At 37.8% G+C, this 62,644-nt stretch overlaps 5 protein-coding genes across 9 annotated transcripts; 2 read left to right on the top strand and 3 right to left on the bottom strand.

The window, feature by feature from the left end:
• Positions 1 to 6,668: 6,668 nt before the first annotated feature.
• On the top strand, positions 6,669 to 15,773 carry LOC107777166 (uncharacterized). 5 transcript variants are annotated; one of them, XM_075234579.1, is made up of 8 exons: positions 6,669 to 7,267; positions 7,498 to 7,589; positions 7,675 to 7,783; positions 8,523 to 8,621; positions 9,090 to 9,157; positions 14,221 to 14,364; positions 14,503 to 14,568; positions 15,499 to 15,773. In XM_075234579.1, exons 3-8 carry the CDS (start codon positions 7,726 to 7,728, stop codon positions 15,526 to 15,528), a joined length of 465 nt encoding a protein of 154 aa, XP_075090680.1. In that variant the 5' UTR covers positions 6,669 to 7,267; positions 7,498 to 7,589; positions 7,675 to 7,725; the 3' UTR covers positions 15,529 to 15,773. The 5 variants fall into 5 exon arrangements, with proteins under 5 accessions (XP_075090680.1, XP_075090678.1, XP_016452641.1 ...); XM_075234577.1 differs by lacking the exon at positions 15,499 to 15,773 and having other exon boundaries at positions 14,503 to 14,760; XM_016597155.2 differs by lacking the exons at positions 7,498 to 7,589; positions 15,499 to 15,773 and having other exon boundaries at positions 6,720 to 7,267; positions 14,503 to 14,760.
• Positions 15,774 to 24,002: 8,229 nt separating this feature from the next.
• LOC107777167 (F-box/kelch-repeat protein At3g23880-like) lies at positions 24,003 to 25,121 on the bottom strand. The gene has a single exon (XM_016597157.1). It carries the CDS (start codon positions 25,119 to 25,121, stop codon positions 24,003 to 24,005), a length of 1,119 nt encoding a protein of 372 aa, XP_016452643.1.
• A 3,630-nt stretch (positions 25,122 to 28,751) lies between these two features.
• Positions 28,752 to 31,510, bottom strand: LOC107777165 (uncharacterized). Its single transcript, XM_016597150.2, has 4 exons — positions 31,302 to 31,510; positions 31,156 to 31,220; positions 29,712 to 29,910; positions 28,752 to 29,258 (listed from the first exon to the last, which is right to left on the bottom strand). Exons 1-4 carry the CDS (start codon positions 31,434 to 31,436, stop codon positions 28,890 to 28,892), a joined length of 768 nt encoding a protein of 255 aa, XP_016452636.1. The 5' UTR covers positions 31,437 to 31,510; the 3' UTR covers positions 28,752 to 28,889.
• Positions 31,511 to 46,904: 15,394 nt separating this feature from the next.
• On the top strand, positions 46,905 to 48,845 carry LOC107777164 (peroxidase 55-like). Its single transcript, XM_016597149.2, has 3 exons — positions 46,905 to 47,299; positions 47,834 to 48,025; positions 48,121 to 48,845. Exons 1-3 carry the CDS (start codon positions 47,003 to 47,005, stop codon positions 48,694 to 48,696), a joined length of 1,065 nt encoding a protein of 354 aa, XP_016452635.1. The 5' UTR covers positions 46,905 to 47,002; the 3' UTR covers positions 48,697 to 48,845.
• Positions 48,846 to 50,317: 1,472 nt separating this feature from the next.
• On the bottom strand, positions 50,318 to 53,966 carry LOC107777168 (protein NUCLEAR FUSION DEFECTIVE 4-like). The gene is made up of 3 exons (XM_075234575.1): positions 53,470 to 53,966; positions 51,249 to 52,183; positions 50,318 to 51,141 (listed from the first exon to the last, which is right to left on the bottom strand). Exons 1-3 carry the CDS (start codon positions 53,803 to 53,805, stop codon positions 50,634 to 50,636), a joined length of 1,779 nt encoding a protein of 592 aa, XP_075090676.1. The 5' UTR covers positions 53,806 to 53,966; the 3' UTR covers positions 50,318 to 50,633.
• Between the last annotated feature and the right edge of the window lie 8,678 nt (positions 53,967 to 62,644).

Genomic DNA, 62,644 nt, shown 5'->3' with positions numbered 1-62,644 from the left:
AAACACAGAGAATGATAAAGGAAAAAACGTTGAAGGTTCAATCCCCCTTTCTTATGATGATAAACATCGCCTCTACCTCCCATGGTTCTACTCTGTAATCATAAAGGTCTTTAGACGTAGAATGCCCCACCACTATCTTCACTCTAAACTGATTGAACTATGAAAACCATCCGAACAGTTAATCTTGATTGACCTAGGATGGGACTTCTTCATAGCCAAATTCAGCTTAGAGGAAAATATGGTAAATGCACTACACCTAGGTCCATGGTTCATCTCAAGTAACTTCCTATCAGTATGGAAATGGCAACCTAAGTTTGTCCCACAAGAGGCCACTCTCTCATCCACTGCCATCTGGATTCGCCTGCCACAACTGCCAACAGAGTTATACGATAAAGAAATTCTAGAAAAAGTGGGAAGAAAGTTGGGCAAATTGCTGAAAATTGACCAATGTACCTCCTCCACCCTCATAGGAAGATACACTCGCATATGCATTCAAGTTCCCCTTGAAACCCCAGTGGAAATCTCAGTCATAATTGGAGATCACAAACAATTAGTGATCTATGAAGGGGAAGTGGCGTTTTGCACGTCTTGTGGCAGAATTGGACGCACCCCAAAGGGATGCAACTACCGAAAACCTCAACCCACAGCCCCACCAGGAGCACCAGAATCCTCCGGAAAAAATGTAGAACAAAGGAAGAAAATGGGTGGAAAACTATCACCTTCCCACGAAGGAAAAAACAATGTCATGCAAAACCAAACGACAAAAATGGAACTGTGTCAAATAGCCAACATCAAAATACACATGCTCAACATATTCGATGCAAATTCATGTTTCTTCAAACTCAAACTGTTCGGTATAATTCAAAAAATGCTAATCTCCACCCAAAACCGCAAAACAGGCCCAATGGCCCAAATAGTAAACCAAGTCCCACCCCTATTACCGGGCCACCACCCCAACACGTCCCCAGCCCAATACAAGTACAAAATGAAAAGCTGTACCGGGGCCCGATGAACATGATGCAACGCACTCCACTGATCCCAATCACGCCCCCCTAGACCAGGCTGTCATTTATGGCCCATCTATCGAAGCCACATACCCCAAATCTGCAGTAAGATATGATGGGGCGAGTCACGCCCGTCCAATAGGGCCCCCTACCCAACTAGAGGATGTCAGCCCAAATCACCCAAGCCCTCCCACCTACGCTTCCCCTACCACTTCCTCTGAGATAACTTTTAATGGGGATATCTCAACAGTCACCACGAACAATCAAGTGCTCTATCTGGAACCTCTCATTTCAGGTGAAAAAACACCCTCCGTCAACTCCAAAAGACCCATAATTAATACACAATCCCCCTCCCCCCCGGCACAATTAATAGCAACACCTCCACTGGCCGAGATTTCACACTAAAAGGCGTGATAATGGATCAGGCCCTTAAGTTAATCCCCCCACATTACCCAAAGTAGTAAAACCAAAAAGCACAAAAATGGAAAAAAAGCAAATGACAACTTTCGTTACCTCTCTGCCACTACCACCGGACCACCTACTGGCTTCTTGGCTGGAAGCGGTGTTACAGGTACAGGGCCTAACTTACAGTTTCACCCTGGGAAACCAGAAGTGACACTGATTGTCCAAAATCCAGCTCACCTAGCGAGGGTTACTGTGGAGGCCTTGAACAAATCCTTAGTTGCATTTGGTCCATGCCTATGGCAGACGATAGTGAACAAGGACAGTGCCTCACCATTGATCGACCCTCAAATACTCAACAACCAAATGTTCCAAACATTCTAGTCCCTACCTTTCTTCCCATATCTAATAACGGAGGACCCAACAGCGGACCCGATCTTTGTAACAATCGACCCCCAAACTCATCAAATGCCATCATCTTCTGCACCAAGAGAGATGAGCACTTCGCCTCCCCTCAACAACATAAAAATGGAATCAACAAGGCCCTAGAAATTCTAAAAAAGAAAAGCATGCCAGAGGAAGAGGGAACAATCTACGCCCCCCTACGAACAGGCTCGCTCCTACTGGAATCAGTCAGGGCGATCGAGTTCAGTCTCAACACCAGCGAGGTGTTAGTGATTCTGTGCCTAGATCGATGATCAAGTGCGGTCTGAGCCTCGTGTCCCTCTATACATATGGGCCCACCAAACCGTTACTGAATCTGACTCTAATCCTCATCCTCAAGAGGAAAACCCCACCATCTCCGACGAGGGCTCTGCAAGAAACGGGGAACCCTCAGGAAGGTCTCCACCAACCATCCCCACTACCCCTATTGAATTACATCATATGGAATGTTAGGAGTGGAAACCATGCTGAGTTCAAGGGGCATTGTATGGAGATGGTAAAAATTCACAAGCCAGCCATGCTCGTTATTCTTGAAACAAAAATGGCTGACACAAGAAGCTTGCAGAAGAGCTTCAGTTCAACATGATTATACAATCACCGGCAATCGGCCTTTTTGGAGGGGATAGTGATTATGTGGAAGGAGGACATTGTGAGTGTCGATGAGGTGGCCACCACACCCCAAGGTATCCATGCAATGGTGAAAGTAAGTCCAATCATACTACCTGGATTTTCTCTGCAATTTATGCAAGTAATCTGTTAGCTGATAGGAAAATCCTGTGGGATAACCTAATTTCAATCTCCAAAACTCTCACAAATAACTGGTTTGTGAGAGGAGACTTCAATAAAGTCTTAAAGGCGAGGTATTAATTTGGGGGCAATCCCATAAGCCCTAGCCGCAATAACCTAGTCTGGAACTGTATAAATGAATGCAATATACTAGATCTAGGTTACAAAGGAAGAAAATACACCTGGTCTAATAAGAGATACAGTAATAGGGCCTCCCTGATCCTTGAAAGAATAGATAGGTTCTTTGCCAATGAAAATTGGATCAAACAGTACCCTGGGGCTACTGTGTTGCACCTTCTTAGGACCCACTATGATCACTGCCTCATACAGGTTAATCTGGTAGGGACACCATCCAACAATCTGACTAGACCCTTTAGGTTTGAAACCATGTGGGCTAGCCACCCATCTTTCCCTTACATCATCAATGAGGCTTTCACTGAGCATTCCATTCTCCTCCAATCCACTGACTCTTTCAAAAGAATTGTTACTAAGTGGAACAGAGATACCTTTGGTAACATCTTCCATCAGAAAAGAAGAATTCTAGCTAGAATTGCAGGAACCCAAAAATCTCCTAATTACCAATTCAGTAGCTTTTTGTTAAACCTAGAAACCAATCTAGCCAGTGAGCTTAACTCAATCCTAAAAAATGAAGAGGATTTCTGGAAGTTCAAATCTAGGATTAACTGGCTCAATGAGGGTGATGTTAGCACTAGATTCTTCCACACTTCTACTCTCAACAAAAGAAGAAGGAATACAATCCTCTTTCTAAAAGAAGAGAATGGAAACTGGCTCTATGACCAACAAGATATCCAATCAGCTATTCTTGGCTTCTTCACAAACCTCTATACCTCCTCCCACCTCCTCACACTCCCAAGCTCCAATGGCCACCACCAGTCATCTTTCTATGTCACACACCCTTTCTGATTCCCAAAGGGATATTATGGACAAACCACTTGAGTTGGGAGAAATAAAAAGGGCAATTTTCTCCCATAAACCCTTCAAATCTCCTGACCCTGATGGACTCCACTCTTTCTTTTACCAGAAATACTAGAGTCTCGTAGGTAGTTCTGTCACAGACTTCTGCAAGAAATGCTTCTCTTCTAACTTCGTGGATGAAACCATGAACCAAACCATGCTATGCCTCATCCCAAAATACCCCCAAGCATCAATCTTGAAAAACTTCAGGCCAATTGGACTGTGTAACACAGTATACAAGTCCATCACCAAGATCATTGTCAATAGAATAAAACCTATGTTGCCTCATATAATTGGGCCTAGCCAAGCCAGTTTCCTCTCCAACAGAAGAGCTTGTGATAATGCCATCATCGTGCAAGAATACATCACTCACTTTAGGAAAATGAAAGGGAAACATGGCAACATGATCCTCAAAATTGATCTTGAAAAACCTTTTGACATGGTGAAGTGGTCTTTTATCAGGGACACTCTTCATGCCTTAAATTTATCTCCTGGATTAACCAAACTCATTATGTCATGCATTAGCTCTTCCACCATCTCTATTTTGTTAATGGTAGGAAAACTAAATCTTTCAAGCCATCAAGAGGCATAAGGCAAGGAGATCCAATGTCTCCCTACCTTTTCATAATGTGTATGGAAATATTATCCAGGTCTATTGATAAGGCTGTCATGGACATACTTTGGCAACCCATAAGTATAAGTAGAGATGGCCCAAAGATATCTCACCTATTCTTTGCAGATGACCTTACCTTGTTCGCCAAAGCAAACATCAGAAACTACAATATCATCCAATATATTCTGCAAACCTTCAATGAGAAGTCAAGCCAAAAAGTCAACCTTGCTAAGTCTAGAGTGCTCTTCTCCTTCAATACATCCCAGGATTCTCTAGAGAGACTCACCGACTCTCTGTCCATTCAAGCCACCACACCCTTTGGCAAATACCTCGATTTTCCCATCTTTCTTGAAAAATCCACCAGTGCAGATTTTCAATTCATAATTGATAACATGCAATCCAAACTGGATGGATGAAAAACCAGTTTCCTGAGTATGGCTGGCAGAACTATCCTGGCCAAGTCCTACTTAAACAGCATCCCAAGCCATGTCATGCAATATATTCATCTGCCCACCCAAGTTACCAAACAAGTTGATAAAATCCAAAGAAATTTCATATGGGGAACCACTTCAGATAAGAAAAAATGCACCTAATCAAATGGGATAAGGTCACTAAAAAGAAGGCTGATGGAGGATTAAGGCTTCAAAAATCTGACCTAAAGAACAAAGCAACCCTCACAAATCTTTCCTGGAGGACTTACCAAAATACCAATAGCTTATGGGAAAAAATCCTCATTCACAAGCACTGCAACCTCAGCCAAACACATAGAACAATGAGAACCACTAGATATCCTAGATACCCCAAATCCCCTACATGGTAGTGCATTCCGAAGGGATGGAACACTTGTAGTAAATCAAGCACATAGGTAGTTCACAAAGGAAATAGGGTCAGCTTTATGAATGATGCTTGGATACCAAATCAACCATCAATTAGGTAATTGATTGAGGGCCCGCTTTCCCTGAATGACCTAAATGGCAAGGTGAACTCAGTCTACAATTCAGGGGCTTGGGACCTATCCACTTCATCCATGGATCTCCCCCTAGCATCCTCAACTTGTTAAACTCTGTTTTCATTCCATCAAATCCAACAAAAGAGGACACCCTCGTGTGGGGATTAACTACCAATGGCTACTACTCAAACAATTATGCGTACTCTTTTCTTAGCAAGGCTAATAGCAGTTTTGAGACTAATGAAGAAGAATCCTTCAAATGGGTATGGAAGCTCCAAGCACCCAACAAAATAAAGAACTTCATCTGGCTTCTTACCCACAGAAGGCTTCCCACAAGGAGCTATCTCTACAAAATAGGTGTCAACTGTGACCCCCGGTGCTTTTACTGCAATAATGGTCAAGAAACAATCAACCACATCTTCTTTGAGTGCACCAATGAAGTACGCTTTTGGAACGACCTACTCTCCAAAGCATCTAGGGATATTAGACAGCAGAACCCAATCTTTTCAGCCCAACAATGGCCATCAACTTGGAGTTCAATTAGGAAAAAGCCTTTCATAGTCTCATTCTCTGGGAAAACATCATCCTCTTCTATTTCTGGCATATCTGGTTAACCAGAAACAACAACTTCTTTAATGACAAAAAATAGCTTGTCAACTCTTCCAACACCATCTCCAAAGCCACATAATACCTTATGTTGACTAAAAATGCTTCCACCCAAACAACACACCAAATCATAATCAATTGGGAGCCACCAAGGAGAGGATTCTACAAACTTAATACGGACGGAGCAACAAAAGAGAACCCAGGAATATGAGGTATAGGTGGAGTTTTCAGAAACCACAATGGAGATTGGATAAATGGGTTTATGGAGAATATCCCCCATACAACCAACACTATGGCAGAGCTGAAGGCCCTCCTAAAAAGACTTCAACTTGCAAAACAAAATAATTTGGTTCCTCTTGAAATTAATACTGACAAAGCTGAAACCATACAAATGCTAATAACAAGTAACCTCACTTACGATCCTATAATTGGTGAATGCAGGCCATTAATACGCAGGATGGATATGGTCGTGGTGAAGCACACATACCGGGAGCAGAATAGGGTGGCAAATGTTTGGCCAAGGAAGCAACAAAAGCAGTCTTTTTGAATAAATATAGCATATTAGCAATTCTTCCGATATTTGCCAATGATGTATTTTGGGCAGACATCCTAGGAATTGATTTGGTTAGATTTTTTGTGGGTTGTAATATGAAAATAATTCTCCAAAACATTGCTGCATTAGTGGTCTTACAGTACCCCCAACAATGACTTAACTGTGTAATTTTTTGCTAGCTATATAAATATCCTTTCAACCAAAAATAAAATAAAATAAAAGTACATTATCTACAAAAATATTTTCTACTACGCAAAAATGAAGCCACCTACCTCACATAATTACTACATTGCCACCTCAGTTATACCAAGTTGTTTCCTTTCTTATCTCTACCTTAAACCTAGAACTTTTTTATGTTGTCGTCTACATCCTCCTCTCTCTCTCTATAACTCCATTTCTTCCTCAAAATACACAAACTTTCTCTCACTAGATCTATATCTGTATCCACACAACTTCGATTCTAGCAAAAAAAAAAACAAAAAAAAAAAAACTTCAATCATATACTAATCACCCCAGAATTATCTCTTTTTCTTGTTGCTGTTTTCTTGGATCATGTAAAAAAGTACCCATTCGGATTTGGATCTTGTTTTTGGATTTGATTGGATCGGGTTACATCTGGGTTTTGATTGGAATTCGGGTTTTTTCAGCCATGACCCATCGGTGTTCACATTGCAGTACTAACGGACATAACTCAAGGACTTGTCCAAATAGAGGTGTGAGGTTATTTGGGGTCCGATGGACTGATGGGTTGATCCGAAAAAGTGCTAGTATGGGTAACTTGACCCATTTTGCTAGTAGCAGTGGTCCACTAAACGGTGACGTTCACGACTCACCTGGTGATGCACCTGATGACCCTGCTGTTGGTGGTTCTGCTGATGGTTATGTTTCTGAAGGTTTTGTTGCTGGTTCTTCCTCTAGCCATGAAAGGAAAAAGGGTTTGATTTTTTATTATATTTTAGCTTTTTTGTTAAGTTTTCTCTTTTGGGTCTGTAGAAATTGCATATTTTTTGTTCTTGGTTGGGTTATTAAATGTCTACAAATATGAGATTTGTGAATTGTGATTAAAGTTTCTATTTTTTAAAAGAGAAAAGGTGTGATATTTTGGTAATTTGTCTAAAAAGATGCAATTTTTTGGTACTATTTGTTGTTATAAATGAATGTGCAGATAAGAGATACTACTATGAAGATGTGTTTCAAGTTGATAATTTAGATCTGTAAGAGAAAAAAAAGATCTTCGGGGCTTTCAGTTTAACAAAGGTTTATCTTTTTCTCTATTCAATTTGCTGTCAAACTTTAAAAACAAAAGGGCAGCCCGATTCACGAAGCATCCCTTGTCACGCAGGGTCCGGAAAGTGCCGCACCCCAAGGGGTGTAATATAGGCAGCCTACCGTAATGCAAGCATTAGTTGCTGTCAAACTTTCGTTCAATCAAAATGAAATGTGTAAACAAGGTATGTGACATGTTTCTTTTGTTTCTTTCTTTTTTTCCCGGGATCACTTCATTGGCAAGGGGAAGTTATTGCAAAACTTTGCCACTTTTATGAGTTGGGATTTTCGTAGTTCCTTTTTTGAGAATCAAGTTATTTGTACTCTTATCATATTCCTCTTTCCTCAGTGACCAGACATAGCATAAGAATGACTGATCAACTTGTCACTTAACGCTAATTTATATGAGTTGCTTGAAACCTAGTTCACTGTTGTTTCAATGATGCGTTGGACATCCATTTGACCGCTCTTGTTTAATGCAGACTGAGAATTTTGTTGGTATAATGCTTGAGCTCCTTGCAATTTTTTGATCTCTTCCGGTGGCTTTTGGGATTTGAAATGGGTGGAGATTTGCACATTCTTAACTATCTGTTCTCATTTCTAGAGAGAGAGAGAGAGAGGAAGAAAGTTATTTGTATTTTCATGCTTAGTTGTATCAAACTTTCTTGATCTGCTACTCTTCTGTTTTTACAGATGCACTTATAGCAACAACAACAACAACCCAGTATTATCCCACAAGTGGGGATGCACTTATAGCAATGATTTATTTTTAAATTAATGGAACTTTTCTCTTCTTTATTGTGTGGTTATGTTTTCCAGAAGTGCCAAAGTTGATAAACTGCTGGTATTGCTTCTCAGGGGTTTATATTGAAATAGGGTTTCTTGCCATGTTGGTTCTTGAAATAACTTAAAACTTAATTGCAGGGGTTCCCTGGACTGAGGAGGAGCATATGATGTTTCTACTTGGTTTGCAAAAACTCGGTAAAGATGATATCAATGGATGCATTATACTTGCTAAATCAGGTAGGTCTTTTGAGTTTTGTACTCCTCCATCTCAATTTATATGATATTCTTTCCTTTTTAGTCTGTCCTAAAAAGAATGACACATTTCTATATTTGGTAACAATTTAACTTTGAACTTCCATTTTATCTTTAATGAGGTGATTTGTAGTATAAGTATCTACTACTTGTTTTAGACCACAAGTTTCAAAAGTCTTTCTTTCTTTCTTAAACTCCATGCCCAGTCATACACCATCACATAAATTGGGACGGAGGGAGTAACATTTCTCTCCTACTTTCTTTTTCTCCTATCTTTTGATATGGGGCGGGGGAGGAGGAGGGGGAGGCAGCAAGGAACATGAACATAAGCTGATTCCTATTGATTTAGCATCATCTAGGTTGAGCAAGCGGATGATGGTTTAGAGTGTTACATTTCCTATGTTCTGCTATAGAATCTGATTAAATGATTCTCCTTCCCCCTTCTCGGAACAGGTCTGGCTCATCACGATAACTATCATGAGTTCTGTCGGCTTCTTGGATGTTTTAAAGTCAATTATCAGGTATGAATGAAGCCTTTGCTTGGCCCTGTGACTAGTATTCAACTTTGTTTGGATTGTTTCTGCTCCTTAGTTATTCAGTAAGTTTTGTACATGAGCAGACACTCTTATGTTGTATATTTTTGCTATGCATATTCATGGTTCCTTTTAATGAAATTCTCTTACTTCATCCGAAAAAAAAAGGAAAAGAATGAAGCCTTTGCTACCTTACCTTCTTTTTCTTGATAATATGAAAAGTTAGTGCTAGGCATCCACAGAGGTTTGAATTCGACCTAACTCGCTTTGGGTTGAGGCGTTGTTGGTGTACATAGATGACTTTAATGTCTGAATCTGTGTTTGTGAATCTTTAGGGAATTCGGCTGAAGTTATGTCTTGTAAACTTTGGAATTTCCTTTGGGTATGTCCATGTTTGCTTAGAGTTGTGATTAAGAGAAGAGAGGAAAGTTTCATTAGGTTAGTGTATTAAAGCCAAAGGGGACCTATGTCCAACAAAGGGGATTCAACTGAACCCACTTACGAAAAATTTCACTTCAATTGTTATTAGAAAAGGTTACTTATAATGCATGTTGAGCCTGCTTGACAAATACAATGACTTAGAGTAGTGGTCAAGCGTCATTAAGATTAAAATTTGGAGTGGTGTTTCTAAATTTTTCTTTGCACCGGTCACTTGTTTAATTTTTATACGGAAGGCTTCAAAACACGCTTGTTTGTTTTAAAGAACCAAATAAAGGCTGTTCCTTGCACTCCTCACTCCCCTTGCTGCCTCTCTGCTATCTCCCTCTCCTTTTCTGCGTCGCTACCCAATCTTGCTTCTCGGCTCCTCCTTCAATCCTGGCCAGCCCAGGTGCCAGCACGCTTCATCCAGCTGCGGTCACAAACAAGGTAAGTTACACAATCTATGTACTGAGGAAAATCCCTGTGTTATACATGTCAATAACTGAAATTGCTGAAATATTGCATTGGGGGGTTTCATCATCTTACCTGAATGAAGCTGAAATTGCTTTTATTTTCACGCGATTTTTTTGATGAAGGGATGATTTTCCGTGGGTAATGAATTCAAATCCCGGAGGCAAAGGAATGATTGCTGAGGCCTCGAAAAACCTGTTAAAATTAAAGTCTCTAGCTACACTGGTGGACCTCCACTTTCTTCTTCATCAATGGTAATTAGGACTTTAACCTGCATATAGATGAACAACGTAACAGATGTCATAAGAGTTTAAATGAGAAAAGATATTTGGTATGACCCTCTTGGCGGGGAAAACCGAAAATTTTAAGCATAATAAGATTATTGAGAACAAGAGGTCTTTCTTGGGCTATTTTTTTCATCAATATTTGTATTAACCCTCTTTAGTTGAAATATTCCATTATAATCATATATTGGCCCATGTTCAATTATCATAACCAGAATTTATATATCTTTTTAAGGTTGGAGAGGGATCTGAAGTGTTATCAAGAATTTCAATCAATTCATAGCTTGCTCTTAAACAAGGAGAAAGGAAATTAAAAAATGGATAGAATAATGCATCCAATCTGAATTTACCAGTATTGTGTGTATTTGTGAATTTTTATTTTGTTATATACTAGTTATTATTACTATTTGTTATTTATATGTTTAGTAAGAGTGGGTTGCTCTAGTGGTGAACACCCTCCACTTCCAACCAAGAGGTTGTGAGTTCGAGTCACCCCAAGAGCAAGGTGGAGAGTTCTTGGAGGGAGGGAGCTGAGGGTCTACCGGAAACAGCCTCTATACCAGGGTAGAGGTAAGATATGCGTACAAAGCACCCTCCCAGACCCCACTAGTGGGATTATACTGGTTTGTTGTTGTTGTTGTTGTTGTCGTTATTGTTGTTGTTGTTGTTATTTATATGCTTAGCTTCCATATGTTTGATGTTTGTAATTTCGTGTTGTATTTATTGATATAGGGTTATATTATTATATTGTTTATATGATTACTTATTCGAGATTCTGTATTGTTTTTTTGTGAGCAATTGTACAATTTTTAAAGTTTGCTTATGTATTATGTAAAAATAAGTAAGTGTTTACTAATTGCAAAAGTAAAAAATAAAAACTAATTATTAGAAACTTTGGAGTAATAGATGAAAATTTTAATTGCCAAAGATTGAGATTTATTAATTAAATAGTTAAATTTGTTAAATGATTTTTCCGCTTAGGGTTTTAGCAATTACTTGAATCTTGCCCAGATTTGTGAATTAACTATAATATGAAAATAATCTCAAAGAGAAAAGTCGCAAAGTATGTTTTGTTTATATTTTGAAGATTAGTGTGTATCACAATTGTACCAGAAAGATGACATTCGAACCTAAAAGAACATTATTTAAAGTGAAGTAAAAACAATATTGTTTTTACTTCCACTTATTAAATATAAAAGACATAATAATATCAGTCGATATATCGCTTCACTTGAAGTAGAGGGTGTGATGTCCCTATTGGGATGGACACTTCGCATAAGGCCCCACCGTCGGGCCAATATGATCATGTTTTCATAACACTATCTTTTGTCTTCTCTATACTGTTTGAACCCACGTGTCTAAAATTCTCGCTAAGCTTCTTGGAGATGTGTCGTTAGAAGATTTTCACACGAACACCGAACAATATAGTGTTATTCTATGTTAGTTTATTGTTAAACAAAAATATGCTTGGATAGTTCACATGGTTGCAGCTATTGTTAAGACTAAGCAACTTAGTGGATACAAGTATTGCCAAACTCAGTGGATACAGCTATTGTTTACGGAGTCAAGTCAAATTTCCTCTGTATACTCAGCACTAGTATAGCTCTGAAATGTCTTAAAGTTTATGTCGTGTTCTCCTGTATTCTATAGAAATGCGCCAAAGCATATTAACGACAAATTTACAACCCTCAACAATTAGTACGCATCGGAAGTTATTCGTCTATCATTCCATCCGGGTCAGGGGATGGGGCAAGGAGTTCATTAATGTCTATCATTTGGTCAGCGTCATCAAAATCAGGAATTATGTCATCCTGAGGCTCCATGCCATTTGGTTCCCTGCATTTGTTTAATAATAATGTCAGTACATTCTTTATGAATAAAGTCTTATTATCCTTCTGTCATATACAGTGATAAGTTATGTAGCATACATTTTTTTTGGATGAAGTAAGTGGTATAATAATAACAAAAGCATCCAGAGGATGCAGAATTACAAAATAGGACAAGTATCAGCTCATAATGTAGACAAAAACAATCAGAGGATTATGGAGCTGATAAATTCCAAAAAGAGGTCATGATTATATACAGGGGTATGGTTAACCCAACTAAAAAGGAAAACTAAACATCTAGCCTTAAGTTGGCATCTGGCAGTTGAAATATCATCAAAGCATCTTTGATTCCTCTCAGTCCATAAGCGCCACAAAATAGAAGCAGGAGTCATGTAACTTACATATCAACTTCTTGAGGCGGTGGGCCACCTCCAGGGTGCTGGTCTGCAGGAGGAGGAGGAACAACCCTGCATTGACATTCGATTATTGAAATCAGTCTTCATATTCTTTGAATCTAAATCCATCCCAAAACTCAACCTTCTCCTCTTGCTCAACCTCAACTCACTCTCCAGTCTACACAACCCCATTATGTGTTTACACATCACAACCTTATCAAAATCAGGATCATACACCTGATCACAACACACTGAGCAATAAAGCTCAGCCATTTCCATGTCCACTGAAATCTCATGCCCAGCTTTACACTGACTATGCAAAAGGACATGGTTTGATTCAGGTGACAAACAACACAACACTGATGAACAGATCAAACACATGTAAAATCTACCCTCATATCCACTACAAATACTACATCTAGGTACCTCTGATTTGGACATGGGCATTTCACTATAGACAACATTAAGTTTTAAGGTTCAATAATTTTTTTGTTGTAGTTTTAGCTGGTGTTCTCATCTTGTTTGACTTAGGATTTAGATAGAATCATGATTGTGAGCTCCTGAAATTGGTTTTCCATGATCCTTCTCTTTGCTGTCAACCGTATTTGGTACATTTGTTCATTGCTTCAATATTTCTTCTAAACTAGTCATAAGCATGTACTAGGGTTGGTTTATTCATCTCAGTCATGTAACTTATATTTTTTTTGGATGAAGTAAGTGTAAGATAATAACAAAAGCATCCAGAGGATGCAGAATTACAAAATAGGACAAGTATCAGCTCATAATGTAGACAAAAACAATCAGAGGATTATGGAACTGATAAATTCCAAAAAGAGGTCAGGATTATATACAGGGGTATGGTTAACCCAACTAAAAAGGAAAACTAAACATCTAGCCTTAAGTTGGCATCTGGCAGTTGAAATATCATCAAAGCATCTTTGATTCCTCTCAGTCCATAAGCGCCACAAAATAGAAGCAGGAGTCATGTAACTTACATATCAACTTCTTGAGGCGGTGGGCCACCTCCAGGGTGCTGGTCTGCAGGAGGAGGAGGAACAACCCTGCATTGACATTCGATTATTGAAATCAGTCTTCATATTCTTTGAATCTAAATCCATCCCAAAACTCAACCTTCTCCTCTTGCTCAACCTCAACTCACTCTCCAGTCTCCACAACCCCATTATGTGTTTACACATCACAACCTTATCAAAATCAGGATCATGCACCTGATCACAACACACTGAGCAATAAAAGCTCAGCCCTTTCCATGTCCACTGAAATCTCATGCCCAGCTTTACACTGACTATGCAAAAGGACATGGTTTGATTCAGGTGACAAACAACACAACACTGATGAACAGATCAAACACATGTAAAATCTACCCTCATATCCACTACAAATACTACATCTAGGTACCTCTGATTTGGACATGGGCATTTCACTATAGACAACATTAAGTTTTAAGGTTCAATAATTTTTTTGTTATAGTTTTAGCTGGTGTTCTCTTCTTGTTTGACTTAGGATTTAGATAGAATCATGATTGTGAGCTCCTGAAATTGGTTTTCTATGATCCTTCTCTTTGCTGTCAACTGTATTTGGTACATTTTCTAATTGCTTCAATATTTCTTCTAAACTAGTCATAAGCATGTGCTCAGGCTGGTATTCTGGTGTTTAGGTCAAGGAAATGGGCGAGAGTAGTAGGCCTTCAGACTCAATCAAGGGATCTGAGTCAGCTGCTGAGAAAAGGTTTTGATTGGATGAAGTTGATGAGGCCCCTCAATGAAGAGAAAGATCACTGGGTTAGATATAATTCAACTGCTATTTATTTCTTTACTCTTTAGTTGCAGAATTTCCTTCTATTTCTGCTGAATGGAACTTGTGCAAGGATGTAAAATTGGCAACTCTATTTTCTCTTTAGCCCGTTTTTTCTCATGCAGGTTCCTGACGAAGCAGTTCGAAAGTGTACTGCTTGTGGGACCGACTTTGGTGCTTTTGTACGAAGGGTGAGCATTTATTCTAACCGTTTTTGTCTATATTGCGTGGACTCTCCAAATAATGTGGTCCTACCATATGGGGTTTTCTTAAAACATTCTTGGATCATATCGTACCCACTCAAACCATTTTTCACCTTGTAATATGCAAGATGCTTACAGGGATTTGGATTTTTATATAAAGAGTTACTTGAGCACATACTATTTGAATCTTGATCAAAAGAACATACAGTGCTATAAACTCACAAAATGGAAGAATTCAAATTCAAGAACATACAGTAAAAAAATTCAAGAACATACAGTACACTGATCCTCAAATGGAAGAAAAAAAATCACAAAATTGTGTAACATTTTTTCGAATTGTAATATGAACGTTTGTGGCCGATTTGGCAAACTCATATTTCCAGGAAAACCCAAGAATACTATAACTTATTAGGCTGTTAACATATAGTCCAGATTTAAAAAATAAAATAAAAATTTGCAGGGACATTCAAGATTTCAAAGGTCATATATTGTGTGTGATTTTCAGATGTCCTATCACTTACAAGTGCTGTAAATGTGTCAGTTGTTGCTATAATTGTTGAATTTCTTGCTGCAACTGATGATTTTCTTGCTGTAATTCAATTATCTCTTCTTCTCGCTCTTGGATTATTTGGTTTCTTAAATGAAGCCTCCAGGCACATCCCCCAATGGGATCAGCCTCATATAATCTTGCTTCTAAAACCCTGTTTTCAAAAAGTGCTGGCAACTGTGCGTCAGTTGTCGTCCTAAGCCATCGATTGATTAATATTTTTGTAAAAATCCTATGAACAACGGCGTAATCATGTGCCCTATGTGGAGGAAAAATGTGCGATAGCCTGCATCCTTGACAGTTTTGATTTCCTTCGTGGAAACAAGCTCCGCAGACTATAACATGTTCTTGATTGGCCATTATTTTGACAGACTGATAGGAAGATCCTGTTTACTGAATGACTGATTTGACAAGAAGCATTTGATTTTGAGAATCTTGAAGGAAAGTTGCTGATTTGATAGGGAAACTTACAAATAAGTAGTAAATAGCTACTTATTTGATATTTTTTCTTGACTTGCAAAGTAGGAATAAGTATTTACATATAAGTAATACTTTTTTTTTATTATTGTAAAGAAAAAATTGCATTGAAGTAGAAGAGTTGTACGTAACCGGATAATTTGATGATTTGATCTCTAATTTTTTATTATTCATTTCCAAGTTAATTTTTTATATGATTGTTTAGATAGATATATCATTGTAGGATAAGGTTAAATAGGATCGTAGAATCCTCTCTTTTAAATAAAAAATCGTATGATAGTATAATAGTATTAAGTAAAGAATAATGTAATAATTAACAAGAAATAAAAGAAAATATAAAGTTATAGAAAATCAGCTTAAAATAAATTATAAGACTTGCTTGAATTTGAGATGTCAAAGTTTTATATAATCTAATGAGAAAATTTTAAATTACAGAATTCCAAGCAACTCAATAAAATTTTAGAAATATAATAAATTTTTGATATAGGTCATTTTAATAACAATTGAAATTATAACTTAAAAATTATACTAAAAATAACATAGAGAGAAAATTTAGTTTCTAATTGTACGTGCTATTACAGAAACAATTACTTTCTCCGTTCCAGTTTATTTGAACCTATTTTCTTTTTGGTCAGTTCCAAAAAGAATGACCTCTTTCTAAATTTGGAAGTAATTTAGCTTAAACTTCAAATTCTACCCTTAATGAGAAGTTATTATAACCACACAAATACTCTGGACCCCCTTTTGACTTGTTTAGGATCATAAATTTCAAAGGTCTTCATTTTTGCTTAAAGTCCGTATTCAATCAAACATGTTCAGATAAATTAGAAATGACTAAAATAAATTCATGAAGTGCTAAAAATAATGCTAAAACAAAGGTAATGAGTTGTCATTTTATTCTCTAGAAAATAAATACTGAAGCAAAGAAAAGAGAAAAAAAGATGTAAAAAAAATATAAGTCATTTCAATAGGTATAGAGTTATAACAACTAAATTTAAACAATAATCAGTAAAGTTACAATATAATCAATAGTACATTAGACCACTAATAAATTATTAAGTCTAAGTTCCAAATCTATGTATCTATAAGGTATGCATTGAGAAACTTAAATACTAAAGAAAAAAAAAGGATAAACAAAGGTTTAAAAAAAAAATGGTGTAAGTCATTTGTCAATAACAAAGTGCATAAAATAATGCAATAGTCTGCTAAATAAGAGACGATTTTTGTTAAAAAATGGGTATATGAGTAACAGTAAAACTTATTATTCGGTAATATGCGGGTTAATCATTATAAGACTTATAAATAGAGTTACTGAAGCTAAGTTTCTTAGAAAACATATTGGACAAAAAGTGATCATTCCAATAATAATCTTGACTTCAAATGAATTAAAATACTTTTTAAATTCAAGGAAGACAATTTTATGTCACATTATTCGTTTATCATTCTTTTAACTCAAGACGAATTATTATTCTTATGAGACTACTTCTAAATAAAATAAACATGTGCTTACAAATGAACCACTCTATAACCTTCACCACTTGTAATAAGTAGGAAAGGATTGAAGATTGTGATAATGACGACCACAAATAACAAATGAAATTAAAAATATAAGTAATAAATAAAGAATTTTTTAGACTCATTTAATTATAGTATATTCTTATTAGTTTTGAATCATGTTATATTTTTAGATTATTTGTAGCACAACCTATATAATTATGATACTTGACAATCATTCAAAGGCTATTCGATGATTATATGAGTTGTTTAATTTAATTACATAAAACTTCTATTATTGGGTAGACAAGAGGGCAATAATAATTTTGTTAGACCGTATGATCTAACATACTCAAATAAATCAAATCTAATTTTGATATGACTAATATTCTTTAATAATACCGCACATCATGCAAGTACTAATACTAATAGATTATATAATAACCAAATTATATTATCGATTTAATAAGTAATCTTACTTTATGCTGTAGATGTAACTAGGCAAATCTAAATTGTGTGTTAAAGAGCATATGATAGAAAATAATATCACGTTGACATTTAAACTTGACTAGTTTAAATGAGTTTAAGTTCTTGTTTATAAAGATTGTATGAAATAATATAACGTGGATGAGTTCAATAGCTTTCCTTAAGTTATTCCGATATTATTTAGTGTAAATAACTCAATTCCATGAATTTTAGACCAAGCTCCATGAGTTATTCCGATGTAATCATGCAAACTAACTTTTTGCAATGGGCTCAGCCTGCTGTTTGAGGGCTGTTTCAGTACGAGGGATTAAAGATAATTAATTTCGGAATTAAATTTAAGATGATTTTTTTCATATTTGGTTAAGATAAAATCGCGGTATAACTAATTTCAAGATTAGTTATTCCGGGATTATAGTATTTTTTTTATTCTTATGAAAAGGTAGGATAACTCATACTAAAATATCTAATCCTAAAATAATTAATTATGGGATAACTTATTTCTTAATCATAGGAGAGAAGCTTTTCTTATGATCTTGATAAACGTTATGCAATCCAATATACTTGCAAAAGACAAAAAGTTCCCAAGTTCCAGAAAGTACCACCTTTTCAAATAAGCATTACAAAGGAAAAGAAAATAACTTGCGCACCAGATGCCCAAAATTTTATGACAAGAAAATCTATGCCTTCAGTTTCATAAAGTGAAAAGGGTTCAGTTTTCAATTCTTCTTTCATCTAATCCAAAACTGATTTTGATTGTCTTTGTACGAAAGAGTAAAAGAATCTGAAATACACACACATTCGAGCCCCCTCATATATGATATGCAATATGTCTTTTCGTATATTCTACAATTACACGTTGAACTATTATTCAACACGTCATTTTGAACTGTCAAAGCAATAATTAAGTGATTTACTAATATACACACTTTTCTGTTTCAATTTATTTTTCTTTCGATCCCTTTCAAAAGAATAATCAATTTTTAATTATAAAAATAAGTTAACTTAAAACTTTCAATTTTATCTTCGATGAGAAGCTTTTATAGCTATACAAGTAGTCTGGCATGTTTAACGCAAGTTTCAAAATAATTATAGCCATATAAATATTATAACTTGTTTAGGATCACAAGTTATAAAAGTGTTTGTTGTTTCTTAAATTTTATACTAAGTCAAATAGGTAATCGTAAATTAGAACCGAGAAAGTAGTTCGTAAAATGATCCGCTTTTATATTGAATAATACTAAAAAGTGTTTGGATTGACTTTTAAGCTCGTCAAATAACTTTTAAGTTTCAAAAAGTGCTTTAAAAAAGTCAATAAATTCTTAAAACAAATTAAAAGCTAAAAATTGGACAACCCCCAAGTGAGGGATCTTTCCTTTTGAGGGACAAATACAACTAGAAAGCAATAAAAAATTTAATTTTACATAAGCAAGTACTAGCTAATACTAATTAATGAGAAACATACTTATTATTTAGACGGGCAATACACAAATTAATGATCTGATTTCGAAGAGATCAAGCTTTCCGTGTAAACAAAGCCATCCTCATGAATTTTGATTGCAGTAATATCATCACAAGCTTAATGTCACAGGCCGACTTCCTTACGCTCGCCAGCGGCACCGACTCTACCGTGCGGCGCCCGCAGTTCCCCTCGCTGCAAGCCAGCCTAGTTCCTTTCCCAGGTTTTCAAGCACGATCCTGTGCCTGTTGGTGGGACTCACCCATGAGGCTCACCCCAACTTGTGCCGCTCGTAAGATGTCTAGGCACTTGACCCTAGACATGTCGTGGCGCTTCATCTTAGGATCACAATCCATGCGCGCCCTGGGAGATTGGCTTAGGACATGTCTTGTCCCTCGCCCAAGACTGAGCATCGCTCCCGCGCCCTGGGGGATTGTCTTGGGACAACTCTTGGTGAGTACTACATTCTCAAAGTCATAGCATCGCTGCATTCCCGAACAAAGCTCTTTGTTTTTCAACTGTCACTTCCTCAGCAAGTACCCAATGCTCACGGTAGTACTTCAATACTCGCCCTATAGACAGGTACTCTCTTGGTCCTGCTAGCACGGCTTCCCGGTTCAGTGTGCCTTGCACTTGGACTCTCAACGGTCCCCGATCATTCAGCGCACTCCTTTCCAGAATGATGACATCTTCCAACTTGGAAATTCGCCCAATTCCGAAGCTTCGCTATACCCTCGAATTCGTTTCCTCACCTTGGCAATGCCCTCAGGTAGCTCACAAGTCTATCCCGAAGGAAAGACACTCAATTGATGCGTTGCACGCACCCTTGGTAAGATCTCTGCTATGATCATGCCCAAAGTTTATAGTTCACGGCTCCCACTCTTTTGCAATATGGTTGCACGACCTGGCAAACATGGCCTTCTCTTGACCATCCGACTCATCGGCATATTACTTCATTGAGTACTGACCTAGACTTTTGAAAGACAATGGAATCACCCATTTCTTTCTTCGACTAGCAGTATCGGGTTCTCGATCTCTGGTGGCATATGAACATCAATCTCTGCTTTGACATGATCTCCGCACTGACATCCAAAATGCACTCGCCATATCCACCCTTGCCTTGACATTGTGCCATGGCATAGTATGGCCTTAACCAGCTTTGATACCACGTGTCATAGGCCGACTTCCCTTACGCTCGCTAGCGGTACCGACTCGCCCGTGCGACGCCCGCAGTTCCACTCACTGCAGGCCAGCCTATTACCTTTCCCAGGTTTTCAAGCACGATCCTGTGCCTGTTGATGGGACTCTCCCATGAGGCTCGCCCCAATTTGTGCCGCCCGTAAGATGTCTAGGCACTTAGCCCTAGACATGTTGTGGCACTTCATCTTAGGATCACAATCCATGCACGCCCTGGGTGATTGGCTTAGGACATGTCTTGTCCCTCGCCCAAGACTGAGCATCGCTCTCGCGTGCACAACCCAATCCTCAAGCTTGACACTCACCTAGTGCGTCCGCAACTAGCTCGTGGCTTGCCCGAGTAAGGCAACTTTTAGCTCTTGGCCATTGTCATGCGCATATTTCGTGCCATGCCCATACATAGCCCTCGCGACACACCTCCATCCCGAATAGTGCAGTGTTGCCTCATAACTGCACCTTTAGGCCAACAGACCCTTGCTTACATAGTTGAACCCAAGCCATTTACATAAGTCGACACATGATGCCCCTAAGATAGGTTAGTCAAGTATCCAATCGGCACATAGGTCTCCTTCCAACATTCGGCAGCCCGCGGGGCTGGCCGTCCCACACATCGAGCCTCCAGTGCCATTTTGGTGCCCAACGCTATCCCGAAGGCGTAACGTTGTCCATAGAGTTCCCAAACTCGTATGAATATCTAGGACACTCCTTTGAGTCATCTAGGCATGCCATTAAGTCGCCCCCAAGGTAGCTCGTTCGATACGGCTTGGTGGCAGCACGTATGGGGGAGGCAGGTCGGAGCTTTCATCACCTATACCCCCTTATATATGCTTAAAATTAAAAAGCCCAAGTTGCTCGAGTAGACAGATCTACGTTAGACAATCAGAAGAGCCTTTTCTCACAAGTTCTTTGCCGAAGTCACAATCCCAAGGTGCGGGTTGTGACATTAAGGCCATATCCAATTGCTTAATCCAAATGATCCATCGGATGTCCTATATACAGGACTCGTCATCCAATCTTGTAGCGAAGTGGCATTTCACCATTGGAAAACCTATATATGGGCATGATAAAATGAAACCTAGTACTTGATATATTGAGCAATTTTGTCCAAGATTCTATGACACCTAGTTTTTCATTACCTATTAACGAAAAGTTGCCTCGTTGTTATAAAAAACACTAAGCATTCCTTCCAATACCAATAATACACCCACATCAACGTTGCACGTGGATATGGGGGACAACTCATCTAACAATGGTATCTGTGTACTTTTCATCTGAAATATTAAATGAAATCACGAAAAAACCTGGTAGGAAACCAAGCCAATGAAATGCCCCAAGTATGAATGCCAAACATTGCCTACTAGAGTCTAGACAACAAAGAGCCAATCTTTCTACCTGAGGTTTTATAAATTTTTCTCTCGGAACCATTTTTCAATGCGAGAATTTTATCGAGTGCTTCTTCCTCCTTGTCAATCCTAAACAGTTTATAATTATCACTAGCAGAGTCATATCCCAATCCGTAAATAGATTCCACTTGTGGCCTTTCTGAATGAGAAGTACTATTGATTCTCTTGTGGTTCCATAGCAAGGTTAATTCTACCAAAGTACTGTATCAAGTTCTAAACATCATATATGTGATACCAAAATAAATCACTTCCTTAAAACCTCTTAATTGTTAGAGAATTATAACTAATCACACAACAATTAAAACATTCGCTTGGTAGATGTAAGTATTTTTCCCGCAACAGTTGCAGAATATTCCTCTCTACTCTTTTTGTTTCTTTTTCTTTGTTTTTGGTTTGGGATATCGGAATAACAGTTAGAGAGGAACATTGTGCCGGATGATGAGGATGCACTTGCAATTCTATTACAGTTACGTAATTTCAAAAAGCATATATAATTATATTAAGCACGAATATATATTCACAAGTTGAAGACGTTAAACTCTTTAGGAAGATTTACGCAAAACGAAGAACAAAGACAGAAAAGGAAATTAGATCTAGTAATTCTATTTATAACTTTGTTTCCATGTAGAAATAAAATTTTATTCCTAAAAGGATTGTAGTACTTTTTGTGTTGTCATTGTAAAAGAAAGCTAGTCAATTGGGAGAACTGTGGAGCGTCAAACGTACAATTTAAATAAAATTAGCTGAGCTGACTCAGATTCGTTTGTTCCATTAACAAAGGGGAAAATGGCACTACTCTGGCCTTGCGTTACATTTTAAAGCAATAAACCAGCCAAGCCAATTTTCCACAAGTTTGGATCGAGCTCATTAATATTCTAGAAAAAGGTTTTCTGCCCTCCAAAGCGTACCACTTTCTGCATACGCATATGTGAGAGGTTTATACAAGCTTTGGATAGATAAAAATACGATACACTTAGAGCAAGAAATAATGAGCATTGGTTAACATGTCAGAACCGGCATGAAATTTCATTGTACCCACTTTTCAATGCCAGAATTTGCTTGTCATACCAACATATGTCAATCCTAAGAACTTTATAGTCATCATCAGTAGAGTCATATCTCAATCCAAAAATAGTTTTCTCCTCATAGTTATCACTAGTAGAGTTTTCCTAGTGGGGAAGTACTATTGATTCCCCTGTGGAGGGATTCCATACCAATATTATTGAAGGTTTTGCCAAATCACGATTACTCCAAATTCCGATGAGAAACAGGCCATCGCAACAACAATAGACTTTTATACCATCTGCTGGATTACAACTTGAAGGCCAATCAAATTTCCTGATATCCTTAACAAGTTGAACCAAGGATAAAAAATAACAATAAAAGTGAAAAACTTTATCCTTAGGGGACCATTGGGAAAAAAGTAATTTTTGGGAATTGGGTTGGTAATTGGCATGATTGAGATGTTTCTTCTTAAAATAAGGTTCAGAGATCAATGTATTCCAAGATTCTAAAACACACTTGAAACGAATAAGTGACTTCACCGGTAGCCTGATGAGAATGTCCATAAGTATTTCATCCTTTTGTATGTGAATTCCCATTACCACCAAAATGCTTTGCTAGTTCACATGTTGAAGACGTTAACTTCTCTAAGGAAGATATACGAAAACACGAAGAACAAAGACTAAATAGAAAGCTAGCAATTAGCGAAGTACGTCACTTTGTTGGAGAAGACAAGTAGCTGTGATCCGGTGAAAGAATATATAATGCTATTCCAGAGAAAGAAATAGGGTTAAGCGTTGATACAGTAATTGTATATAATGTATAACTTTGCTTCCTTGTAGAAATAGAATTTGATTCCTAAAAGGATTGGAGTACTTTTTTGTGTTAGCATTGTAAAAGGATTCCATGTTCTATCAAATAGTCGGTCATATTAATTGTTTGTTTTTTCTAACTTATACACAATTATATACATGTAATACATAAATTATGCATATATTATATATTTACCAGCTATTTTTAGTTTAAGTGGTAGGGTGGGCAACTATTTGGGTTAATGCCTGGATTAACCTTAATTTCATGAGACGAAGGTTTACAGTTTGCTTTATAGTTTGTTACGGTTCACATAAATTGGAACGGAGTTATTTGTATCTTTTATTCCATTGACTAAAACTAATTGAGGGATTTTCCTTTTGTTGAAATTACGAAGAAGGGAAAATGCTGAATGTCTTTTGGAGTAGGAAAAAAGGCAGAAGAACAAATAGAACTAGAAAGAAATAAAACATTTAATCTTACATCATAAGCAAGTACTTATACTAACTAATGAGAGTCATACTTATTGTTTAGACGGCCAGCACACAAATTAATGATCTAATTTCGGAGAGATCAAACTTTCCGTATAAATAACACCATCCTCATAAATTCTGATTTCACCAATATCACAAGCTTGAGGCCATATCCGATTGCTTAATCCAATTGGTCCATCGGATGTTGTATAAACAGGACTTGCTATCCAATCTCTGTAGCGAAGTAGCATTTCACCATCGAAAAACTTATATATGGGCCTGATAAAATGAATTCCATTACTTGGTATATTGAGCAATTTTGTCCAAGATTCTATGACACCATAGTTTTTCATTACCCATAAATTAAAAGTTATCTCGTCGTTATAAAAAACACTAAGCATTCCTTCCACTACTGATACGCCCACATCAACATAAAATGCCTCTGGCCCTATCTGTGGAATTAATGGCATTGTCACTGGCAATGGTATTTCTCTATACTTTTCATCTGAAATATTAAATGAAGCCACAGAGAACCCTCGTAGGAAACCAAGCCAATGAAATGCTTCATGTACGAATGCCAAACAATGCCAACCAGACAACAAATAGGAAACCTCCCAACTTGAGGTTTTATAAATTTTTCTCCAGGAACCATTTTTCAGTGCGAGAATTTCATCGAGTGCTTGTTCGTCCGTGTCAACTCTAAAGAGTATATAATCATCACTAGTAGAGTCATATCCCAATCCGTAAACAGATTCCAGTTGTGGCGTTTCATGGGGAATTATTATTGATTCTCGTGTGGTGGGGTTCCATAGCAATAACAACGAAGGTTGATCGTCAGGTTTACTCCAAATTCCAATGAGAAACAAGCCGTCGCAACTAGCAAAGACTTTCATACGGCAATATGGAATTTCAGAATTTAAAGGCCAATCAAGACTCCTTCTATCCTTAACAAGTTGAACGGAGGATAAAGAATAACAATAGAAGTAAATAGTTCTATCCCTCCTACTTCCGGCAAAAAGCAATTTTTGGGAATTTAGTTGGTTCTTAGCATGATCGAGATGCTTCTTCTTAAAATAAGGTTGAGAGATTATTGTCTTCCAAGATTCTGAAACGCACTTGAATCGAAAAAGAGACTTCACAGGTAGTCTGGTGAGGATGTCCATAACTATTTCCTCTTCTGGGATGTGAGTTCCCATTACCATACTGCTGAGACGTTTATATAATTTCTTTAGAAAAGATATATAAACTAAAAGACGAAGAACAAAGCAATTAGAGAAGAAAAGAGGTTTTAATTCAAATGCACTCACTTTTTTAGAGAAAGCCAACGACTGCTACTAGCTGTGATCCAGAGAAAGAATATAATACTATTCCGGACAAAGAAATAGGGTTAAACGTTGATCTAGTAATTCTATTTATAACTTTGCTTCCTTGTAGAAATAAAATTTGATTCCTAAAAGGATTGGAGTACTTTTTGGTGTTGTCATTGTAAAAGGATTCCACGTTCTAGAAGGAAAGCTCTAAATAGGTATAATTCGTGTTTGCTTAGGACGAAACCTATTGTGAATCACCCAAAGGAAGACAACTTTGAAATTTGCACATAAAATTAACGGAAAAGTGTCATTCATATATGCTAATTAACTATACGAATTAGGAAAAATATGCCCGTCGTTAATAGTTTGGCACAAATATGTCCAATCCGTCCAATACTTGCTCATTCATGTCCTTAGTTTAACGGAACCATTATTTTATCTTTCTTAAATAATTAATAACCAGACCCAACTAAAATCTGCTGACCCGATCCGTTAGGACCCGACCCACCCTTATTTCAAAGATATTTTTTGATATATTATTTTTGTTTGATAGAGAAATTGTGTGATAATCATATTTATTTATTTGAATAATTTGATAATCGATTTTATTTTTGTTATACATCATTTCGGGAAGTAATCCTACTAAAAGTAGTAATTGATATTTATTTATTATTTTAATAATATAATATTCGAATTAGTTTGTGCTTTTTTCAATCATTTTACCATTTATTTTTATTTTTCTCAGTGGTGCTTGTTATGAAATAATATTTGTTATGAAATAATTAATTAATAAAAATGGAAAAGAAGCACCATTGTTTTAACAATTTATTACTTATTTCATAACAAATTTATAATGCAAAAAATAATCCAATAAACTAATAATCAATCATATAATGATCACTTATCTAAACAAAAAAACGGATCCATCATGGTAAGTGATAGTGAACATGGAGTTATTTATATTTGTATTGGTGAAAAATACAAATAGATTGTGAGAAAAATAAAAATAGATGATAAAATAATTGAAGAAAGCACAAACTAATTTGAATATTATATTATTAAAATAATAAATAAATATCAATTACTACTTTTAGTAGGATTACTTCCCGAAATGATGTATAACAAAAAAAAAAGATTATCAAATTACTCAAATAAATAAATATATTATCATACAATTTCTCAATCAAACAAAAATAATATATCAAAAAATATCTTTGAAATAAGGGTGGGTCGGGTCCTAACGGATCGGGTCAACAGATTTTGGTTGGATCCAGTTATTAATTATTTAAGAAAGACAAAATAATGGTTCCGTTAAACTAAGGGCATGAATGAAGAAGTATTGGACAGATTGAGTATGTCTGTGCCAAACTATTAACGACACACATATCTGTCCTAATTCGTATAGCTCACTAGCATATATGGCCCTTTTCGGTAAAATTAATAAAGATGTGCAGGTGTGTCTTATGTAAGAGGGATAATGGGGAGCAGTAAATTTCATGCACTAGCTGTACACCAGTTAGAATATAATAATATTACACTAGTAATTAAGGTAAACGTATTTTAAATTGAATAACATATTTTTAGTACGGTGAATCAAGTATCCCATAATAACCAAGTAATTACTAGGAGTATTATGCTCTTGAGTGTAAATTCATTGTTATAATTATGTATCTTTTGTATACCGCTTTAAATTTTTTAATCGATTGAGATTGTCGATTGTCAATTGTCAAACATCGTTGAGTGACAAACTAGCTGAAGGAAAAAATAATTACTCCAACAGATGCTTGGTTCAAGAATGGATAAACGTGAAAATGAAACTTGGCTTATAGGAAGCTTTTACATTTAAACCTAGATCTTAATGTACAAAGTTATTATTTGACAGATTACTAAAATAATACAACAACAATAATATATCCGGTATTATCCCAAACTGTAGGGTCTGGGGAGGATAGTGTGTACGCAGATCTTACCCCTACCATGTGCAGACAGAGAAAGCCAACGACTGCTGCTAGCTATGATCCAGAGAAAGATATAACGAACGCGTGGGTTTTTAAAATAGGTTTATTAATCTAAGTTTTCATTATAAAACAGAAACTAATTATATACTAATTGCGCTGTTTTATTGAAAGACGTAACTTCTTTATATGAACTATGACTAAAATTAAACAAGATAAAATTTGTCAAGTTTGAATACACCTAATTATTAATAAATAGCTGTAAATAGACTATAAGAGAAAAAATTCCGACCAACTTGAATTATAAACACTTGAGAACTAAAATGTTAATGCCACCTTTTAAATATCAAGCTTTCGATGCATGAAAAGGTTAATTCTACCAAAGTATTGTATGAAGTTCTAAACTCACTTATGTGATAAAAAATAAAAAAAATCTCTTCCTTAAAACATGTTAATTGTTAGAGAATTATAATTAATCACACTACAATTAAAACGTCGCTTGGTGGATGTAAGTATTTTTCCCACAAGCAGAGGCGGAGTCAGGATATGAAACTTATGGGTTCAGAATTCTAGTTACTTTAAGTTATTGGTTCTAAATTAATAATTTAAACATATTTAACATACTTCATAAGACAAATATAATGTTTGGACCAAAGCTACTGGTTTAGCCGAACCCAAAGGCTAACTCCGCCCCTGCCCGCAAGTAACAGTTGAAAAATATTCTTCTACTCTATTTGTTTCTTTTTCTTTGTTTTTGGTTTGGGGTCTCAGAATAACAGTTAGAGGTGAATATTGTGCCGGATGATGAGGATGAACTTTCAATTCTATTACAGTTGCGTATACATTAAGCACGAACATATATTCACAAGTTGAAGGAGTAAAATTCTTTAGGAAGATTTACGCAAAACGACGAACAAGGACTGAAAAGAAAATTAGAGAAGTATTTAAATACACTCACTTTGTTAGAGATGGCCAACGACTGCTAGCTCTGCTCCAGTGAAAGAATGTAATATTGTTCCAGAGAAAGAAAGAGGGTTAAGCGTTGATCTAGTAATTCTATTTATAACTTTGTTTCCTTGTAGAAATAAAATTTGACTCCTAAAAGGATTGTAGTACTTTTTGTGTTGATCTAGTAATTCTATTTATAACTTTGTTTCCTTGTAGAAATAAAATTTGACTCCTAAAAGGATTGTAGTACTTTTTGTGTTGTCATTGTAACAGAAAGCTAGTCAATTGGGAGGACTGTGGAGCGTCCAACGTACAATTTAAATAAAATTAGCCGGGCTGACTCAGATTCGTTTGTTCCATTAACAAAGGGGCAAAGGGCACTATGGCCTTGCGTTACATTTTAAAGCAATAAACCAGCCAAATAAATTTTCCACAAGTTTGGATCGAGCTCATTTGTATTCTAGAAAAAAGTTTTCTGCCCTCCAAAGCGTACCACTTTCTGCATACGCATATGTGAGAGCTATCCCTTCCATCTTTCTGGCAAGAGGTTTATACAACCTTCGGACAGATAAAAATACGATACACTTAGAGCAAGAAATAAAAGAGCATCGGTTAACATGTCAGAACCGGCATGAAATTTCATTGTACCCAATTTCAGTGGCAGGCAGATGCTCAAATGATCAGCTTCAAATTCTCTTTTGTAATACGGGTCTGATAACTTCCAGTGATTGTATGTTCCATTGGCATGCCGCTATTTTTGCGTTCCACCTGTTGAGGTGACTGGTCCTATCTGCCGATTTACAGCACGAGGCACAAATGACAATCCTCGAGCCCTACTACGGCCAAAGCTGATTGCTGAAGGAGAGTCTGAAGTGGTTAATTTTGATACTGCTGAAACGAGATTGTCCATAGTTTCATCTTCGACTTGCATTGCACTTGATGTTTCCTGAGTCTTGCGCGATGCTGGTTTATGGTGGATTTTCTGCCTCTGTTTCTTTGATGGACGAGCTTTTCTGAAGAACTCATAAGTTGCTGGAAATTTATGCTTGTCAACTAGATGTTGCTGCCTGCTTTTGTAGCTCTTCAACTTGACACCACATCCTTCCACCAGGCATTCATACTACAGAACAACAAAATTCTCAATAAATAGCTACATATAGACATTTCAAACAAGATCAAAACAGATATAGTGTTACTCTTAACTCTCTTTGAGCAGTCTCCACACATAAAAGTTCATCCAGACTTCATATATACAAGACACACCACGAGCAAAGAGCTGTTTCCACAAAACGGTTTCACTCAACTTCTATTTGGAAAGACATGCAAACATGAAAAACTTCTATCTCTTTGAGAGAGCCATGGGACGGGAGGCGCAAAATGATTCAAATTCAGGATGTATTATGTAAAAATCCCCATTAACCGAAAATATGCATGTAACCTCTTTGCATTTCTGCCTGCACAGACCTGTTCAGCCTTTTTCCTATACAGGCACTACACAAAGGATATGCAATGGATTTGCTGACATTTTCTACGAGACATCCTAGGGAATCTGCTAATTGAGAGAAAACATTACCATCGGAAATCCACGAGCTACTTTTGCCTGAAAAAAAGAATCATGTGCCTCTGATACATGTATGCTGAGCAGGCGTGATGTTGGGTAAACTCGAGAGCAGACAGAGCAGGATGCAGTATGTCGCGTAGCATAGTGGTCTTCAAAGTCATCCAGGGACCTCATCCGTGCACCGCAACCAACGATTGGACAGAAGACATTGCTGTCAAGTGTTTAACCAATTTCGATCTGACGTTAGTGATGTATTAACCGATTTCCCAATTTTCAAACATCATACTAGTTAATAAGACCAAAATCACCTCAAGGATGATAAATAATTACAAAGCTAGCCTTTACTTTCTTAAAAAATAATTATCAATTTAAAGTACACATAATTAGGATCTTAAAATTTTATAATAAGGAAAACAATACCAGCAGTAGATGTAGGTATAAGTGGGCACTATAAAATTGAGCAGGACCAAGAAGATATGAGAAAGTGATATAGTGAGCACTAACTACGTCATTACTCAACCTACGGTAAGCTTCCTGTCAATCAATATCCTGACTAGTAGGCGAAGTTAGCCGCCTCGCCTAGTTTCTTGTTAATTATCTCAGCTCCTCTAAATACCTAGACACAAAGGTGCAAAATCCATCTCTTACTTCTACATCCTCAATTTGGGGTAACCAAAGAACTGACAAACAGAGATAACCATTTCTTCCCCATGCTCATCTCTATTTGAGAATTCACAATAACTTGTTACTAAGTAACACACTGTTTTGGTGATTTTTTTCTCCCCATTTGATTATGTTCACTATCTCTCTTCTGCTTGTGCGCCTAAATTTCCTTGTCCAGGCACACCGCTCAACCTTTCCCTACACATTCTATTCCCTTCTGCTGCATATGTTACAATGTTAAATAAAAAAATAAAAAAATAAAAAAAGCTAACAATATTCAACAAAGCATACTCAGGCTAAATTCCTGATTATTACGACACCTTCGCAGGTTTCTGCATTAACAGGTATATTTAAACAATAGAAATCAACATCTCACCTATTCTAAATCAACAAGCAAGGCTCCGACATCAAACTCAACATTACAGCACCAAAATATTGACAAGCGTATTCTGATAAGAATTTTGCAACACATCCTAACGTATATATCCGAAATACTCCTACTTCTCTTTTGTACTTGAGACTATAAAAAAACACATTTGAAGCATAAATTTTCTTTTCACTCAATGAGAAAATATAAAAGTGTATTTCCCTCAATCTCAATAAAAAAAGACTCTCATTTTGCATATGAACATGATCCTGAATTCTGTTAAAATCATATTCAACATCATATAGTTTGACGACACTTTCCTTTGATGGTTCTCACTTATCAAAATCCAAATATCTTAAAATAGTAGTAACAGTTTAAATAAAGCAATAAATCTGGTAAACAAGGGAGCAGCTTGAATAATGATACCTGCTTTCCTCATCAGTGATATTTTGAACCAGCTGCTTCTCTTCTTCGGTCAAATCCAATGCAAGCTAAGAAATGAACAAAAAGAGAGTAAACCAAAGAGATCGCAAGTTCAAATTATGTACAGGGGAGAGGACAGAAGAAGGAACCTGCTTAGCGAAAAGCTCTCTTTGAATGTTACCGGCGGTGAAGAAGGGATCATCAGGATGAAACCGTCGACGAATTGGGCTCCAGAACGGAAACCCTAATTGAGATTGAGTTTGGGTTTCTACTTCCATCGCCATAATTTTTGAATTTCATTCCCTGGCTCCGCACCTATACCTTTTTGCTGCCCGACTTGCACCTTACTACATACTTTTTACTTGAAAGTCCCAAAATATTTGACACATTTTATTCTAAATAAAATATTTAAGCTTATCTTGAAACTTTAATTTTAATTATCAGGTGAAATTTTATTAAGCATTATACGTTTATTATCAATATTAGTATTAGTTTATTAACATGATTTAAGTTATATATAAAAGGGCAATCCATTGCACTAAACTAACGCTATGAACGTTTACTCATATTTTAACTTGTTATAACCGGTTGTTTATCATTTTTATCAATTCATCAATTAATGCTTATGATTGACTTACCTATACTTACCTATGTTACTCGCAAGTTCATAGAACTTAAATACTTATTAATATAGTAAAACAGTTAAAATAATTTTAAAAATTATATTAAATGAAATGAAAAGAGCATTTTCATTTACTCCATTCTCTAGTAGTGGCAAATTATATAAATAGAAAGTGCGTAATTTTAGGGGATCAAGATTGAATGAGTGAGTATATTTCTTTTTATTGTTTCTTTTTCTATCAAGTCATTAAACTAAAGCTTGGTTGTATTCTTGACATTAAAAAACACTAGAGCTTGGTTGAATAAATATTGCTGCCTGTATGCTTTCAGTATTTGTAATATTTGTCACAGAGTAAGGAAGTATTTCTTCATCTTCTTCTTCTTTGAGGTTTAAATCCATAACAATAGTTTAGCTGCAAATTGTTATACTCATAATACATATATTGACAAAGAATTAGTTGGAGTTGGTTATATGAACATGGTCTTAATTCCTTGATAGAAAGCAAATTCTATGAATTGTACGTGTGAATATTTAGTTAAAAGAGCGAACTCTGATCGAGTTTTTAAGTTATGCACTGATTACACTGGCAAGTGACAACCTTGACCTAGATCGTTTTAAAAGTTTAATTTGAGTGCAAAAAAATAAAGAAATTAAGAAATGCATCTATCAGAAGGCTGCTAAAGTCAAGAAATAAAGTTGGATATTAGAGGAATATGGTTGACGAGGAAATTGAAGAAGATGCACCTACGCAACTATAACTTGAAATAATCAAATATTCACCCTAACAAGTAACAAGTAGTAACAAGTAAACAAATCCAAGTTTAAAAGGTATATACATACGTTTTCACAGATATGATCCCTTTTTTTTTATTTATGGATTTTAAAAAAGGATTTGAGTAATACATTATTATACTGAAAATGTAAAGACGTTTTAGTCTTTTAGATATGTGAATAAGTATTGTGCATATGTGGCAAAATGGTTAAATGAAAAAATAGTTAGCCACCCATATATCCACTAAAAAATGGGTTGGATAATGAACTTTTAAAAAAGAGTCAAAAATGAACAAGAACCATATTATCAATTTAAAAAATGAATAACCAATTGATAACTAATGAGTTTAACTTTTAAATTTGCAAAACATCAAATTAGTGGTTCCTCAATTTTAGCAGATTAAGAATTCTCCTAAAAGCGATCATATTCATGAAACTATGGATATTATGGTTACCCATATTATCCGCCAGTTAACTTATTTTTTATCCATATTAAATATAGGTCGGATCGTATAATTTATCCATTTTTTCGTTACCCGTTTTCGAGCCGTCTAATATTCTATCCGACCCGCCAGTTTGCCACCGTAACTGCAAATGAAGTGTATGGTATCAAAATTCACGAGACTCGAAAAATAATCGCTAGAATCAAGTGCATTCTGTTGCGACCAAACACACTCACGCAAGTATACGTGATCGTCAAGTAATAGAGTAGTGAATAAAGTATCGTTCCCACGAAGACTTATGATTAACTTTTGACTAATTCAACTCAAATAGCTTATTGATTCAAGCGATTTCTTATAAAATAGATAATTGTCTAATTTACTACCTAAAGATTATCAAGTAATGAAATACTAGAAATCAACACAACACTTAAATAGTTTTAAATAACAATCAATGGGAGATAATATTCCAAGGTCACGGGTTATCTAGCAATCATGTTGCATTCTTAGCTTAAAATAACTAATTGATTTATCTGGATTGTTGGTTGACATGGTTGATATTACTCATAAGAATCTGTCGAGCCCTTACTCGCCTATTCAAGCTAACTTAATACATATATGTCTCTGGAATTAAGATTAACAAGAATGCATTTACAATTCCTGTATTGCAACCAAGCAAGGCAATTAGGTATATGTCTATCCCAATTGCGAATCCTTTCCCCGATGCCCGGGTTTAAGAACTTGCTCTATTTAATTCTATATGAAATCTAGAGTTTCCACTTTCGAGTTCAACTCTAGATTCGTAGATAGTATTTCACTGTTAGCTACTCAGCAAAATAATTAAAAACAGAATTTAATAAACAACCCAATATGATAAAATCAACTTCGTCAAATTAAACTCCAAACATCAACATTCATGTATACCCATGACCGTAGAACAATAGGTTTCTTAGCCACTCATGTTCATACAATCATCAAAAATAATATTTTCAAACATAAAATCAATGAATACTAGGAAAGGGATGGAAGAATTGATCAAATCCTTGCTTTCGAGTGTTTTGCGCCTCCCTCTTCTCTCTAAATCACGTCCTCCCTCCAAAAATAGGTTTAGGTTGGCTTTTATATTAGTTGGGGGCGTCTAGGGGTCGAAATAACCGAGTCCTAGTCGAAAAAGGATACTTTCCGTCTTGAACGTCCAGGGCAGCGTGGGGCGCTGGCCCTAGCGCTCAAACTTTTTGGCCTCTGTAAAGTGCGCCACAGCCAGCGCCCCACGCTAGCTGTCCCTTTTTGCGATTTTGCTCCAATTCGCGCCATTTCGTCCCAAATTGCATCCGAATGATTCCTATACATAGAAATACCAAAATTTAGCACAAATAATCATATTAAACATCTCAAATCGTCGAGACATGAGTAAAATGTGAGGTGATATATATTAAAATATGCATACATTAAGCCGATTATCAATACCCCACACTTGGACTCTTATTCGTCCTCGAGCAATAGAACTATATTAGCACCCCCAAAACGTACTTAGCACTATGAAAGAGGACCTCACAATTAATTCAATCAAACAACCTACCTTTTGACTATGATTGATGTCGGTAATTAGGCATGAACACACAAATTTTACATTCTTCCCGTTTTTAAATAGCTCAAGTATACTCAATGTTTTTCAACCAACTCAATCAACTCAAGCAACCTCTCCACAACCACCTTACCTCAAGAGAAGACTCGTTACCACTAAGCATTATCAACACAAGCACTTACCCAACACAAGAAAGTGTACAATTTTACCAATCCGTCATGAAATCAAATGCCCTAACCACAAGTAAAAGAGTGAATATCAAAGTAGTCGGCAAATTTAAATATGTCATTGAACATAAATTAAGGACATCACACAATTGAACAACATTCACTCACTCTCACAAAGAATTCATGTGCATCCTGTGGTCGTACCATAAGTTTGCCCGTAGTGTACATCTCTACTAATCTAAGCTAGCTAAATCTAGGATCAATTAGGACTTTAAGGTTGTAATGTAGGCTAAGGGATGAGTAGGATATATTTAGGAATAGTGACTAACCCTCCTAAGCACTTTAATACACTACACTCACAATTCAAGCGCAATATCTTCTCAACCCATTCACTTGTCATACACCATAACTAACATAGTCCTCTTTTCCATCAAGCACCTCTATGGATTCACTAGCACAAGTGAGAAAGATTAGGAGGTGTGTATCTTTCTACATTATTTGAACTTTTGTTTGTTTTTCTTGCGAAAATTTTCCTCTTTTTTTTTTTTTTTTCACACACTCCATACATTGAAGTTCATAGGCTAGTGACCTTTATTCACAATTTTAGTGCACCTTAAGGGCCCTTCCATGGTTCCACTCGAAAGCCACTTCCTAATCTCTCACCTTACGTCTTTTAGCGACTAAGTGCCTTAGGAGGTAAAGGTTCAACAATCTCAAATTAAGAACAACTGGGAGTACGACTTGTAATGTGGTTGCCAAGGAAACGGTCTATAGGCTCAAAGGGGCTAGCAATGGGAAAATTTTATTTGTCAGTGACAAACACCTTTATGGTCAAGCAAGAAACGCCTATGTCATCTCCTAGACTAGCACAACTTAATGATTTTGCGTTGATTAACACACAGGTCAAGTTCTAGACTACACAGGGTAGCACAGAATATCAACAATCCTTACACACACATGGCACTTGACTCACTCAAGACGGTTATGTGTGACTCTCAGGTCAAGCAAGCATATCAAGTTGAGAATTCTTTAAGCAACACTACACTAGGTGGCATACAAGTCAATCAACTGAGAAAAATGTGTCAAAGAGTAGGCTACTTAATTTACTTGGTCATTACAATTCAAATCATATATGCAGGAAGACAGAGCGCATGCCCTAACTTAACTTGCCAACACCAAACATGTCAACAGGTACCTCAGAGCAATCTCAGTTTTCTCCTTTATCCTACACCTAAAAAAATAAAATAAAACACCCGGTTCGAGCTACACCCTTGGAAAAGAACCGGCGTCCAAATAAAAACCAAGGGATACTACCTAACTATCAAAAATAAAATAAAAGAAAATCTTTTTGGTATTTTTAATTGGACTTTATTCCCTCAAGAAAATTGTCCAATAGATCCATCGTCGGAAAAAGTCCCAAGTTTTTGTTAATAATTTTTTTTTGATAATCTAGCTAATTAGACTATGTTAGTCTTAAACTAAGCTAAAAGGTGATAAAAGAGAGAGGAAAAAAAATTAATAACCCTCAAAATTATATACAATTCAAGGAGTATTATACAATTCAAGGAGTATTTCCTCCACCCCACACTTAAATAATGCATAGTCCCCGATGCTTAATAAATTCGAAAATAAGGTAAGGTGGAAAGAAAGAACTCCCTGTTAGTCGGAGTCTGCCTCATCAGGATGCCAACCAGCTGCGGCAATGGGCTCATCATCATCTCCAAAGGGTACCAAAGCCATTGGTCCCATAACTTCATCATCATCCGCATCCTCATTATTAGATTCTTCGTCAGTGTTTTCATCCTCAGATGGATGAACGGGACTGCCTGGTGCTATGCCCAACATCTCCTTAGAAGAACTGGAGAGATCACTTCGCAATTGCGTGCGCTCCTCATCTGACACCCCAAGCTTGCTCATAATAACATTGAGGGATTTGTAAAGATACTTGTTGAAATTTTTGTCCCTCTCATTCCTAGCAGCTTGGGTGAGCTTGGATGTGGATTCTAGCATGGATGTGATGTCTAACAATGCTGTGGGTGCCTCCACTACCTCATCATAGCCAAAGTACTCTGGTACCCCACGAGAGAGCATGTATTGTGTTAAGGTGTTGCAAAAAAAAAACTTTTTTATCCTTCCTCCAAAATGGGTGCGGGTCATCTCCCCAAGCATGAGCTCACCCACATTTATGGGGCGTCCGATCATCAAAAAGTAGATCACGCACACTCGAGCTTGAGTGCACTCAGTATTAAGTTCAACGGGCATTAATCTAGCTTGCACAAAGTTTTGCCAAACCTTGGCCGTTTTGTTGAAGTCGAAACAGAGCATTTCAAGGTGAATATTTCCCTTAGTTCACGTCCATTTTGCATTAGAATCAACGCCACAAAGTGTGTGATGTATTGCTTGGTAGCTTGGACTTTTGATGAACTTGTGAAGCCTTCGTGGGTTAGGACTATCAACTCCCAAAAAATGACACAAGGCTTCCCTATCCATTGGAATTTCCTTTCCTATGACCCACGACATGTCATTTTTCTCGTTCCAGTTGGCATATAACTCTCTTGCCATGCTGAGATTTGCCGGGCCCGGACATTCGAGGAGCTTATCCATCTTCTTTTCAATCAATGTAGCAAGTACATCTGGGAAGTTCCGTTCTAAAGCCTTCACATTTATCCCCATTTCAGACACATATCTCCTATATGGAACAAAAGTAGAATGCCATTTGATGGCGTCATCCCGAACAAGTTCTACTCGAGGCCGTGGTGGCCTCGTAGACCCGCTAGCCTGTTGCTTTCCCTTGGCTTGTAGGGAGGAGCTATCGCCTTGCTTGCGTTTCTTTGGAGGGGGAGCAGTAGTGGAGGACTTCCCCACCCCTTTTCCTTTAGCGGCATCATCACGATCCATAGCAACCTACACATGATAAACACAAAGTTGAGAATGAATCAAGAGATGTTACCTAAGGTCATCGTGAGAGGCAAGATGGCCCCACACTTAAAACCTAAGGCTATGTATAAGTGAATCATAATATTGATTCAATGTGCACCAATGTGTCATCACAAGGCTATAGGTACTTTGACTTCCCTATGCCATAAAATTCAATTAGTGTAACATGGCCGTAACTTAACTATAGTGCAAGCATAACAAAGCTAAAGTCTACATTACTACACTATTTTAGTACACTAACTATAACTTACAAAAGTTTACAACAAGAGACAATACCCCCACAACACCCCACACTTCACTCAAACTCATATACAACTACACTCGGCTACTTAGACTTCACCGGTGTTCAAATTTACTCTCTTAAGCATTTTAACAAATACCTTGTGGGAATCAATTGTGCTCTTCTAGTTCAACAATGGTGGGAGAAGGTGGGCCTCCCAAATTTACATGAAGTAGAGGGAATTATAGTTTACTACTTCAAACACAACTGCTCAACCAAATTTTTGCATAAATTTCGTGTATAATCATTCCACCCACAATAACATCCAAATATGTTTAAGAAACCTAGGGTGTTGGAGGATTGGGGAAGAAAGAAGACTACAACTACTCTAAGAACTTCCAAAATACAAGAAAAGAGATAACAAGAAGAACATACCTTAGAGTCTTGAGATGGAATTGAGCAAGAAATATTGAAGAATATTAGAATTTGAGAGAAAAGGGGAAGAGGAAGAAGAAGTGTTCGTGTGTTTGTTTTGTTTTGAAGAGAATGGTGGGGTTTTGGGTTGGGTTGTGAGTGTATATGGGTAATTGGGTAGGGTATTTTTAATTAAATAAATAAAACAAAAATTAAAACAAAACTTACTCACCTGGACCGCCAGCCTAGCGCCCCACGCTGGGGCTGGCGCTGAAGCATCGGGGATACTGCAAAGTGCGCTCCAGGCAGCGTGGGGCGCTGGCCTGGGCGCTCACTTCGCCGATTGTTTTTTTTAAAAATAATCCCGACTATCCGAGCACTCAATATATACATTACACACATTCCACACCATTTCAACCTACAAAGAAAAAATTATGGCCTACAAAAGAAAAAAAAAACTATGCTTCGAAAGCGGTAAAAATTGGGTAGCCTCCCAACGAGCGCCTAATTTAACGTCGCGGCACGACTCAACACATGTTTAAGCATCTGCTAAGTCCACTGAGGTCTTGTGACGTGCAATGTCACCACCCCAATAATATTTTATTCTCTGGCCATTTACCAAGAAGGTACCACTTGAGCTCGTATCACGCAGTTCCACCGCTTCGTGAGGCCTCACACTTACCACAACAAAAGGACCTGCCCAACGAGACTTAAGCTTTCCAGGGAATAGCTTCAACCTTGAATTGAACAAGAGAACTTCTTGACCCGGCTCAAACTCTCGATGTTGAATGTGCTTGTCACGCCACCTCTTCGTCTTTTCTTTATATAATTTGGCATTTTCATATGCGTGCAATCAAAATTCATCAAGCTCGTTGAGTTGCAACAACCTATTTTCACCAGCTGAGTCCATATCCATATTTAGCTTTTTGATCGCCCAATAAGATTTATGTTCAAGCTCGATGGGCAAGTGGCATGCCTTCCCATAAACCAACTTGTACGGAGAAGTACCTATGTGAGTCTTGTATGCAGTTCGATATGCCCATAATACATCATCCAGCTTCCCTGCCCAATCTTTTCTATACTTACTGTTTTCTCCAGAATCTGCTTTACTTCTCTGTTTGAAACTTCTACTTGACCACTTGTTTGGGGATGATAGGAAGTGAAAACTTTGTGCTTAACTCCATACTTTGTAAGAACATTATTCAGCAATTTGTTACAAAATTGAGTTCCTCCGTCGCTTATTAACACTCTTGGAGTCCCAAAGCGAGTGAAGATATGCTTCTTTACAAAGCTTACCACTACCTTTGCATCATTAGTAGGAAGAGCAATGGCGTCCACCCACTTAGAAACATAGTCGACCGCCACCAAGATGTACCTGTGACCATTAGAATATGGGAATGGTCCCATGAAATCAATCCCCCAAACATCAAATAGCTCTACTGCCAGAATATATTGCAAAGGCATTTCGTGCTTCCTCGTGATAGTTCCGGTTCTTTGGCATCTGTCACACTTTTTAACAAAGGCATGTGCATCCTTAAATAATTTTGGCCAATAGAAACCTGATTGTAGCATTTTTTGGGCGGTTCTATCCCCACCGTGATGACCTCCATATGGCGAAGCATGACAACCATGCAATATTGCATTCATCTCTTCCTCAGGAACACACCTTCGCACCAACTAATCTGTGCATTGCCTATATAAGAATGGCTCATCCCACATGTAGAGCCTCACATCATGTAAGAATCTTCTTCTATTATCAGGTGTTAATTCTAGTGGTGTCACCCCACTTGCAATAAAATTCACATAATCCGCATACCATGGGGCTTCACCTGAGGTGACTGCTAATAACTGCTCATCAGGGAATGTTTCTTTGATTGACCCTCCTTCAGCTACATGGTTCTGACTTTCTAATCTGGACAAGTGATCAGCCACTTGATTTTCTGTCCCTTTTCGATCTCGGATCTCTAATTCAAGTTCTTTCAAGAGGAGGACCCAACGAATCAGCCTCGGCTTGGCATCTTTCTTTTCAAACAAGTATCTTATAGTTGAATGATCTGTGTAGACGATAACTTTGGTTCCTACTAGATAAGATCTGAACTTGTCAAACGCCCACACCACTGCAAACAACTCTTTTTCAGTAACTGTATAATTCATCTGAGCTGGATTCATAGTTTTGCTCGCATAATAAATGGAGTGAAATATTTTTTCCCTTCTTTGCCCTAAAACAGCTCCGATTGCTATGTCACTTGCATCGCACATCAACTCATATGGCAGTCCCCAATCTGGGGCGATAATAATTGGTGCAGTCACCAACCTTCCCTTCAGCTCCTCAAATGCTTTCAGACATGCATCATCAAACTTGAAGGTGACATCTTTCTCTAGAAGCCTTCATAATGGAGAAGAAATTTTCGAAAAATCTTTAATGAATCAATGATAAAAACCTGCATAGCCCAAGAAACTGCGAATGCCTTTGACGGATGTCGGTGGGGGCAATTTTTCAATCGCCTCCACCTTTGCTTTATCCACCTGTAGACCATCTTTTGACACCTTGTGCCACAAGACTATACCTTCACATACCATGAAATGACACTTTTTCCAGTTGAGTACCAAGTTTATCTCTTCACACCTAGCAAGCACTTTATCAAGGTTCATTAAACAATTATCAAAAGAACACCCAAACACAGAAAAATCATCCATGAATACTTCCACAAATCTTTCAACCATGTCAGTAAAAATAGCCATCATACACCTTTGAAAAGTCGCAGGTGCATTACAGAGACCAAAGAGCATTCTCTTGAACGCATACGTGACATAAGGACACGTAAATGTGGTTTTCTCTTGGTCCTTTGGGGCTATAGCAATCTGATTATACCCCGAATAACCATCTAGGAAACAGTAGTATTCCTGGCCAGCTAACCTATCAAGCATTTGGTCAATGAAAGGGAGGGGAAAGTGGTCCTTTAGGGTGGCATTGTTCAATTTTCTATAATCTATGCAAATTCTCCACCCAGTGACAGTTCTTGTAGGAATTAATTCATTATTTTCATTAACCACTACAGTCATCCCCCCTTTATTTGGCACACATTGAACGGGGCTTACCCATTTGCTATCACAGATTGGGAATACAATACCTGCATCAAGCCACTTAATCACTTCTTTTCTTACCACCTCTTTCATGATTGGATTTAGGCGGCGTTGTTGCTCTACACTTTGCTTGTGTCCCTCCTCCATGAGGATTTTATGCATGCAGAAAGCTGAACTAATGCCTTTGATGTCAGACATCGTCCACCTAATTGCTCGCTTCTGCTCACGTAGCACTCTCAACAACTTTTCTTCCTGCAATTTAGACAAGTTAGAAAAAACAATAACAGGTAAAGTGTCAGAACTACCCAAATAAGCATATTGGAGGTGGGGGTAGGGATTTAAGCTCCAATTTTGGAGCTTTTTCAATTGACGGCTTTGGAGGAGATCCACTTAGCCTATTTAGGGGCTCAAACGGGTGTATTCCTTGCATGTAAGCACAAGATGCATCTAGAATATGCATCATCTCCTTAACTGTATCATCAATCTCCAAGCTATCGAACAACATGAGTGCTTTTTCTAGAGAATAGTCTAGATATATACTCGTGTCAAGAAGTTTCTCATCCACCTCCATAACAGATATCATAGAGAGCTCCTCATAGTGGCAGGAAAGTTGGATAGCTTTATAGACATTAAAAACTGCTTCCTCGTTGTCCACCCTCATTATTATTTTCCCTCTCTTACTTTAATTATTGCATCACCAGTAGCCAAGAGAGGTCGTCCCAATATGATTGGAACTTGTTCATCAGCCTCAAAATCTAGAATAATGAAGTTAGTTGGGAAGATAAATTTCCCAATTTGCAGTATTACATCTTCAATCACTCCTTCAGGGTAGGCTATGGACCTGTCAGCTAATTGCAACATCACAGTGGTTGGTCTTGGAGCTCCCAGACCCAATTGCTTAAATAAGGACAAGGGCATTAGATTTATGATCGCCCCCAAATCACAAAGAGTACGACCCACATCAATATTACCAATTCACACAGGGATGGTGAAGCTGCCAAGATCCTTAAGCTTTTGAGGAAGCTTGTTTTGGACCCTTGAAGTGCACTCCTCAGTAAGTGCAACTGTGTCGAACTCAGTCAATTTCCTCTTGCGAGCCACTATATCTTTTATGTACTTAGCATATTTTGGAATTTCACGAAGTACATCTACCAATGGAATATTCCATTGAACCTGGCTCAACATAGAGAGAAATTTGTTGAACATGCGATCATCATTCTTTTTCTGCAATATCTGGGGGAAAGGTGGTGGTGGCCTTGCAGCCTCCACTGGATTTGAACCTGCATCATTTTTCTTTGACTCGTGTATTACCTTAGGGATCAACTCCCTCTCAGGTATAGGTTTGTCCTTTCTCTTCTTTGGCACTTCTTCTAGTTCCCTCCCGTTTCTGAGTGTAAGTGCATTAACTTGAGGGTTCTTCTCTGTATCACTGGGAAGAGCGCCTACAGGTCTAGTATTTTGATTTGTTGCTAACTGTCTCATTTGCCTCTCAAGATTTCTAAAATCGGTCCTGACTTGTTGATTATCAAGCAACAACTTCTTCAGCAAGTTATTCGTACTCTCTTCTGTTTGTAGGGGTGGTTTCTGAGGTTGATTGAAATTTTTTTGGGGCCTATACTGGTTCTGATTCTGTTGATTTCCTCCCCATGAGAAGTTAGGATGATTCCTCCAACTTGGATTGTAAGTGTTCCCATATTGTGCATGCTGATTCATCGGACCTCTGTTTTGTTGCCCTACATAGTATATAGATTCAGGATTCGTGGGACACATATCACTCATATGACTGTCACCACATAGTTCGCAACAAATAGAAATTTGCTGTACATGCTGCATCTGTTGTGTTTGTTGCATTGTCATTCTGTTCATCTGATTTGCCAGCTTTGCAATATCTGCTCTCATGGCTGAGAAGTCATCAAGCTCAATCACCCCGGCTGCCTTCTGTTTAATTGCTCTTCTTGCGTCCCCATCTCCTTGCCAATTATGGTCATTAGCAGTGAAGTTATTTAGCAAGAGTTGTATTTCACTATACGGCCTTGCCATGTAACTACCCCCACAAGCTGAATCAAGATTCATCTTTGATGCCTCGTCTAGCCCATCAACAAAAGTGTGACCCAATACCTCATCAGTCTGACAATGATGTGGGCAGTCTCTGAGTATCTTCTTGTATCTTTCCCAAGCTTGACGAAGTTTCTCGCCATCCCGTTGTTGGAACCCAAGAATTTGGCTCCTCAGCGATTTTGTCTTCTTAGTAGGGAAAAACTTGATTAGGAATTTCCTGGCTAAATCATCCCAAGTGTGGATTGAGTTAGCAGGCTCCTTTTGCAACCATTCCTTAGCTTCCCCCAACAATGAAAAAGGAAATAGTGTCATCCTGACATAGTCCTTGGAAACATTCGGATAATTGTAAGTGTCTGTAATTTCTAAGAAGTTCTGAATGTGCCTCTGCGGGTCTTCATGAGATAGACCCACATATTGCCCTGTGAACTGAATCAGATGTACCATGTACTGTTTGAGTTCAAAATGCCCCGTGATATCAGGCTTTACGATAGCCTGAGTCATATTAGCAAGATTGGGCCTTGCGACTTCTATCACCGGACGCTCCTCATTACCTGCCATCTCTATTGGTTGTGGTTGAACTACGATGTCCAACTCTCTTTCTATTCTCGTTCTAGCTTCGACTTCCCTCCTCACTCTATGAAGTGTTCGTTCAATCTCTGGATCAAAAGGAAGGAGGTTGTTTGCACTTCTACTCCTCCGCATTCAAGAGAAGATCCTGCGTTAACACAAACAAGGCAAACTGGAAATTAAAACTTGAACTAATAAGTAATAAAAGCTTAACTCAGTCAAGTAGCTAACTTCTAAGTCCCCGGCAACGGCGCCAAAAATTTGTTGTGACCAAACACACTCACGTAAGTATACATGATCGTCAAGTAATAGAGTAGTGAATAAAGTATCGTTCCCATGAAGACTTATGATTAACTTTTGACTAATTCAACTCAAATAGTTTATTGATTCAAGCGATTTCTTATAAAATAGATAATTGTCTAATTTACTACCTAAAGATTATCAAATAATGAAATACTAGAAATCAACACAACACTTAAATAGTTTTAAATAACAATCAATGGGAGATAATATTCCAGGGTCACGGGTTATCTAGCAATCATGTTGCATTCTTGGCTTAAAATAACTAATTGATTTATCTGGATTATTGGTTGACAGGGTTGATATTACTCATAAGAATCTGTCGAGCCCTTACTTGCCTATTCAAGCTAACTTAATACCTATATGTCTATGGAATTAAGATTAACAAGAACGCATTTACAATTCTTGTATTGCAACCGAGCAAGGCAATTAGGTATATGTCTATCCCAATTGCGAATCCTTTTCCCGATGCCCGGGTTTAAGAACTTGCTCTATTTAATTCTATATGCAATCTAGAGTTCCCACTTTCGAGTTCAACTCTAGATTCGTAGATAGTATTTCACTGTTAGCTACTCAGCAAAATAATTAAAAACAGAATTTAATAAATAACCCAATATGATAAAATCAACTTCGTCAAATTAAACTCCAAACATCAACATTCATGTATACCCATGACTCTACAACAATAGGTTTCTTAGCCACTCATGTTCATACAATCATCAAAAATAATGTTTTCAAACATAAAATCAATGAATACTAGGAAAGGGATGGAAGAATTGATCAAATCCTTGTTTTCGAGTGTTTTGCGCCTCCCTCTTCTCTCTAAATCACGTCTTCCTCCCCAAAATAGGTTTAGGTTGGCTTTTATATGAGTTGTGGGCGTCTAGGGGTCGAAATAACCGAGTCCTAGTCGAAAAAGGACACTTCCCGTCTTGAGCGTCCAGGGCAGCGTGGGGCGCTGGTACTGGCGCTCAAACATTTTGGCCTCTGTAAAGTGTTCCACAGCCAGCGCCCCACGCTGGATGTGGCCCTCAAATTTCCCTTTTTGCGATTTTGTCCCGATTTTGCTCCAATTCACGCCCTTTCGTCCCAAATTGCATCCGAGTGATTCCTACACATAGAAATACCAAAATTTAGTACAAATAATCATATTAAACATCTCAAATCGTCGAGACATGAGTAAAATGTCAGGCGATATATATCAAAATATGCATACATTAAGCCGATTATCACATTCCAGTTGGGTTCTCAATATTTTGGTCAATAGATACAAACTTCCCCTGTTTCCCCCATCTTTTAATTTAATATTATTGCAACGGGAGGATAAATTAATAGCTCCCACATTTGTCTCTTCCAGGCCCCCGCTACACTTCATAAGGCGTAAAACAATTTCTTATTTAGAAAAACCTTGCTTTGAAACAGTGTCCAAAGTTGACATGAAGAAAGTTACTTACCAGCTGCAGATGCACGTCACATTTTGGCTCGTGCTATTATCATTAACAAGTTTTTTTACCTAGAGTTTAATTAACTTATACCGTCAATGGCCTGAGGTTCGATAAATTGTATGACTCTGCACTATAGGTAAATTCAGAATTTTGAGTTTATGAGTTTTGAATTTTTAAAACGATAGCTTATTTTGTTCCGGATAAATTGTTTATACATATACAAGATTTTGGCCAAAGCTACTAGATTATGCCGAACCAATAACTAAAACTCTAGCTCTGCCACTGCTCTACACCATAGTGTGATGTTCTGTTGAAGATGCCATTCTTGAATTGCATATGCTTTACATTTGATCTAAGGAGAAGAAAGGGCACTGAGATCTGGATACATCTTCCGTGTTAATTTATCTCAGATTATCGTCTTTCCCAAATAAGGATCGTTCAGATTATTGTAATCTGATTAGTTAAAGTGTCACTTTCTTAAAGTCACAATAACTTGCTAGTTGGGAGTAGATCAAATTGGGCAACAAAAAAGAAACTACCCTACATGTTCGATGTCACCAAACAACAGGGTTGAATTTTAATTTGCCAATAAGAAACATATTTAAACACTCAGTCGTCACACGCAAAACACGTAGACATTAGCAAGAATAATCAACTTACAAATTATAAAATCCTCAAATTCCAGTAAGAACTAGAATTTGTTTCGATAGTTGAAATTTCCTTTTCTCTCAGCCGTCAGATCTGACTGGTTCGATCATCCGCAAATTATTTACATTTTTTATAACACAAATGTAGTGTAGTGAAAAGAACTAGAATTAACCACTTATACTTAAGGAGGCTAATTAAGGAAATACATATGAAGTATGAAGACGGAAATAGTCACGTGGAGCTACTTAATAGGGTGAGCTGCTTTATTTTAAACGGAGCTCTACCCTCACACTCATTAAAAAATTACTCGTGTTTATACCAAACCACATTAGCTTACTACGATTAAGAGAAAGATTGAGGTGATACAATATATATTAAATAACCATGGTCAGTGACTAAAAGGCATAAAAAAGACAGGTTTCATGAGTTAATTGGTTCGGTGTACGTAAACACTTAGTATGAGTGAATAGAAACTAGGACGACTATAAATGTTAGACCTTTGGAACTTGGAACAAGTATAACGGCCTGTAACAAATAGTGTTACAAGAATCAGCCTTCACCTACCTTCCTCATTACTTTACTTTTAGTATATATGCACAAGTTTGTTTTGCTTTTACAGCCACTGGATGGTAGAGAGGGAAAAGTAAAAGAGAAACTAAAAAAGGGTCAAATTTTCAAAATGGAGAGAAGGAGGGGTTTGTATTTGTTAATTGTGGCAACCTTAAGTATTGTGAGTGGAGCTGAAGGGCAACTAGTAGAGAACTTCTACGGTTTTACTTGTCCAAATGTGGAATTCATGGTTCAGCAGGCTGTGTCTACAAAGTTCAGCCAGACTTTTGTCACTATTCCAGCAACTCTGCGTCTCTTTTTCCATGATTGCTTTGTTGAGGTAACAGCCTAATCTTCTGCTACAATTTGATTGTAGTGTTTTTCCTGCAGCGTCGTAATTTCTTTGTAGAATTAAAATATTGGCACGTCTCAATTGTAACATACAAGAGATCAAGAGAATTATTCTATACTTTGAATAGCTCCCACCACCAATATTCGGTGTCGTCCTGTTTTGGTGGGAAGCAAAAATGTATCTTCTATCAACAATAGGTTTTGCAGGATTCTAGGTGCAAGGAAGTCGAAATACTAACAATAATGCATAGTTTTTTTCTAACTGAGATAAGTATGAACAAAATACAAAGATAAAATTTTTAACACTTTCATCTTCACAAAATTGGTAATATCTTGTATTTGGATGATTATATAAAGCTCATTAAGGCGGTTTAGCTTTCAAGGTAAGAAGATTGGGAAGTTTTACGAATTCTGTAATAGGATATGCTGCTGAGAAAACTATCTCAGTATGTTAACAGATTTGGGATGTCCAGCACTAGAGTTTCAAGTGATCAAGATTTCTCTCTTTTGCATATTTGCTCAGGGATGTGACGCCTCTGTTCTCATAGCTTCACCAAATGGAGACGCGGAAAAAGATTCTTCAGATAATATTTCCCTTGCAGGAGATGGCTTTGACACTGTAATAAAGGCAAAAGAAGCAGTAGAGGCTCAGTGCCCTGGAGTAGTATCATGTGCAGATATTTTAGCCATTGCCACCAGAGATGTTGTAGTGCTGGTAATAAAAGACACAGAAACCATTTTCTCTTTTCATTTACCTTAAAATGTAAACTGTCACTTGACTTACTGATTTCCTTTGGTGAAAACATTCAGGCAGGAGGCCCTGCATACAATGTAGAATTGGGACGTCGCGATGGGCTCATCTCCAAGGCTTCTCGGGTTGCTGGAAAATTGCCAGAACCTCACTTCAATCTCAATCAACTTACAACTATGTTTGCCAACCACAATCTCAGCCAATTTGACATGATAGCTCTTTCTGGTGCTCACACACTTGGCTTCTCTCACTGTGACCGTTTTGCAAACCGTCTCTACTCGTTTACCTCATCCAATCCCGTTGACCCTTCTTTGGATCCCGAATATGCTAAACAACTAATGCAAATGTGCCCTCAAAAAGTAGATCCTTCCATTGCTATAAACATGGATCCTGTGACTCCGAGAACGTTTGACAATGAGTATTACAAGAATCTGGTTGGAGGAAAGGGTTTGTTCACCTCAGATCAGGTGCTCTTCACTGATGAAGCGTCTCAACGCACTGTTAACGATTTTGCTAATAATGCTTTCGAATTTAATGGAGCTTTTGTCACTGCAATGAGAAAACTCGGAAGGGTTGGTGTCAAAACTGGTAATCAAGGTGAAATAAGACTGGACTGCACCAGGTTCAACTCATGAGGCCCAAGTTCTAGCCTTCAACGAAAGGAAAAAAAAAATGATACTTTGTAAATCCATGTTAGAAATGCGAAAAGTTGAAATAATTTGTTTTTGGCAATATATTTGATGTAACTGGCTAAATAAATCACGTGTTTTGAGTTTTGCAATAATTCTTATACCAGACACTTATATGAGCTGAGTGGAACCATATGAATGGTATAATTAGTGAGTTGAAACAAGTAACGGGTTTAACATAAAGATACCCTAATCCAATCTGTGTTACTGACTTTAATCTTGACCTGCACCTGGTGCAATAATTTGCATCATCCGCAAGCATGAACATAGTTATAGAATGTTTGGCCAAGCTTCTAAAATCTGCTTATTTTGAGAAGTGCTTTTAAAAAAAATACTTTTGGTGAGAATCGATTTGTGTTTGACTAATTAATTTGAAAAACACTTTTGAGCAGTAATTAATGTTTTGCCAAGTTTTTGAAAACTGTTTCTAAGTGTATTTTTCTCAAAAGTGCTTCTCAGAAAAGTGCTTTTAGAGAGAAACTACATTTTTCTGCTTCTCAAAATCTGCTTCTGCTTCTTCTCAAAAACACTTTCTTTCCTTCTAAAAGTTTGGCCAAACAACTCATTTTTTGGTCTAAAGCACTTTTGGCCCACAAAAAAGCTTGGCCAAACATGCTATTAATCTGCTTGTATCTCATGGTACTGGTTAGGGGTGTACAAACCGCACCAAACCGAAAAGTCAAACCAAACTGATTAAAAAACCCGACTAGATTTGGTTTGGTATTGATTAAAACAAACCCGAACCAAACCGACATATAAATATATAACTTTTATATATTTTTAAGACTTTACATAGAATTTTCTTTACTAAAATTCTAGAAATATTTGGGATACTCTTATGGGATGTAATATTTAATAGAATACGAAGTACTCCATTTTTATTAACCTTAAGTAATGGGTATATGATCATTTTCTTATCAAGTGTTACTGAAATTCATTAATCTCTTTTTTCTTCCATGTTTATTTGTTAAGATTTATTATATTCTTATATTTTTTTCAAATTTGAAGTGGTATTTCGACAATCTAAATTTAAATAGAACATATCATTAATTAGGTATCATATTGATTTTTTTGTTTAATTAGTAAATTAGTTTAACCTTGAAAGTATATATCAACGAAAAATTATTGTCAGGCGACTAAAAAAGTAACTATCATATGTTATTAATAAAATTCTCCCATAAAATTATTTTAATAGATCATATGTTTGTCAATTTTTTCAATTTTTACTAAACATATATTTACTTATAAAAAATTTAACAAAGTAAGATTGAAATAATATTCATGTAACAAAAAAACCCGAAAAACCCGACAAAACCGAACCAATCCAAACCGATATAGTTGGTTTGGTTTGGTTTGGTTTTAATAAAAAACGACCCGACCCGGTCCATATACACCCCTAGACTACTGGTATTTAGCTAGACGCCATTACCATCAGCTATCACGATTCATGACTTTCTTCAGAATAGCAAGCGGTCAATGGCACTGGACTACAACCTGTGCGTTGTGCAGTGTAAAGCATTTCACCCATTAAAAGAACTTGGTGCAAGGATAATCTACAGAAATAAAGTTTAAAAAATGGAAGATCTCATTCAATAAATGATGGTTGACAACCAGAATAAAACAATGTCAAGTTTCAATTACAATGCAAAATATACACCAATCAATAATTGCAATCAAACATTTATCTCACATTACGAGGAACAGCTTCTAACACCACAAAAGGCAGTTGCGCCATCTCCATTGTTGCTTGCTCTCATCGAGGAGGAAGTTTTCTGGTTATGGCTAACAATGTCACCTCAGTGAAAGGCTTGGATCCATAAGCTGGTTGAGAGTATCTGTGCAAACTACTCAAACTTCTATCCAAGCTTCACTTGACAGATGGATTATGTACGAGATTTTCCATAAAGCTGATTGTATACAGCCTTGGTTCGATAAACTAGAATCATGCTAAGACAAGCAGCAATAATGCAGAGTCCACATAGTATTAAGGAAGTCAAGAAGAAGCATATGGCACCTTCACACTTTAGAGGTTCCTCCACAGCTAGAAAACTTGACAAAATAGATGCCCCATTCCATTGGCTGGGATGACGCTCTTGAGCTTGCTTTGCAGCTTCACTGTCATATATGCTACTAGCAATAATACCTGAGAATACTAATGAACCAGCTGGGTTCGCAACAGTGAGGAAATTGTACAAAGCTCCAAAATTCTTTAAGCCAAACAATTCAGAAGCAGCAGCTGGCACAATAGCCCAATGAGCTCCATACCCGAGCCCGACCAGAAGAGTACCAATGTACATAGCCCCTGGCCAGCCCATAGCAAAGAAGAAATGCCCGAATGCCATTATAACTTGGGCAACAGCCATGGCTGCATGTCTTGGGTAGGCGTAATCCCTGTTTTGTCAATAGGACAAGGTCGTATAAGAAAAAAATTCATTGAAATGAAGAACATTGTAAAGTTCAGTCAATATCATCAATATGTAAGAAGCAATGTCATGTACCTCACAATTATTTCAGAAAAGTATCCACCCCCAATACGACCGAGGAAGTTCCATATGCTGATCATGGAAACAAATACATGTGTGTTATCATATCCTAAAGATTGGCTCATCTGACCCAAGTTATCAATCACAGTCAAACCAGATCCAGATCCTAAAAGTAGTGAGAAAAATATAATCCAAAGGTCTGCCTTTATCAAAGCCTGCATTAAGGTAAAGTCCTCCCCTCTATGGGGGCCCCGCCTTCTTTTGATCCTCACTGCTCCTTCTGCGGCTGCTTGAGCTAGTTTTGTTTGCAGTTGGGCAATTCTTTTTTGCCTTTCTAATGCTGGAAGCAAGTCTACGTCCTTAGGCTTCTCATCTTCAACCTCACTAAATATAATTTCCTGATCATCATTATGTTTAGATACACCAGGATCTTGTTTTTGTGACTCAGATAGAAGAGTCTCTTCTGATGGTCCTCTTGTCGCTTGAGAGAAGCTCAAGGAGATGGGAATCATCACCGGGATTACCAATAGAACGAATAAAATAGCTGTGAAGATTGTAGTGACGGTGTGACTCACGTCAACAAGGTCTTGAACAAGCATGACACCCATCAGGTAAGAAGCCAAAATAATACAAATGCTGTAAATTAATGAAAAGCTGAATCCATCAGAAGGTCTGACTTGTCTGTGGCCACCAACAGGCCTGATTAAAAACATGAGAGCAATAACCACCATTGCAGGTCCAACGGCAACCATAAATATAAGTGAAGCATGATCTGGGGAATGGATCAACGCATATATCTGAGTCATAATTGCACCACCCAAGCCAGCGAATCCCTTAAGTATTCCCACAACAGGACCGCGACTTTTAGGGAAATTTTGCACACATGAGACAAGTGCGGCTGTATTAAAGTAGGTTTCGCCATTTGTACCTATAAATATAAGAATGCACATCTGCAGAGAAATAGCTGAAATAAGTCAATTATCAGACAAAACTAGAAGTACACGCCAAGGTAGTGATCTAAAAGAAACACATACAAGTTATGCAAATATGCCATGGATATGGCCCAAATTGTTTATAGCAGTCAGTAAATAAACGATTTGATCCATCAAATAAAATTATAGTGAATAACATCTTCGGGTGAACTGCCAGACATACTTCGAGAAGGGCATTCAGCTACACAATAGAAAACAAGCATTGTTTTTTTTTTTTTCGGATAAGGAGAAAAGAAGCATTGTTCTTGCCCATGCATACTAGGAAAATGGTAAAAATTGGACATCGGTTCAGTTTTGTGCTCCTTCATTGATTCAAAGACATATGCAATCTTTGCCTTCACTAATTACACTCCGAGAGGAAATGATAGATGATGGAGTTTCATGCTGACAAAATCGTGAAGAGCAGGCAAGCTGATAATTATTTGGTTCACAAGTAAAACCCATTGCTCTTCAACCTTAATCCAGACTTGTAACTTTAATTATATTTGAAGTTCTTCAAAAATAGAAATGTCAGATTGATGAAACTCAATGTAGATAGAGCAGCAGGTTCTTCTTGCCTACCTGAGTTCAAGGCCTTAAATTTCAGAAAAAGCAAATCAAATACCCTAATAGTAAGTTGATGACTGTAACTAGTGCAATGGATTGCATAATTCAGGAGCACCAAGACCAAATTTGAACTGAAAGTTTGATACTCAAGAAGCAAAATTGCAATTCAGAAGACAGAAATGAGACGTCAATAGACTTATAAACCCCTGATATTACAATAGTAACCTCATAACTCGATTTGAGCATCGCGGTAGAGCCAGTAATTTATATAAGGAGATTCAAAATGTATTAGAATGTCATAATTGAGACTTGAACTTACGACTCAAAGCAACTTTTGGACCCCCTTTACCACTACACTAGAATTTTCTCCTATGCTAAAGGGGATTCAATGGTTTATATATAACCAAAAGATACATTTTTATCCATTCTGCACACTATAACCTTTTGATGAAGGGGATTCGATTAAACCCCTTTCTCCCTTACTAGCTCTGCCCCTGCTAATTACGTGAGAATTGACTACTACAAGGTGATCCAATATCAAATCAAAGGGTTTTACAATATCAAAGGGATAGCTAAAGGGACAGGGAAAGACCCTTTTCAATGAAAAAAAGTACTATAAATAAAGAAACTTTTGAAAAGTTTGAAATCAGCAACAAACAAATTGGCTAAAGAGATGATGAAAAGAGATAGGTACTCACAACCCATAAGGGAAGAGTAGGAGATCGACCGGTGACGATGAGCCAAACCCAGCCATAACCAATAAAATTCTGAATAGCACCCACAAGAAGAGTTGCCCATAACGGCAAGATTTCAGATAAAGTTCCAGCCAAAAATCCAACACTATCTCCCAAGTCCTTAGCCACACCCAAACGTGAAAGTTGCCTCTGATTATAATTAAGAGAGCTTTTAATGATCGGAGAAATGCTGCCGAATAAATATCCAATTCCAGCAAAACTCTGAATCCACATTGCTGCAACGAATACGAGCCATCTATTGTTGAAGAATAAACAGAGTTTCTCTTTCAAACGAACCATTTGAAACAATTAAGAGTCTTTCAGATTATCTCTAGAATCTCTCTTGGGGGAAGTCAAAGAACCTGGCTATGTTTCACCTTTTTCTTTTGTAATGAAGAACAAGCACGAAGGTCGGAGTATAAAATAAGATATATATTTTGGGTCCAATGATGTTTTGTATTGGATGCATAATGCATTTCGGTGATATAAATAAACCAATAAAAATAAAAAAGGCCAACTTGAGCAAAGAAAAATTGTCGCCCATTAAATTAAATAAGCTAAAAAAATATGGCAGGGAAGATAACGTTGAAACGTCACTCATTTCTTGTGAATTGTGATGATCCATGACCTTTCAAAGATAATACAGTAAAATGTTTCATTTTCAGTATAATATTTGTTAGAGATGAAACAAAATGGAGAGCACTATTGCATTCGCAAGACCAGTAGTGACGGCGGCACGGCGCTGTGGATTTGTGTTACGTCAACTTCATGCTGAGTTCTTGTATCGGGAGATTTGCAAATTTTGGGTAACTACTTATAAATTAAATAATTTATTTTAATAAATAAAATTAAAGTAAATATATAAATTATTAAATCATGATTATTTGATAACAGAATCAATATTGTTGAACCAAAAGCACCTTCATTCCTACATAAATGGTGGATGCACAAATCCACAATGTTTCATGTTGCTTTCTATCACATTGTCAAATTGGACATAATTTTGATTTTTATCATGCTATACTAGTATATGCATATAAAATATATTGGGATTATGACTTACGAAAAGAATCTTTTTGTTTGCTGGATATCTTATTCGTACATAGCTTCTTTTTTATTTTCGAACCTCTAAAAAGTAATAGATATAGTTAGAAAAGGTCAAATATTTAATGATTACAAATGTGTGTATGAAAAATATGTATCTTTTATTCATTGATTTGTTGCAACTATGAGAATTAATTTTTATATTGTGCATTACAGTATTAAAAAGCTATTTTCTTAAATGAATACTGGGATAAATATTTCTGCTTTAAGCTGTAAATCCAGCAGTATTAGGTCTATTACTTAACCACTACTCCTTATTACGGACACGAAATGTGGCAAAGAGACGAGCAGATCTTAAGATGAACTTTTATGTGGCTTGATCTGCTTCACTGACAAATAGTAAGCTGTATTGTCTGCCGTTAAGGGACATTTTTATTTGGGTATTAAAATTGGAGAGGAAACATGACATTAACGAGCCATTATACTGCCTCTTCTAAAATTTAGATGTTCTTATCAATGTAAAATAATTAAATTTTGTTGTATGCCAAAGAAAAAAGGTTCAAGTGGATCCAATGTATCATTTTTATTACAAATAAATTACTAAAAGATGTTAAGAAGCGTAAAGATTAAAAATATCTTTTAAAAATAGACATCATTGGGGAAAAGAAATTAGAGAATGAAATTAATTGGAACAAGGACAATATTAGTTTTCTTTGACCACGTGCAGCCGACAGACGTTCCAGAAAATAGAGGAATAAAACGTTTTATTTGGATCCGATGCCAATAATAGCATGTGGGTTTGATTAGCCGCAGCTTCCACTTGGACCCAAGCTGTCCCAACCACAGAAATACGATGGCACTCGTTTTCTGAAGGTTAGTGTTTTTTTTTTTTTCGAATGTTGGTTTTAAAGTGTATAAATTAGAAAATATTGAGATTGATTATTATATATTTTTTACTCTTTCATTTTAATTTATGTAATATAATTTGATTCCACACAAAATTTATGGAAAAAAAACTTTTAAAACTTGTTATTCTAAAGTTTAAAGAGTAAAAGCTTTGTGGTATCATATCATTAGTATGATTATAAATTTTTCTTATTAAAGTAATATAGATAAATAAAAAATTTAAAATTAAATTATTTTCAAATATATAACTGTATCATTCTTTCGAAAAAGAATTAATAAATAAAATGTGTTATATATATTAAAACAGGGGGGAAAGTATAATTTTCTTAGATAGATATGTATATTTGCTTTCTTAGGAATGTCATGAAATCAATGTTCGAATTCATACTGATAATTAAAATGTCTTGAGCCTCAGACTCGAATTTTGCATTCTTTTTAGTTCTAATTAATGTGTTATAGAACTTCTATAATAGAAGTAGCAACAGTAAGGTGTCCGATAAGTATTTAGGAAATTAACTTACAAAAATTTAGTACCCATTTCCCATAGAACTTCCAAAAATTATACGAGTATCTAATATTTGTCCACCCATTTCTGGTTAAAAGCACTTCTCCGACTCGTGTGAATAGTGATAATTAAAAATTGAGTCAAAATCATAGATAGGCTTAGATTTGGGACTTGGAGCCATTTTTATTTTTCTAACTTTTTTCGTTTAATTAGCAGTAGGACATGTATGTATGGAAAGGTTACGATCTTTCAAGCTTAATCGTCCCTAAGAATGTAATTCACATCCAATAAGTCGCTTTGGATAACTAGTAAAATGCTTGGCAGATTTTTCATCTGTCCAAGCTTGGTGGACATAGTTATTCGGTATCTATACTAATAAGAGATAGCGAAAACCTCATGAAATTAATTAAGATGCAAGTAAATTAGCCCGAATATCATAGTAATAATAACATGCTGCAATGAGAAAGTATTTCTACATGTCAAAACCCCTGTGTTTTACTGTGATTACGTTTCTTGTTTATTATTTTTCGAGCAATTAGCATGAAATTTAATTTTTAAAAATTAAACAAATTATTTAGGGGAAAATGACTCATTTGAGGACAAGTTTCAGTCCTTCGGGCTATTGTCCTTGAAAAGTATTTAGACACAAACTTTATAAAAGTCAGTTCTAAACTTTGAACTTGTTCAACTTATATTTCAATTCTATACGCTTTCACTTAGTTTTCAATTTGTTCACAAGTTAAATAACAAGCTTTCAAGTTGTTCACGACTTATTATTTATTCGGTCATTAACTTAAAAACGGATAACAGTTGAATTTATATGTAGTTTTACGGATATGTGGATTAATTCAATACAAGTGATTAATGACGTTAGATTAAGCAGATGAAAGACATAATAAATAACCAAATCAATGATAAGAGTGATCCCGGGCTCGGTTAAAGGCCCAATGAAGAACCTGCCTTCGATTCCAAGCTTGCACTTACGAAGAACTTAAGAACAAAAATACGAACTTTGAACAACAAAGAGAATTGAAGTAAATTGCTTTGGTATGCATGTTACAATGTGTTTGATGAATAATAGGCCTCCCCTTTATCTAGTAGGGAAATTTTACCCTAAGTACAATCCTAAGAAAGGTAAAAATCTTCCATTTCGCTAATCACTCATTTTCTGCCGATACGGGCCGATATTCACGTCGTGATATCTGGTTGGGCACGGACATCACAGCCCTTTGTTAGTCGTGTGCGGTTATCTGGTAATGCTCTCCGAGGTCTTGAGGTTCGAACCGGTCCCGGAGGACGTGGTCCCGATGCTCCCGAGGGCAGGTGTTTTGCTCGAGCCCTAATACGAGAGGCTCCTCATTCTAACTCCGATTCATTACGATCACGTTCCTGCTCCGTTTGCCTCACCGGAAACCTGGGATGCTCACTGGATTCGATTTTACCCATATATAGATAGTCCCCTTGTTTCTCAGAGAGTAGGCTTGCCGAAACGATGGAAAACGACAGATGACTCTGGTTCCTTCCTTCGTACGTTATGACGAATGAGCCGAAACGTACCGTCAGTCGCGTCGTTCTAACTTCGGACACGTGTCGCTAATCGACATGTTGCCCCCGAATGTGAAGCGTCGGCTGTTTCCCTATTAAAGCTTCCTCCCTTTGTTCTTTTTCTACTTTCCGACTAAATTACTACCTTCGAACTTTCTAGCCTTCATCAAGCCTTTTTCAAACCTTCATATCTTCATCCTTATTCTTCAATTTCCATAGTAATCTCCATATTTTCCTCAAATTTTCATACTGAGTTCTTCATCTTCAAAACCCGGTTTCCCAAAACTTTGTATTCTTTCCTCAAATTTTTAAACACTCCCCTCGATGACAATGGCCAAAACATCGAAAACCGTTCCTCAACAAGTTGCCTCTTCATCTTCTCAATCGGCCACTAGTACTGAAGCGGTTGCCCCTGAAGTGGTCGCCCTCGAAGTGGCTTCCCCCGTTGTGATTGCTAATGAACTGGCGACCGAGCCTCCCTTGACAGTGTTCATTCCCGGTGGCTGCTCAATTGCAGATGACTTTAAAGTCGAGAAGCCTTCACGCAAATAGGATCGGGGTGAAGAATTCTCGAAGTACATATGTTCTATGACTGAAGATGTTCTTCCCATAGTTCGTAAGGACTGCAATTGGGAAGGCAAGAACGTAGTAGTCCCCGGGCCCGAGGACGCCGTTACTACCCACGTGGATGGGTACTTAAGTGTTTATACTTATACCTTCACACTGGGCCTGGTGAACCCGATCGTACTGGACTTTTGCAAGAGGTACGGGGAGTGCCTCAGGCAAATCCATCCATCGTTGTGGAGGATTATGACCCTCCCTCGCTACTTCGTGAACAAGATTGAATCTCGTCGGTTCACGATCGATCACCTGCTCCGATTATACAATCCCCGAATGTTCCGAGAGGGACTGATCAAGCTTACCCACCGAGCCAGCAAGGCCCCATTCTCGAGTATCGACGAAGACCGAGACCGGGGCTAGCAGGGACGCTTTGTCCGAGTAAAAATCGAGGATTTGATCCCCCCTGAATACATGCCATTTTCTGAGAAGCGGAATGCGTCTCGTAAGTGCAACCCCTCTTTAAACATCAAAATTCTTTTTCTTCGATTTCTATCTTCTCATTCATGCTTATGATTGTATATCTGTTGCCCAGGTTCCGAATGCGGTTCCCCGGTTAAAGGATGGATTGAGGGCATCTGTACTCAGATGTCGTACTTCGAGCGCACATGGCGTGGACTCTCGAAAAGCTTATGTGAGGCCCATTCTCATGGTAAGGCCTCTTTCTGAGTAGCCAATACTACTTTTCTACCTTTTATTATACTAACTCCTCTTCCCTTTGTTATTGCAGGTTTGCATAAGACCACCAAGCTTAGGCCTTCGGAAGGGGATGAGGATGTGCCCCCGTCCATTGATCCCTTTGTTGCTGCCACGGAGGGAAAAAAGAAGAGGAAGAGAAAACCTTCGGGCTCCCCGGGCTCTGAGGTGAAGAAACCAAAGAAACGGGTGCTCTGCAATCCCATGAGGGGCTCCAGTTCCCGGGTGCCGGACTCCGACTCCCTTCTCCGGCTTAGGGACGAGCCGGAGGATGAATCTTTTTTTGTTACCCATGGGATGACCTATCCCGGGGACTCGGATGCATCCGAGGGGGAGACTCGTGAGATCGACCCCCCTAAAACTCAAAAGGCCGACGTGGATACCCGGGGTGAAACTCCCTAGGATGTCGGCTCCACTCCAAAGGAAGCGCCCGGTGTAATTGAAATCTTGGGGATGCCCTCTTACACTGAGTCCATGCTCGAGGAGGCCCAAGCGAGAAAGGAGAAGTCCAATGAGGGGGTCTATGGTGCGGAAGATCCCCTTCACTCCTTTTTCGACGGTGTGAACTTGACTGCTTTGGAAGACTTCTCCGGCATGCATGACCTGGAAGTTTCGAAGAAGGACACATCCTCAAAAGCAGGCAGGCCGAGCTCGAGCCCAAAGTTGATCGACCAGCTCCCTACTTCGAGTGTGGACCCAGGTTGCAAGAGATCGATTATACTGACCGTCCCGGAGGATGCCCGAGTTTTGTACGCTTCTGTAGGGGTAGCTAGCTACCTCTGATGCCTGGTGACCGAGGAGGACCAGGCAAAAATGAATGAGGTGAACGTGCATGCCTTTTCAATGAGGCGCAGCAGGCGCTGAACCGGATAAGCCATCGTTTCCTTCCATCGGTCTATTATTATCTGTGTTTGATGTTTCTCACATTTTTTGCCCTTTTGCAAGCCTCGGTACTTCACTATGAGAGTTTCCTTCGGTACCAGGTTGAGGTCAATCAACTCGAGCTCGAGATCAAGGAGATTGCCCAAAAAAGGGACATGTAAAAGCTTCTTAGTGAGCAACAAGAGGGGGTCGCCAAGAACCCCCAGGCCGAGCTGGATGCAGCTCAGAAAGAAGCATCGGCCTTATGGCAGGAGCACACTGACTTAGAGAAAAAGGTAAAGGTTTTTGAAGTTAGAAATGAGGGTCCGGTCGCAGAGGCTAAAAATAATACTTTGCATTCCAGTAGAAGATCGACAAGATCGACCAACTCCACAAGGAGATAGACGAGATGCAAGCAATGGCCGACGGGTGGAAAAACAAGATGGGCCTGCTGGCCTCGGAGAAGGAGACCGCCGAGGCCAAGCTGTCTTCGGTGGAAGTTCAGCTTCGGGTGGCGAAGGAGAAGACTGATACACGGGCTCAACAAAATGAGGATCTCCAAGCACGACTGGGCTCGGCCATCGCCGAACGGGATTCCCTTAGTAAGGAGCTCAAAGTAACAAGGTCCAGGTTGGAAGTAACCTCATCTGATGTTGACGAGATGGTGGCCCAAAACAAGGCCGATGTTGAAGCAACCGAGCCCCGCCTGAAGACTACTGCTGAGTACATAAGTTAGCTATCCCGAAGGGAGACCCTCGAATAAATACATGCTCGAGGCTTTGACCTATCTACCGAGATTGAGGAGGCAAAAAGATTCGAGGTCAAGTCCAAGAAACTAGCTGAACTCCGAGGTGAAGAGGGCTCCGAGGGCTCTGAAGAATCCGAAGGCCCCGACGATTCTGGTGACGAGTCGGGTTCCGGTGAAGACTAGGCATAGATGCCTTTAGATATTTGTTTTGTTTATGTATCATGTACATATATTTTGTCAAGACCGTTTTTATTAGGCCTTTGTAAAGATATTTCGGAATATATAAAAAAATTCCCTTTTGGAAATTTTCAAGTCTATTATCTTAGCATCTTATTACAATTGCAAACATTTCTAATGCCTTAGCACATAATCAAACGTAGTTGTTTTTCAGAGGTCTGAACAAAACCTGTCCTCGATGCAATTTTTGCTCGAAACTTGTGGAAACTCGGAGTGACCGGAAATTTCCCCAAGATGCTTGCTTATGTGTTTTTAGACTATATTTTTGCTGTGGGTAACCTTTGAACAAATTTAGAATTTTCTTGAAGGCCTTATGTTTTGATTATGGGTTTCGGACGTCTCCGAATCATTTTTCGGGTGGCCGTAGCCTTTTATGTTGAGGCACTGCCTAATAGGTTTTGTACCTTCGAGTTTCGATAACCCAAGCCGCCTAAACTTATTTCGAACAACAGTCCCCGAGTTGGGGTAGCCCTTTGGGCTCGGATAGGGGTGCCCCTTGGGCTCGATAGTTTTAAGAAGCAAAAGTGCGTATTAGCAAAGCAGAAACTTTCTTTCATTTTTGTGTGTAACATACAAGATTTTAAGCTTGTAAAAGCTCGTATTATGGCTAAGGTGGCCTACGCGGGCACGGTTCACTTGACCGTTTGGCCCTTACAATAAATCCTAACCACCGATCCTAGACTGTTCGAGCACAAAGTTTCCTTCCTTGCTATAAATCTTTGAACCGAGGGTGATGGCCCCCAGTATTCGAGGCCGATCTCAAGAGGTCTCGGATACTTTTGATGCGACCATTGACTCCGATTTAAAACCGTTCTTCGATTATAAGTTAGCACGATTTATTATTGCCTCGTTAAAAACCTTGATGAAAAATCCATTTGGGACAAAACCGGTTCAAGGAAAAAATAGTGCAATGCGTGCTTTCAGACCTAACAACCACATTTTCCTTTGGTTGTTGCCTACAAGTGTTAGTCCAATTCGTAATATTTTTAAAAAAGTGAATGAGATCGTACCTTAGCAGTAGTGCCATTTTAAGTGCGCCACATTTCAGCTGTTCGGTAGATGTGCACCGTTTCCTGCTGCGAATTTATATAAACATTTACCGGTAATCCCAATGACCCGGTATGGTCCTTTCCAATTCGGTCTCATCTTCCCTTTGTTCGGGTTCCGGGTGTTTAGTGTTACTTTTCTTAACACCAAGTCCCCGATATTGAAGTGTCGGAGGTTGGCTCTTCGGTTGCAGTATCTTTCTATCCACTGTTTCTGGGCGGCCAACCGGAGTAGGGTGGCCTCATGCCTCTCATCCAATAGTTCCAGGCTCGTGCTCATGGCTTCATCGTTTGATTCTTCGGTCGCATATCGGAACCCGAGGCTCGGTTCTCCCACCTCGACCAGTATTAGTACTTCGGCACCGTAGACCAACAAAAATGGATTAGCCCCTATACTTAGATTTTGAGGTCGTACGGTATGCTCACAAGACTTCGGGCAGAATTTCCTTCTATTTCCCTTTGGCATCGGTCAACCTTTTCTTAAGGTTTTGAAGTATGGTCTTGTTCATAGACTCCGCCTGTCCGTTTTCACTAGGGTGATAGGGTGTTGACAAGATCTTTTTGATCTTATGGTCCTCGAAAAATTTACTTACCTTGCTGGTGATGAACTGCTTCTCGTTATTACACACTATCTCGGCTGGTATACCAAACCGGCATATTATGTGGTCCCAAATGAAGTCGATGACTTCTTTTTCCCGGACTTTGTCGAATGCTTGAGCTTCGAACCACTTAGAGAAATAGTCAGTCATGAATAGTATAAATTGAGCCTTACCGGGTGCCCATGATAGAGGACTGACAATGTCCATTCCCCATTCATGAACGGCCAAGGCAACATAACCGAAAGTTGTAACTCCCCGGGTTGATGGATCATTGGTGCATGCCTCTGACAACCGTCTGATCTCCGTACAAAGTCCTTCGCATTTTTCTCCATGT

This window comes from Nicotiana tabacum, chromosome 17 (genome assembly GCF_000715075.1).
Source record: "Nicotiana tabacum cultivar K326 chromosome 17, ASM71507v2, whole genome shotgun sequence".
In the NCBI taxonomy this organism is placed as follows: Eukaryota; Viridiplantae; Streptophyta; class Magnoliopsida; order Solanales; family Solanaceae; genus Nicotiana; species Nicotiana tabacum.
The sequence above is the reverse complement of the archived record's forward strand: the minus strand, read 5'-3'. Positions and strand labels throughout refer to the sequence as shown.

Excerpts from the sequence above, each read along its gene's own strand:
- LOC107777166 (XM_075234577.1), top strand. The coding sequence starts at position 7,726 with ATGCAAGCATTAGTTGCTGTCAAACTTTCGTTCAATCAAAATGAAATG. Across the intron at positions 7,784-8,522 it reads AAATGAAATGTGTAAACAAG|GGGTTCCCTGGACTGAGGAG; the intron begins GTATGTGACATG and ends ACTTAATTGCAG. Across the intron at positions 8,622-9,089 it reads CATTATACTTGCTAAATCAG|GTCTGGCTCATCACGATAAC; the intron begins GTAGGTCTTTTG and ends TTCTCGGAACAG.
- LOC107777167 (XM_016597157.1), bottom strand. The coding sequence starts at position 25,121 with ATGGGAACTCACATCCCAGAAGAGGAAATAGTTATGGACATCCTCACC.
- LOC107777165 (XM_016597150.2), bottom strand. The coding sequence starts at position 31,436 with ATGGCGATGGAAGTAGAAACCCAAACTCAATCTCAATTAGGGTTTCCG. Across the intron at positions 31,221-31,301 it reads GAGAGCTTTTCGCTAAGCAG|CTTGCATTGGATTTGACCGA; the intron begins GTTCCTTCTTCT and ends TTCATTTCTTAG. Across the intron at positions 29,911-31,155 it reads ATCACTGATGAGGAAAGCAG|CAATGTCTTCTGTCCAATCG; the intron begins GTATCATTATTC and ends AACACTTGACAG.
- LOC107777164 (XM_016597149.2), top strand. The coding sequence starts at position 47,003 with ATGCACAAGTTTGTTTTGCTTTTACAGCCACTGGATGGTAGAGAGGGA. Across the intron at positions 47,300-47,833 it reads TCCATGATTGCTTTGTTGAG|GGATGTGACGCCTCTGTTCT; the intron begins GTAACAGCCTAA and ends ATATTTGCTCAG. Across the intron at positions 48,026-48,120 it reads CCAGAGATGTTGTAGTGCTG|GCAGGAGGCCCTGCATACAA; the intron begins GTAATAAAAGAC and ends GAAAACATTCAG.
- LOC107777168 (XM_075234575.1), bottom strand. The coding sequence starts at position 53,805 with ATGGTTCGTTTGAAAGAGAAACTCTGTTTATTCTTCAACAATAGATGG. Across the intron at positions 52,184-53,469 it reads CTACTCTTCCCTTATGGGTT|ATGTGCATTCTTATATTTAT; the intron begins GTGAGTACCTAT and ends ATTTCTCTGCAG. Across the intron at positions 51,142-51,248 it reads TTTTCTGAAATAATTGTGAG|GGATTACGCCTACCCAAGAC; the intron begins GTACATGACATT and ends TTGACAAAACAG.